Here is a 72,089-nt window from a genome sequence, read left to right on the forward strand (position 1 = left end):
CTCTGGAGTAAATCCTACCGGCATGCGCCACCACAACGCCGGCTTTTCTATTTATTTACCACTTTGCCGTTTCATTTTCTCTCTCAATCTCACGTATATTTTTAAACACACTGTAAACCTTTAGAGGTTTTGTTCATCCAAGTCTGACTTTACTGTAAATCTTTATGTTTTTATGGCCACGTGTCTTATCTGTAAAACTGCGGCTGTTTTAAACTGCCGGGTTTTTTTTTCAAGATGGTGGGCGTAAGCGTGACTCCAGTTTACCGCCTCAGTCCATGCTGACCTCCAGCAAAAGCTGCCACTTCCAGCTGTACGTACAACTTTTCATTTGTTAGCAGAGTCTCTTAAAACAACCTTGCTGGTTTTTTTGTTTTTTTTTTTTTGTTTTTTTTTATGCCGAGTCAGGAAGACTCCAATAAGCGAGCCACGTGAATCTCAGCTTGTCGCTAGCAAAACAGAGCACACCTGAGAAAAATGCTGCTACCAAAAATCTGTGCTTTTCTCTGTTCTTCTGTTTCTAAAATTCCATTAAAGCTTTTGTTGTTTTGCGTGGAAATTCATGATCCCACTCCTGATCACCATTTTGTTATTTTGCGTGGAAATTCAATCCCGCTCCTGACAACCATTCTGTTAAGAGAAGTCTTTTCCTTGAGAGAAGCCTTCCCGCCAGCCTGGTTCCAGAGCCGCATGAGTCCCAAATAAAAACACAGGAGGCTATATTAATTATGAAGCTGTTGGCCTTCCTTGTTTCTTACTGGCTACCTCTGACTTAAGTAATTACCTCATAATTGTTAATCTAAGTATTTCTCTTACCGGAGAATAGTTCCAGGCTCCTACCCCCATGGCGTTACATCTTGAACTCTCTTGTGTTTCTCCTTCCCAGAATCCTCCTGGACTCCTAGCCCCACCTATCTAGATTCCTATTGGCCAGCAGTAATTTATTGACATATACACAGGACTTCCCCAACAAGTTTTGCTTCCTTTGTTTCTAAAAATGATTATAATAATTACCAGTTTGTTCCTTTGCCTCTTTCACCTTCTGTCCCCCAACTTTCCCACAGGTAGCCATTACCTTTTTGATCCATATCCTTACTGTTAGAAGCATAAGCAGTTTTTCAAGCCACAAAGGAAGTTTTCCAACTAGGCATACCTACAGGTAGAACAGTGTGCCTGATTGGCAGCATATGTGGTTATAGCGTCATGTCGCGTGAAAGACAGTTTTGTCTCTAGTGGTTAATATTTACATCTGATAGGGTCTAGGTTCTCACAATCAACTCACCAACCAAGCTGGATTGATTCATTCTACATTCTGTACTATTCTGTCTCCTCTGAGGATATACTAGGTTTTTCCATTTATCCCTTAAGGCAACATAACTTGGAAGCTTACTCTTAATAGTCAGCACTGTTTATACCTTGTCCTTGTTTCCATCTCTTTTAACTTCTTGGGGTATTTGCAGTTATTAGAAATGAGGGAACTATGGATTTCTATGATTCTGCTTCATTCCCTATCTCTAACCTGTTTCCATTAACTCCTGATATCATCTATTTATTAACATTTTTCCAAGATTTTAGTGGCTAAAATCATTCTTTCCAAAACAGTTATGCAAATATGTAATGTTAAACTTCATGAGCTACTGTGACTCATTCAAGGCAGCAGTATGGCTGCCATGGTGAAAGCAAGGAGAGCAGGTAGCACGTATGCTCCCATAATCATGCCCAGAATTATACAGTGAACTGTCCAGAGGTCTTTGCCAAGTGGGTCAGGATCTCCAGGGTCTTGCCATAAGGAGAACCATTCATGCTATTCTTGGGCCCTGTTCCCCAAAGAAATCACATGGCTCCTGCCAGATAATGGTTTTAATAGAGTAGTTAACTTTCACTGAGCATGTGTTGTTTCAAACTGCAGGCTAAGGACCATGTGTTCATGTCTCAGGTTTACACATACTTGTTGGACTGGAGTAGTGTGGAGTGCTTCTTGCTGCTTACACTTGCACCAAAGGTAAGGCCAGAGAAAGAAACATAGATCTCACACACACACACACACACACACACACACACACACACAGAGAGAGAGAGAGAGAGAGAGAGAGAGAGAGAGAGAGAGAGAGAGAGAGAGAGAGAGAGAATCTATTCCTGACAATATTACAGACTGGGAAATCTAAGATCAAGGTGTTGGCAAACAGAATTTTCAGATCCAAGTCCTCTTGTCTTTCTCAATTGCATCTTGTTTTTTTATTTTTTTATTCATTTTACATATCAACCATAGTTCCCCCTCCCTCCCTTCCTTCTGCTCCCTACCTCTGCCCCAACCCACCCATATCCACTCCTTAGAAAGGGCAAGGCCTCCTATGGGGAATCAACAAAGCCTGGTACATTAAGTTGAGGCAGGACCAAGCCCCCACCCCACTGCATCAAGACTAAACAAGGAATCACACCATAGAGACTTGGTTCCAAAAAACCAGCTCATGCACTAGGGATAGATCCTGGTCCCACTGCCAGAAGCCCCTAAACAGACCAAGCTATAAAACTGTCACCCAGATGTAGAGGGCCTAGTTCGGTCCCAAGCTGGCTCCCTAGCTGTCTGTTCAGAGTCCATGAGCCTCCACTAGCTCAGGTAGGCTGTCTCTGTGGTTTTCCCCATCATGATGTTGACTTCTTTGCTCATATAATCCCTCCTCCCTCGTTGATTGGACTCCAGAAGCTCAGCCCAGTGCTTAGTTGTGGATCTCTGCATCTGCTTCCATCAGTTACTGCATGAAGGTTGCATGATGACATCTGGTGTAGTCACCAATCTGATTATAAGAGAAGGCCAGTTCAGGCACCCTCTTCACTATTGCTAGGAGCCATAGCTGGGGTCGTCCTTGTGGATTCCTGGTTATTTCCCTAGCACCAGGTTTCTCCCTGACCCTGGCAAGACTCCTGCGGCAGGCTGCCCAGCTTGCATCATCTTTCTCATCTGGCATCACCAAAACTTGGTTTCGTTCCATTGCATTCCTCATTTGCTTCCTAATTCATTCACTCAGAAAGCACATGCACAAGTTCTGGGTTCCCTTCATAGAAACTCAAAGAACACTTCTCCAACTGTAACTGATTTTTCTTCTTGGAAACTGAAAGTCAGTCATCAACACCCCTGCCGGCTCTCCATTCTGACAAGAGGAAATAGGAAAACCTCAACTGAACACTCAATGATGGTTCTGCTTGAGTTTGACTCTCTGGGATCTTCCCTTCAGATCTGGTAATTTTATCTCCCACCAAGTTGTCTCTATGGTTGGTATTACTGTCAAACAGAGAGTAAGATTCTCCCCTTAAAAAACAACCCATGGCCCTCTGAGCTGAGTTCCTGTTGTGTACATAAAGTGCAGCAAAATGACCAGATTTACTTGTTTTCTTCTCAAACGGGTGTCCTTTCATTTCATTTTCAGAATATTGTTTTCCTTTAGTAAATATCTTTTCTGTCCTCTGAGATTCCAATCTCTGCTTTTGAACAGCTTGCTGGAGGAGCCTGTTTCACAAGCACAATGGCCTTGGCCTTTCTAGGGAAGACAAAGGGCCAAATTAAAGGCACAGCTGGTGACTTGCCACAGGCTGGGCAGGAGAGACCTAGTTAGTATTCACTCATTTACCTCTGCCCAGTTGGCAGGCTTGCATTTCTCTCTTTTCTCTTCCTGTGAAGGCTGGAAGTAAAGAATCACTAGTTTTTTCATTGTACTTTGAGCAGCTGGGGCTATCAGCAAGGACCTGCCTGAATTTGCCTTCTTTTGGAGCAAAGATGACTAAGCCCAGAAACAGAATCTCAAAAACAGAGGAAATGCAGCTGATAAACACTCACTTTCAATTCCTTGTGCACAGATATTTCTCCCTTACAAATAGCATGCCTTTTGCTCTATTTCTGGGAATGTGTGATTTTGTTGAGTGATAATTCTTGCTTTGAAGGCATAATAAATGGAATCAGTATCAGTTATAGCCTCCAAAGGTACATGTTCTGTGACTTACTTCTTCAAGTAGCTTATTCAGCTACGAATTCACCAAAGGATAAGTCCATTGATAAGATTAGAACCATCAAGGTCCAATGATCTTTCAGTAGCACAACTAGCTGGAGACGAGTCTTCAGCACATGAGTATTTGAGGGCCATTGTGTATCTGAAATGTAAGAGCCACTGAGGCCAAGACTGTCTGTATATTCACCAAGTCCCTTTCCTTTTCTTAGACAGTCACAAAGATTGTGGTTTCCAGGCTCCCTTGCAGGAAAGTTGGGGCTATGAGGCTGAGTTCTAGTTTGCTACCTTTTGGTTTGACTTAAAAAATCTATTTTGAGTTCCTTTGTTCACCCTCCCTTCCTTTATTACCAGCCAGTAGCATCTTATCCAGTAGGATTTTACAGCTCTCAAGGAGAAGAAAACCAGTAGATATGAGGAAGCTGAATCCCCAAGTCCCATTTGCAGGAAAGATGCTTAGGAGAGCTACCAGGAACATCTGAGTTGGGCTTGGCTCAAGGGAACTCCAAACTTTGTCTAAAGTCACTGAGAGTTGAGGATTATTCTTTGTAACCATAGCAATCGGCTTACCCTGATTAATGTAGCAAGTTATGAGAACTTGAATACTTCACACAATGACTTGGCAAATGAATCTTGAATACATTCATTTTTGTTCCTGCTTCTTTATTTTGTCTTTATTCACAATGAACTCTTAAGAATATTGTTAGGGCGACTTCCGGAGGCATCACCATCCCTGACTTCAAGCTCTATTATAGAGCTGTAGTCCTGAAAACAGCTTGGTATTGGCACAAAAATAGACAGGTAGACCAATGGAATCGAATTGAACACCCTGATATTAACCCACACACGTATGAACATCTGATCTTTGATAAAGAAGCTAAAAATATACAATGGAATAAAGAAAGCATCTTCAACAAATGGTGCTGACATAACTGGAGGCTGGCATGTAGAAGAATGCAGATATATCCATGTTTATCGCCATACACAAAACTTAAGTCCAAATGGATCAAAGACCTCAACATAAATCCAGCCATACTGAATCTCTTAGAAGAGAAAGTGGGTGGTACCCTTGAACTAATTGGTACAGGAGACAGCTTCCTGAACATAACACCAGTAGCACAGACACTGAGATCAACAATTAATAAATGGGACCTCCTGAAACTGAGAAGCTTCTGTAAGGCAAAGGACACAGTCAGCAAGACAAAAAGGCAGCCCACAGAATGGGAAAAAAATATTCAGTAACCCCACATCTGACAGAGGGCTGATCTCCAAAATTTACAAAGAACTCAAGAAGCAAGTGTCCAAAACACCAAAGGATCCAATTAAAAAGTGGGCTGCAGAACTAAATAGAGAATTTTCAATAGAGGAGTATAAAATGGCTGAGAGGCACTTGAGAAAGTGCTCAACATCCTTAGTCATCTGGGAAATGCAAATCAAAACAACTCTGAGATACCATCTCACTCCTGTCAGAATGGCTAAAATCAAAAACACCAATGACAATTTATGCTGGAGAGGATGTGGTGAAAGGGGAACACTCCTCCATTGCTGGTGGGAGTGCCAACTGGTTCAGCCACTTTGGAAATCAGTATGGAGATTCCTCAGAAAAATGGGAATAAACCTACCACAAGACCCAGCAACTCCACTCTTAGGCATATATCCAAAAGATGCCCATTCATACAACAAGGATGTCTGTTCCACTATGTTCATAGCAGCATTATTTTTAATAGCCAGAACTTGGAAGCAACCTAGATGTCCCTCAACCGAAGAGTGGATAGAGAAAATGTGGTACATTTACACAATGGAGTACTATTCAGCAGAAAAAAAAACAATGGAATCCTGAGATTCGCAGGCAAATGGATGACACTAGAAGAAACCATCCTGAGTGATGTAACAGCAGTCACAAAAAGAGAAACATGGCATGTACTCTGTCATATATGGATTTTAGACATAGATCTGGGGAGTGCCAGTCTACAATCCCATGGCCAGAGAATCTGGGAAACAGAACCTTCATTCAGTGGCTGATGGAAGAAGAGGCAGACTCCCACTCAGAGGCTAAGCACTGAGCTGAACTCAAGAAAGCCCGTAACAGAGAGGGAGGACTGATGACCAAAGGGATTAAGACTGTGCTGGTTTAATCACCAGAAACAGCTGACCTGACAAGGGTTAACTCTTGAATCTCAGGCTGATGCCTGGGAATCCAGCATGGGACTGATCAAGACCCCCTGAATGGGGGTGTCAGTGAGGAGGCCTAGGTAATCTATTGAGCCTTGGGCAGTAGATCAGTATTCATCCCGAGTATACACATGGACTTTGGACTCCCATCCAACAATGTGAGATGCACTCTCACCCTGAACTCTTGGGGGAGGGTCTGGGCCCTGCCCTGGATGAAATGACAGACTGTGGACACCCTCATGGAGGGCCTCACCCTCCCTGGGAAAATGAGGAGATATTGGGGTGGGGGTGGGGCACGGGAGGAGGGGAGGGAAAGGGAGAGGGACCTGGAACTGACTTGTGAAGCAACCTTGTTTCTAATCTAAATTTAAACTTAAAAATAAATAATAAAAAAAAAGAAAAAAAAAGAATATTGTTAGATACAAGACTGAGATTTCAGTATGAGTACTATTATATGACATATTGACAGCTCTGATAATTGGCTGTGACCTTAACATTTTCAAAACATTTTAAATGAACTGTTTTTTTTAAATATAGCCTACCATGCGAGTGGACTTTGGGTGTCCATCCCATAATGAGGGATGCTCTCTCAGCCTGGACTCTTGGGGGAGGGCCTAGACCCTGCCCTGGATGAAATGACAGACTCAGGAGATCCCTCCATGGAGGGCCTCACCCTCCCTGGGGAAAGGAGTGGGGATTGGGGAGGGAGGTGGGGGGTTGGTGGGAGGAGGGGAGGGAGAGGGACCCGGGTTTGGCATGTGAAGCAACCTTGTTTCTAATTTAAACCTTTAGGACTAAGGGTGGTGGGGGTAAAAAGGGGAGGGCCCAGTTGCTGAAAACTTTATGAATCCATGACTCAGAACAGGGCCATACATTTAACATTCTCACAAGATTTCAAAGACATCAAATAACTTATCCTAGACCAGACCACCATCTACCCCCAGAGGGAAGTGGTTTTTATCCTCTTAGACATGATAGCCCTTTGAACTTTATATGAAATAACAACAACAGCGTGCCTCTGAGGTGGGGTTTCCCTAAGGTATTGTGTTAAGGGGTCTTAGAACTTTCATTTTCAGGAAACTCTTCTTTGGGAAGGATCAAATAAAATATGCTGAGGCACTTTGTGAAACATGAAAGTACCATATGACTAAAACATTGTTAACTATTGTTCTACCAGCAAAACCCATTTCCTCCTTTTCTACTCTTCTAATCAGGTAACACATTTTTTTACTGATCAGCTACTTAAAAGAACAATGCTTGAAAGGCAAGTTAGAAGTTTGCAGATGTAAATATCCAAATACTTGAATTAGAGGAGCGTGGTATTCCTGCAACTTGTGCTATACATTGAAATGGGAGAGTCATATTTTCCTCTAGAAAACATGTTCATTTGAGATACTATAGCAGAATAATTTCCTAATGTTGGGCTTTATCTTTCTTATTTGTAAATAGATGGACTAGTAGTGTCCTGTACTATTGCCATGGTTGAATGAGATAGATGATGTATATGACACACATGGTACAATATCTGATATATAGACAGTCCCCTATGAAGTATAGCTCCCATATTGTTTTGTTGATTGTCAGTACAGGGTATGCAGCCAGAGAGTGTGAGTTCAAGTACTAGTTTTGCCAGCTATAGGTTGGACAGTCTTAGAAAAACTATTTATCCTCACCGGTTCTAGTTTCTCTCATCTAAAAGAACAAATGACGTAATTCAGATGTTCCTTTTCATCCACAAGGATCACAGTCTAAGACTGGCAGTGAATGCTGGAAGCTGCTACTAGTATCAAACCCCCATGGTTTTCTGGAACATACAACCTTATAATAAAGTTTAATTTGCACACTAAGTATAGTGAGATAAGACTACCAATGACTAATATCCAAATGGAACACATCATAATTAGTGTTACGTGAATATGGTCTTTCCCTCTATTATAATATAGTCTCCCTTTTCCTTGGTGATATGACATGACACCTGAAGTGATGATCTGGTATGAGTATCATGGAGTCAGGCTACTGTTATCTTTCTAATGATAAAGGAGGTTTGTTGAGCTGAAACAATGCCCGCTGACTGCAAATAACAGTGGAAGCATAGATGGAGAGTGTGAAATACATGAAGTATTTATAAAAAAAGCGTTAGACACATAGTGAGAACTCAGTTAACTCTAAACTTTGTGTTAAGTCACTGAGATTTGAGAATTACTTGTTGTAACTATAACAGTTACAGTGATATGTATATGTACATATAGTTTATATATATATATAGTTTTCTATATAGTGATATATAGTTTTCTTAGCTATATTAAATCCATTCTGGAAAAAAGATGAGAAAGAAAGATGCCCCTTCACTCTGTGGGCTGATGCTCCCAGATTTTCATTCCTTTCATTCATCTGGAGCCACATTTTCCCATGCTCGTACCACTGATCTTACTACTCAGAACTGCCCAATTTAAGTAGTAAGATCAAATTGCTTATTTGTCCAGATTTCCTACTACACATGGTCTTCTTTCTCTCCAGTGTTTGGATTTCTTGTCCCTTCCTCAGTCTCTGATGTAAACTTTTTCCTTCATCTTCCAACTCATTCCCATGGTTGATCACCTCAGCAATTTCCTTGACTGTATCTCTTCAACTCCTTAGGCAGTTGGTGCCTATATTCTAGCAACCAGGAGGAGTTGAAGCTCTAGAACAACTTCTCAAGTCTGATTTTTTTGTGAGCTGGATTGTGTGAGCTGGTAGAGAAAAATCACAGAAGTCCAAAACAGGCACACCAGTGTAAAGTTTCCAAACAGTCTTAAACCCTAGATATTGGCTCATATTCTTTAATCTTGTGTCTGTTTGTTTGTATGTTTAAAACAGGGTCTCGCTATTTAGCGCTGACTGTCCTGGCACTCTCTCTGTAGACCAGGTTGACCTCGAACTCACAGAGATCCGTCTGCCTCTGCCTCCAAAATTCTGGGATTAAAGGCATGGGACATTATACTCAGCTTAGTTTTCTTTCATTTATTACATTTTCCACAGATTCTGTTTCAAATGCTTTTCATTCTTCTTAAACCTTCTACCAATACTCCTGCCATCTTACATCAGGCAGATGACCCTATTTCCTACCTTAAAGAAAATTGATTAGCTTGAGAAATCTGCAAGTTCTTGGCTTCCAAGCCAAAAACAAAACAAAGCAAAAACCTGTTCTTACAGCAACACTTCAGAACACAACAGACATCTCCCAAAGCACTTGCTTGACAAGAGTGCTTCACCAGAAAGAGATACTTGGCCTTTTCTGACTCCTCTTCCCCTAAACAGGTCTCATAACCCAGGGAGGGAATTTTCCAGCCTTTCCCTAAAGCGGTAGATGGTAATTCCTTTGTGTAATCTTTTTAAAATTTAAATTAGAAACAGTTTTGTTTTACATGTTAATCCCAGTTCCCACTCCCTCCCCTCTTCCCCTGCCCCCAGCAACCCCCTATCCCTTCTCCTTTTGGCTCCCCAGGGAGGGTGAGGCCTTCCCTAGGGGATCTTCAAAGTCTCCTCCATGTGTCTAGGCTGAGAGAGTATCCCTCTGTGTGGAATATGCTCCCAAAGTCCATTCGTATACTAGGAATAATACTGATCCACTGCCAGAGGCCCCATAGATTGACCAGGCCTCCTATCTGACACTCATAATCAGGGGGTCTGGGTTGGTCCTATGTTGGTTTGCCAGCTATCAGTCTGGGATCCAAGTCAGCTGTTTCCGTGGGTTTCTCCAACCTGGTGTTGACTACTTTGCTCATCATTCCTTCCTCTCTGCAACTGGATTCGAGGAGTTCAGCTAAGTGTTTAGTTGTGGGAGTCAGCTTTTGCTTCCATCAGCTACTGGATGAAGGCTCTAGGATGACATATAAGGTAATCATCAATCTCATTGTAGGGGAAGGGCATTTAAGGCAGCCTTTCCACTATTGCTTAGATTGTTAGTTGGGTTCAACCTTGTAGATCTCTGAACATTTCCCTAGTGCCAGATCTCTTCTCAAACCTATAGTGGGTCCTTCTATTCTGGTATCTCTTTTCTTGCTCTCCTCTTTTCTTCCCCCGACTCAATCTTCCTGCTTCCTCATGTCCTCCACTCCCCTCCTCTTATCCCCTTCTCTCTCTCCTAACTCCCTCTCCCCTTCCCCATGCTCCTAATTATCTCAGGACATCTTGTCCCTTTCCCTTTCTCCAGGGGAAAATGTATGTCCCTCTTAGGGTCCTCCTTGTTTCCTAGCTTCTCTGGCAGTGTGAACTGTAGGCTTGTAATCCTTTGCTCTATATCTAAAATCCATATATGAGTGAGTGCATACCTGTTATGAGAAGCTATTTCCTTGAGTGAAGCCGTCCCGCCAGCCTGGTTTCAGAGCCGCATTAGTCCCAAATAAACACACAGGAGGCTATATTAATTATGAAGCTGTTGGCCTTGCTTGTCCCTTACTGGCTAGCTCTGCCTTAAGTAATTACCCCATAATTGTTAATCTAAGTATGTTTCTTACCGGAGAATAGTTCCCGGCGTCCTACCCCCATGGCGTCACATGTTGACTCTCTTGTGTTTCCCCTTCCCAGAATCCTCCTCGACTCCTAGTCCCTCCTATCTAGGTTTTCTATTGGCCAGACAGTACTTTATTGACAAATGCACAGGCAAATAACAGGATTTCCCCAACACATACCGTGTTTGTTTCTTTGTGACTGGGTTACCTCACTCAGGATGGTTTCTTCTAGTTCCACCCATTTGCCTGTGAATTTCAAGATTCAATTTTTTTCCACTAAGTAGTACTCCATTGTGTAAATGTACCACATTTTCTTTATTCAGTTGAGGAGCATCTCAGTTGCTTCCAGAATTCTGGCTATTATAAATAATGTTGCTATGAACATAGTTGAATAGATGGTCTTGTTGTATGAATGGGCATCTTTTGGGTATATGCCTAAGATTGAATTGCTGGATCTTGTAGTATACTGATTCCCATTTTCCTGAGGAACCACCATACTGATTTCCAAAGTGGCTGTATGAGTTTGCATTCCCACCAGCAGTGGAGGAGTGTTCCTCTTTCTCTACATCCTCTCGAGCATAAACTGCCCTTGGTATTTTTGATTATAGCCATTCTGACAGGACAAAGAGTTTGCTTCTTTGTGTTCTAGAGCTTTCAACTGTGCTGTTAATTCTCTGGTGTAACTAGTCTCCAGTTTCTTCATGTGCGCACTTAGTGCTATGAACTTCCCTCTTAGCAGTGCTTTCAAAGTGTCCCATAGGTTTGGGTATTTTGTGTCTTCATTTTCATTGAATTCTAGGAAGTGTTTAATTTCTTTTTTATTTATTCCTTGACCCAGGAATGGTACAATTGTGTGTGGTTCAATTTCCATGAGTTTGAAGGGCTTCTGCAATTTTTGTTGTTGTTGAATTCTAACTTTAATGCATGATGGTCTGATAAGATACAGGAGGTTATCCCAATTTTTTTTTGTATCTGTTGAGGTTTGTTATTTTGCTGAGTATGTGGTCAGTTTTAGAGAAGGTACCATGTGGCTCTGAGAAAATTGTTTATTCTTTTGTGTTTGATGGAATGTTCTATACATGTCTGCTAAACCTAGTTGGGTCATAACTTCTGTTAGTTCTTTTGTTTCTTTGTTATGCCTCTGTCTTTGTAAAAGAAACATTACTAAAGCTCAAATCACACATAAAATCTCACACACTTATAGTGGGAGACTTCAACACTCTACTCTCACTACTGGACAGGACTACCAGACAGAAACGTTTCCATGGAGAAGTCAGGTGTAATATTGATAGGTTTGCCTCTATATGATACTTGGCATTTTCCTTTGCTACTCTTAATATTCTTTCTTTATTCTATATGTTTTGATTATTATGTGGTGAGGGGACTTTTGTGATCCACTCTATTTGGTGTTCTGTAAGCTTGTACTTTCATTGGCATGTCTTTCTTTAGGTTGAGAAAGTTTTCTTCTATGATTTTGTTGAATATGCTTTCTGTACCTTTGAAGTAGGTTTTTAATGTACTTATTATTCTTAGATTTGGCCTTTTCACTGTGTCCCATATTTCCTAGATATTTTGTGTTAGGGATTTGTTGAACTTAGGATTTTCTTTGGTCGATGAAGCAATTCCTCCTAGTATATCTTCAATGCCTGAAGTTCTCTCTTCCATCTCTTGTGTTCTGTTGGTTATGCTTGCATCTGTAGTACCTGACCATTTGCCCAGCTTTTCTATTTCCAGCATTCCCTCAGTTTATGTTTTCTTTATTGTCTCTATTTCAGCTTTCAAGACTTGCACTGTTTGAATTGTTTCCTTCACTTGTTTAGTTGTTTTAGTCTTGGCTTTCCTTGTTTTCTTAAAGAGATTTGTTTATTTCTTGCAATTTTTGGTTTGTCTTTTCCTCCCTTTCTTGAATTTTTTTGTTTTTTTCCATTTTAAGAAATTTGAGGGTCTCTATTATCTTCATAAAGTTGTTTTTAGGGCCGTTCTCTTCTGCTTTGTCTGTGTTAGGATGCTCAGGTCTTGCTGGTGTGGAGTCCCTAGATTCTGGTGGTATCATATTGATCTTTCTGTTGTTGACTGTGTTCTTACACTGTCAACTTCCCATTCCTTTTTCCTGTGGGTGCTCGTGAGGTTTCTTCCTCACCTGGTGGGTACAGGTCCAAGGTTCTCTTCTGGTGAGTGCGAGCAAGTCCAATAATCCAATGGTTTTCCTCTCGTGGGTGGAGATGTTGCTGGCAGACTCTGGATGGGCTTGTCCTCTGGGACTGGTTTCTCTCACCCCATGTGTGCAGTCCCCAGGCCTCTAAAGGCTCCAAGCAGGGCACTGGAAGCCCTTTGTCTAAACTTATATCTCTGTGGCTATCTTTATAACCATCTAATCCAGCAAAAAATATATAATTTGAGCCTTCCTTTGGGCCTTCATTTCCATAGGAAATTCCTATGCATCTCATATAGAACTCAATTTTATTTTCTCTTGCTAATTTGAGTTTCATTATAAAAACTGAGCGTAAGTGAGGAAAAAATATTTTGGGGTTTTTGTTGTTTTTTAAAAATATTTTGAGACAGGGTATTTGTGTGTAACCTAGCTGGCCTATAATCACTATCTATCCTCGTGTCTCTACCTCCCAACTCTTGGGATCATTGGATGTGTACCATCATGCCAGTTTTCTGTGCAGTAGACCAACACAGTGAGGAAGAGCTGGTACTTGTTACTAGTTGAGGTACTCAAGTAAATTACTTCATTTCTTTGAGCCTCAGTTTCACCTGCAGTGACCATCTCCTAGCTTTGTTCTGCCAATTGAGATAACCTGAATAAAGTGCTACCACAAAGCATGAAATAACAACATGTTACTATTATCAATTTCATCCTTTAGAGCAATGTTTTTCACCCTTCCTAATGCTGTGACCCTTTAATACAGTTCCTCATGTTGATGGTCTACACAGTGGTTCTCACCCTTCCTAATGCTGTGACCCTTTAATACAGTTCCTCATGTTGATGGTCTAGACAGTGGTCCTCACCTTTCCTAATGCTGTGACCCTTTAATACAGTTCCTCGTGTTGTGGCAACCCCAAACTGTAAAGTTATTTTTGTTACTACTTCATAACTACAATTTTGTGAATCCTAATGTAAATGTCTATGTTTTGAGATGGTCTTAGCCACCCCTGTGAAAGAATTGTTCTGCCTCCTAGGCTCTCAACCCACAGTTTGAGGACCATTGCTTTAGATCTATGATATGGTCTGAATGCCTGGGTCCCCAAGAATTTCTGTGTGAAAACCTTCTTTCCAAGGACGTGTTGATAAGAGTGGTGAGACTTTGAGAGGCAATGAGGTTATGAGGAGAGAGCTGTCACAGAGGCCTTGGAAAGCTGCTATTTCTTTCGACCATGAGGGACATAATGAGAAGATGTCACCTGTACCCAAGGACACAAGTCCCCACAAGTCTCTGAATCTGTTGGCTCATTACTCTTGAACTTTTGAGACTCCATGACTGGAAAAAAGCTTTCTGTTGATTTTGAGCTACTCAGTTTCTGACATTTCGGTCACAGTAGCCTCCATGGAACATGGTAGTCTCTTCAATTGGTACATTTCTCTATATCCTCCACTGTCACTCTTCTAGTTTGGCCTGCCTGCATTTTTCTCTTGAACAACTACACTATCCCACTGGCTGATGGCTCTGTCTCCATACTGTTCTCAATCTGTCTTCTATGTTTCAGCCAGAGGGTATTTCTGAACAGCAAATTAAATGTACCTGTCCCGTGATGAAAGCACCTCAGTACTCACAGATGCCCTCAGGAGAAAAGTTAAAGTCCTTAAGTTCTCCATTTCTCTGTCTAAATACTGCATCCCTCTCCTGTATCAGAGTCTTCCCAGGCTTTAAGTAAACCATCTTCCTCTAAGCATTTCCCATCCTTTTCCTGGTGACTCAATGAATTTTCCAACCTCAGTCCTTATATCTTTCCTTCTTGGCCATTTGAGACTACATTAGGCCCCTTTGTATGATGCCCTAATGCCCTAGAGTCATTCATACCTATGTCTGTCCACCCTTAGCCAAGAGATAGCATGGCTTATTGGGAGTATGCCTTTTTCATAATGTTTAGCACAGCTCTTGATTCATCATGAATGACCAATAAAACATTTCTGGATGAATAAATATATTATCTGAAGGTCAAAATTCCAGTTTTATCTATAAGTATTATCTATGCCATAAGTTCTTGGTCAAATGTAAGTCAAAGAGTTGTTCAACTAGAGCTTTCTGAAATACATACAAAGACAGCATACAAATGATTCTCTGTCTTCCCCTTTAGTTACTATTGATCACCATCTATTGTAATATTTTTTATCTGTGAATAGCAGAAACTTTTTAGCAGTTTATTTATTTTTATTTTATGTGCCTTGGTGTTTTGCCTCCATGTATGTCTGAGTAAGAATGTCTAATCCCCTGGAACTGGAGTTATAGACAGTTGTGAGTTGTCATGTGGGTGCTGTGAATTGAACCCCGATCCTCTGGAAGAGCGGTCAGTGCTCTTAACCACTGAGCCATCTCTCCAGCTCCAATACCAAAAACTCAATGAGAGAAATTTAGGGCCTAGCACAGGCCTTAGGAGTTCTGACTGTGGTCCTAGTGCCAGGGATAATTTGTGCTTTTTCAGAGTGATTTAAAGTAATTTGCTGTGATATTATTTAGGTAGTACTGCTGTTTAAAGACACTTCAAAAAACATGGAGTCTTGCAGGAGAAATCAGAGGGGTTTTTATAATGGTCAGTACTGAAAATGTTGCTTTGTATAAATATGTGTTAGAAAATTTGCAGAAGTATGTTTAGGGCCATTTCAGAAATTGTTGGAAATTTTGTCCTAATCCTAACCAAAAATTTAAGGATTTTTCCCCTTGAAAAAAATCAAGTGATCATCTCAAATAGTAATGTCTAAATTTAAGCATTCTAACACAGTGCAATCTAAAGATAGACTAATTTCATACATGCTGAGGAATGATGGCAGGAAAATGTTAAAGGTTTTTGTTTTCCATAAATAGACCATTATCTTTCTGTCAGAGCAGAAAACTTTATATGTATATTGAGAACCCTGCAACTCACAAGCTATGATCATCTTGAATCTGACTGAGGCATTTCAGACAGTGATCAAGGGCATTGCAGGGTATAAAAGCATGCTCAGTGCAAAGAATGCACATTGCATGTTCCAAACCAAGGTGGCAGTGGAGTCGCACAATGCATATGGGCCAGCACTGCCATTAATGACTGCATTTGATTTTGAATTAGAAACCTTTTATGGCTGCCAACTGTTTCGGGATCCTCCCCTTCAGTTGTGATCTCATGGTTTAAGAAGCTGCACTGTAGAGAGTCAGCTGTTTCCCCTCATATGTGAGGCTGTCTAGCAGGGGCCAGCACCACAAGAGTACAGATTCAAGGGAAGGTTTCTACTAATGTGCATCAATCCTTTGCTATTGTAGAGTTTGAAAAGCAGTCAGTTGTAGGATCAGATGATCTGTATAGTTGATTGACCTTTGTTCTGTTTCTTCAATGTCTTGTAAAAAATGTTTTGTACCACCCTTGATAGCTAAGATTTTACAGACAAAACTGTGAAATTGGACATTCTGGTCATGTTTCAGACAAAACTGTGAAATTGGACATTCTGGTCATGTTTCAGGCCTAGAGTACTTCTGTTCAAGCTTAGTCAATGATTTTGTTTTCTATTGTGAGTTTCTTTTCTATTTTATACTTACAAACAAATATAAGAGACTCAGATTTTAGCCAAGATGTGGAAGAATGTTGACCATCTCAGAAGAAGGGCCGCCTAGTCAGAAATATGCTGGTACTTGGGGCTGAACTGAACAGGGGCATTCTCTGAATCCCCAGGGTAGGGCCTGCTCTCACTTCTGGGCAAGTTGTAACTATGGACAGCTGGGAAGGGTTGCTGTGTGCATGTGTGTTGGCACATATGTAGGGAAAACATTTATTGCTGTAGATAGCTAATCAGTCATTTCCTGAGGAACCATGCCCTCATTTCTTCCAATGCTTTGTGCTTTCTGCAGACTGTGCTAAGCACTGAATTTTGCTCATGAAGGATTTCATATTGTTGACCAAAAATTGATAGTGGTATGAGTTTATGTCCTTACATGTCTAGGTATGTGTGGTACAAAGTAACAAGTTGTGGTCATAGGGAAAACCCCTGGAACAAATGTGTGAATGACTATGAGAGTTCCAGGCTTTCCTCCTAACAACTGGAGGTGATGAAGTCAGGCAGAGAGAACGCTTGTCTCCTTTTCAATTCATATCAAACTTGGACTTCACACCATGAACTACCCTCATTCAATTCTGGAAAGCCGACCACTTGTTTCAAAACTAGTAACTGAGAAAAACAGCAGCTGAGCAGCTATGGCATTTCCCGTCCTCACGTCTCCCCATCCCAGCCTCTCAGACATGCCAAAGCAGTGTAGGGAAGTCACAGGGACGATGCCTCTCCTTGTGAATAGCAATAGTAAGTGCAAAGATGCTTCCCCAGAGTCTGTGAATATTTGGCCATGCAAACATGTCGCAAGTGGCTAGTTTTAAAATTCAGGTATGCTATCCTCTCAGTAAACTGCCTGTTCCTACAAGCCCAAACAATGCTCATGCACTGACAGAGGATGGTGATGGGCGAGTTTAGTGCAGAGTTTCTCAACCTGTGGGTCGCTACCCCTCTGCCAAATTATCTCCAAAAAATTCACAATTCATAACAGTAGCAAAATTACGGTTAAGAAGTAGCACTGAAAATAATTTTATGTTTGGGGGTCACCACAGCATGAGGAACTGCGTTAAAGGGTCTCAGCTTAAAGAAAGTTGAAAATCACTGGTTTAGTGCATTATAAGTGAATCCCAAGTTGTCTGAAGGAACGGTGAAGTGCTAAGTTTTGGAAAATGTTAAAAGGAAATTGGGCTCTGTTCTTGGGCAGTTCTGATTAGTTCTGCTACATGTTTTTGCTTTTCGAAAATGCCTGTCTGTTTTTTACGATGCTTTAGGCGCTGAAGAAAACAGGAATTGCTGAGACAGGCTGTAATGCACACATCTTTTAGTGCTGCTTTTCTAGTGGACTCACTCTTCGTGCGTGTGGATGTTTGAACTTGTACACACAAGTGTGCATGCATACGGAGGCCCGAGGTCAACAGCAAGTGTCTTATTCAGTCATTCTCTATCTTCCATTTTGACATAAGGTCTCTCATTGAACCTTGTGCTTACTGACTTGGTTGGATTGGCTGGCCAACACACTCTGAGGATTCCCCTGTACCTGCTTCCCCAGTCCTGGAGTTACAGGTCTGCGCCATCGTGCTTAGGTTTTACATGAGTCCTGGGGATTGAATGCAGGTCCTCATGCATGCACAGCAAGCACTTCACCAACTGTGGCTCTACTTTTGACTGCTATTTGATGCCTTAAAGAAAAGAAAATAGCTTGGTCCTTGAACCTTGTTACTAATGGCCATTTCTAAAAGGTCAGAGGAGTTAGTGGTGTTATGGATTCATGAAGGCATTTAAATGGTGCCCTTTTAAAGTGTAGACATAACCCAAGAGGTGGCTATACATACTTTTGCAAAGGTCAATATTTCTCAAATCATAACACAGTACCTAATTATTTTAGAAAATGAGGGGAAATTTAAAGTACATTTACTGAATGTGTAATCTGTGCACTGCTGCCATTGCCATTGTCCAAGAACAGGAGTTGTGTTAGGTTATTTAATCACCTAGCTCTAGTAGTCAGGGGCAATCACCAGGGACAATTTCCGTCCTGAAAGGCTTCTAAAATAGATGTGACTGTTTCTTAAAAGAAACCCGCTGCACAAAAACCCAAACTTTACCAAATGGGGAGCTTGGGGTGTGATAAATGTCAAAATAAGTTATTTTCCCTTTAAAAAGACTTATCCTGGGGGACTTTTTACTTTTTGCTTTTTGGTCCTGGGGATCAAACTCAGTGCCAAGCACATTTTGTTATAATGCTAAACTATAAAGCTTCCTCCTTCCCTCCCTCTCTCCTTCCTCTCTTCTTTCCTTCCTTCCTTCCCTCCTTCCTTCCTCTCTTCTTTCCTTCCTTCCCTCCCTCCTTCCTTCCTTCCTTCCTCTCTTCTTTCCTTCCTTCCCTCCTTCCTTCCTCCATTCTTTCCTTCCCTCCTTCCTTCCTCTCTTATCTTTCCTCCTCTCTTCTTTCCTTCCCTTCTCCCTCCCTCCCTTCCTCCTCTCCTCTCCCCTTCACTACTCTTCTTTCTTTTTTAAAATATATTTTTATTTTCTTTTCATGAGCTCATGAGTGTTCACTTGAATTTATTTATGTGAGCCACATGCATGCAGGGCCCCACAGAGAGCAGAAGAGGACACTGAATCCTTGGATCCCAGAAGAGGATCCCCTGAAACTGGAGTTACAGGTGGTTGGGAGATGCCATGTGGGTTCTAGGAAGTGAACCTAGGTCCTCTGGAAGAGCAGTCAGTGTTCTAAACCATAGAACCATCTGTCTAGATCTTTGGTTTTGGCTTTTACTTTTAGAGATATAATCTTCACTCAGTTGTCAAGACAGTCTTTGAACTCATTCTGCTTCAGTTGCCCCAAGAGCTGGGATTACAGGCTTGTACCACCGAGGCTTCTTTAAATAGTAACATTTTTCATTGCAGTTCCAAACGGGAAGGAAGAGGCTTCTTTTAACTGAGTTACTAACTGTGCTCTGGTCAAGTTTCTCCATATATCTTTTAGACATAACTGGAAAAGGTCAGGATTGTAAATATATTGGGTTGTTTTGAGAACTTATGTAACTATGTGTGGTCACATAGCTAGCACAGTGTCATGTGACATTTATTCCATTAGTGCTACTTAGAACTCATTTGGAATGTTTCTTATATGACAATCAAACTTTCCTACTTTGTGTTTTTTACCTATTTTATGAATTGATTTATTTTTATTGTTCTTACAGGTTTTCTAATGACAGTTATAGTAGTAAGAATGAAAACTCCACTTGTGTCTATTTTAGCAAAAGTATTTTAATAGCATGCAATGAGTCCATTTATTAAAAACCACCCCCAAACACAGTGATTTGAAATAAGTAGGCAAAAATATACTTTTGATTGGGACTGTCTAGTTTGTTTGTTATTTTACTTAAATTTTGATTAGCATGAATTAATTGTACATGTTAATGGGGTAAACTGTGACATTTGAACACATGCACACAGCATGCACTGATCAAATCAAGATAATCAGCATTTCCCTTTCATCAGTTCGGAGCTTTCAAATTCCTCTCATCTACAATTTCATAAAGATGTACTATTTAGAAAAATTGCTTTATAGGTATACTTTAAAATTCATATTAACTTCAATACCTTAAAACAAGCCTCTGAAAATTATGTCAACATCTAGTAAATGAATAATTGTTTAATAATATCTAATACTCTGTTCATATTCAAGTTTCTGCAGTTGTCCCAAAAGTACCAGAGAAATGTGATCCAAACAGGACAATCCCATAAAGGACCATCTGCTATGTACTACTGCTTTCTTTAAACTCGAGCATTACCATGTAAGTAGCCCCACAATATTTGGTTTTCTGAGACAAGGTCTCATGTAAGCAGATCAGGGCCCCTACCTCAGTATGTAGCCTTAAACAGCCTTGACTTCCTGATGTTCCTGCCTCCACCTCCCAAAGAAAGGAATTACAGGCCTGAACCACCAGACTCGGTTTACTTGCATTTTTTAAACATTGGATTTTAAGGGAGATATATGTTTTCCTAGAGATTGTTTCCCTCTTTTTATGGTTGCTACACTGTGATATTACTTAACTTGTTCTTCTAAGCTCAGCATCTTTTGAAAACTGGAACTTAAATATAGTGAGCCCTGACCATATTCAGGTCAAATAATTTAGGCAGCAATTCTTATTTTTGGATTGAGTTGTGCTCTCCAAAATATCATATGTTGAAATCTCACACACCCAGTAACTTGAATTTTGACTGTATTTGGAGCTACGGTCTTTAAGAAGGTGGTTAAGTGGGGTTAGGCTACAGAGATGGATCTGTGGTTAAGAGCAATTGCTGCTCTTCCAGATGACCTGGGTTCAGTTCCTAACACCCACAAGGTGCCTCACAACTTTCTCTAGCTCCAGTTTCAGTGGATCTGATGTCTTCTGGTTTCTGCAGGCACCCAAAACGTATATGGTCCACAGGCATATATGCAGGCAAAATACTTGGACACATAAAATAAAATAAAAATAAGTAGATCCAAAAATAATTTTTAAGAAGTAAAATGTGTTCAGTAGGATGAAGTGTAATCCAGGTCAGCTCATGTCAGCTCAGATAACAAGAAACCACCAGAGTTCTAATCACAGAGAAAGGACCATGTGACGACAAAGTAAGAAGGGGACAAAGATGTGGCCTGAGAAGACACCAGCCCAACCAACATCTTGATTGAGAAAATACATTTTGGTTGTTTAAGATATTAAATCCATAGTAATTTGTTACATCAGTGCTAGCAAACATGTATATAGTTCATAGGTAAAGTTTTGTATACACAGGCTGTACCCCATAATGAAGTTTGACAGAGAAACACTGGGGTGGGGTAACATCATAATCTGCCCAGGGATACTTTGTCTTCCAAGAAGGAAACTATCAGGCAGCACGTTGGTGTTTTCCCAATATCTGGATCTCAATCAATATTTCAACCTTTTACATTAGTGTAACTTTCATGGATGATTTGGACAGAATGAAATGTTTGATTAGCAGCTTCCCCACTTCATCAGTATTCTAAGTCATCTTCCTTTGGGTCTTCCTCTTGGAGCCACTACAATCCCTGGATTCATGAGAAGAAAAGAATCCCCCTTCTTAAAGATATATTTATTTTTATTTGTATTATTTATGTGTATGAGTAGCTTGTCTAAAGATATGTCTTGACCTTGAAAGAGCAATAATCAACGTTACATGGAAAAACAAAAGACCGAGGATAGCCAAAACAACTTTATACAATAAAGAAACTTCAGGAGGCATCACCATCCTTGACTTCAAGCTCTACTACAGAGCTATAGTCCTGAAAACAGCTTGGTATTGGCACAAAAATAGAGAGGTAGACCAATGGAATCTAATTGAAAACCATGATTTTAACCCACACACCTATGAACACTTGATTTTTGACAAAGAAGCTAAATTTATATAATGGAAAAAAGAAAGCATCTTCAACAAATGGTGCTGGCATAACTGGATATTGGCATGCAGAAGACTGCAGATAGATCCATGTCTATCACCTTGCACAAAACTTAAGTCCAAATGGATCAAAGACCTCAACATAAATCCAGCTACACTGAACCTCTTAGAAGAGAAAGTGGGAGATACTCTTCAACAAATTGGTACAGGAGACTGCATCCTGAACATAATGCCTGTAGCACAGACACTGAGATTGACAATTAGCAAATGGGACCTCCTACAACTGAGAAGCTTCTGTAAGGCAAAGGACACAGTCAACAAGACAGAAAGGCAGTCCACAGAATGGGAAAAGATATTCACTAACCCCGTATCTGACAGAGGGCTGTCTTCAAAATTTACAAAGAACTCAAGAAGCAAGTCTCTAAAACACCAAAGGATGCAATTAAAAAGTCGGGTACAGAGCTAAATAGAGAATTCTCAATAGTGGAGTCTAAACTGGCTGAGAGACACTTGAGAGAGTGTTCAACATCCTTAGCCATCAGGGAAATGCAAATCAAAACAACTCTGAGATACCATCTTACTCCTGTCAGAATGGCTAAAATCAAAAACATCTAAGACAATTTATGCTGGAGAGGATGCAGAGAGAGGGGAACACTCCTCCACTGCTGGTGGGAGTGCCAACTCATACACCCACTTTGGAAATCAGTATGGAGATTCCTCAGGAAAATGGGAATCAATCTACCACAAGACCTAGCAATTCCAATCTTAGGCATATATCCAAAAGATGCAAATTCATACAACAAGGACATCTGTTCCACTGTGTTTATAGCAGCATTGTTTGTAATAGCCAGAACCTGAAAGCAACCTAGATGCCCCTCAACTGAAGAGTGGATAGAGAAAATGTGGTACATTTACACAATGGAGTACTACTCAGCAGAAAAAAACAATGGAATCTTGAAATTCACAGGCAAATGGATGGCACTAGAAGAAACCATCCTGAGTGAGGTAACCCAGTCACAAAAAGATAAACATGGTATGTACTCACTCGTATAAGGATTTTAGACATGGATCAGGGAAGTGCCAGTCTGCAATTCCACTGACAGAGAGTCTGGGAAACAGGAAAGAACCTAAGAGATATGCATGGTACCCCAGAGAAGAGGAATGAGGCAAGATCTTCTGAACAGATGGGGAACACGGCGAGGGGTGGGGGGAGTGGGAGCTGGGAAGAAGAGAAGGGGAGAAGAGGAGGAGAGAGTAGCTCATGGGGGAACAGGAATGTTGAGTTGGGGGGTAGAATAGGGGGAGAACAGGATGAGAAATACCATAATAGAGGGAGTCATAGGTTTGAAGAGAGATCTGGTACCAATGAGACCTCTAGCGATCTAAAGGGATGACACCAATTGGCAAGTTAAGCAATAGTGGAGAGACCACCTTAAATGCCCATTCCTGATAATGAACTTGACGACTACCTTATATGCCATCCTAGAACCTCCATCCAGTGACTGATGGAAGCAGAGGCAAATGCCCACAGCTAAACACTGAACTGAACCCCTGGAACCCAGTGACAGAGAGAGGAGTAATGAGTAAATCGGCTAAGAATGGCCTGGTGAAACCAGCAGAGACAGCTGATCTGAACAAGGGAGAGTTCTTGAACCCCAGACCGACAGCTGGGAGGCCAGCATGGGACTGATCCAGACCCCCCGAGTGTCAGAGTCAGTGAAGAGGCCTGGGCAACCTATGGGGCCCTGGGCAGTCGATCAGTGTTTATCCCTGGCATACAGACATCATGTGTCCTTAACACAAAAAGGGATGCTCTCTCAGCCTGGACTCTTAGGGGAGTGCCTGGACCCTGCCCTGAGTGAAATGACAGACTCTAGATATCCCCTATGTGGAAGGAAGTGGCGATAGGGTGGGAGGATGGGAGGGATGGTGAGGGGGTGTAGGAGGAGGGGAGGGAGAGGGAACTGGGATTGACATGTGAAGCAAGCTCTTTTCTAAAAAAAATGTAATAAAAAATAATGAAAGAAACAACAAGAACAACAACAAAATGCATTAACCTTCTGAAAAAAAGGAAGGAAGGAATGAAAGAAGAGAGGGAGGGGAAAGCGAGAGAAAAAGAGAGGAGGTAGAGGGAAGGAGAAAATGAGAATAGGAAGACATAATGATTGAAAATTCTTTAAAATATGAATATATCAATATTATTGACTTTATTTTCATCTGACACTTTCAGAATGTATTTTTATATATGTCTCATTATGTACATACTACATGTATAATATACAACATGGTGATAGAATAGCAATGTAATTTAAAACTAAATATATTTGTATTGGTGATTCATGGTAAATATCTTTTAATTTAAATAAATGCTAGATCGCAAAAAAAGATATGTCTGTGTACCACATGTGTATCTGGTAGCCACAAAGACCAGAAGGTGGCATCAGATTCCCTGGAAATGGAGTTACAGATAGTTGCAAGCAAGCCACCATGTGAGTGCTGGGAATCCAACCAGGATCCTCTGGAAGAGCAGCAAGTTGTCTTAACAACAGAGCTATTCCGCTATTCACAAGGACCCACCTTTTAAATAGACATACCCAAGTTCTTGGGCTTATGACGTGACAAGAATTTTGCTCAGTTTGGATTACAGCCTCCATTTGACCACCAGGAAACCCTCCTTGTTCACAAGCAGCCAGTGAAGCTGTCCTTGCAGCCCTGCTCTCTTGACTCCATTCCATTCTCCACATAGCCGTCAGAGTAAATGACAGCAAACTTACCATGTCCCCCATCTGCTTGAAACAAATCTTTGCCTTGAATTCAAGGAGAAAGGTTGAATGGGCACTGCATGGTACATTTTGTCTTCTGGCACTCAAAGCCTCCCTCACTAACCTTCAGCCTCACTGATCTCCTTGTGTCTCCTCAAATGCACCAACCTCCTGTCTGTTTACATTTTCTCTTCTCTCCTCCTAGGCACTTAAGCCACTCATTTCCTCTTGCCTTGCATTCTTCACCCTAGTCCAGCTCTGCTCAGCTCTCAGCAACCCTCATTTTCTTTTGCTAACAAGGTTCCAGCTGTAACTGAACGATTATTTGTGCCACCACGGGTTCAGTCGTACTTTACCTAACAGGACAGTAAGCTCCTAAATGACAGAGATAGTCTTTATATTCTTATCTTCTTTGTGATTTCTGCTACCTAGAATAGGATAGGTAATAACTCATAGTTAAAGTAAAGCAGAATTCAGTGCTATAATTCAGAGTAATAGATGTGGATGTAATTGTGTTCTTGTGAAGTTTTGTACAAGGATGTAAATACATGCCTGCCATATAGTTCGTGCTAGATAGATATTGAATAATGTATCTAAACTATTCATTGATGTGGAGAGATAGTTTTGTGGGTACATCAGACAATAAACATGCATGAAAATATCATAATAGGCATCTAAAAGTAATTTCATGTTATCACAATATTTGTTCCACAGTACTGTCATGTACATAAAAGCCATTTTTCTCCAGGCAATAGAAGATTCTGATTAAATATCAACTCTTCTATGCAATTTTCAGGTTGTATGAAAGTAGTTCATTGAAGGCAGGATTAAATTAAAGAGCAGGTGTTATGTTTGTTGGTTCTTTCATGGTTGAAATGTATTTTGAGAGATCAAGATTTTATTCCTTAAATAGACATACCCATGGGGATGAATATATATATATATATATATATATGTATATATATATAAAATCGCAAGTTACCTAACAGTGGTAGAATATGAATCAAATTCCTATTTTAAGGTATGGTAAAGATCTTTGAGCTGTAGGTTGAAAACTTGTGAACACTGGTGCTCTCCTTAGCCCTCTAATCATTAGTGTCTAACGGGATCTGTAAAAAACGCAAGCAGAGCAGGCTTGGGGGCTTGGGGGAGTCACCGCAGAGTATGACTGATCTGAAAGCCTTTGTGAGGAGCCCTGAATCAAAGTTTGCAGTTGCCTGTGCTTTCAATCCCTCCCTCCAGCCGTCCAGTGATGCCACGCTGGTGGCGTTGACCTCGGGGTCATTCTTTTTTAAACAATTAAGTTTAATTTGTGAATGTGATTTCCAAATGCAAAAGCTCCCCTGCCTTCCCTGGGTTTCCCTCTGGGAAAAAATGTCTGAATTCACATGCATCCTGTACTAACTGTGCAGGGGAAAATTCCAGTTAGAAGACATTGTCCCGCATCCTGGATATCTATGCAAGTAATGAACTGATAATATAAAACTGGGGCTCATAGCCATCAGCTTCCTTTCCTGAGTGTGAAAATTGCCAGAGTGTCTTAGGTTATCATCTACTTTACTTCTAGGGTTTGTTTCTCTGACCAGATTGGGCTAAAAGTAAAAAAGGAGGTGAAAGCCCTTGCTTCTGTTTGTTAATCTCTCTTCTTCTATCTTCTTTAAAGAAGTCCTCTTTTCTCCCCCTCTCTTTTCCCTCAATAGAAAGAAAAAAAAGTTTTGTCAGCACTCCTGTTTCCTTTGTTGCTTGCTTTTTCTCAGAAGTCTTTCTCTGCTTTATCCTCATTGCAGTCATGCATGAGAGAACAGTGTGCTCTGTTGTCTGGCTGTTCTGCTAGTTTGGAATCAGTGGGACTCCCTCTTTGTTCTCTTTATTTTCCGAACACCGAAAGGTAAAAGAGAAGAAATAGGGATTGGGACTCTTAAGGAGAGAAACCTATATTTATTTAGATTTAATTCATTTTTGGGTCATGGTAGTAAGAGTTGGGGAGTTGCAGGGAACAGAGCTCCGCGAGCTCAGTTTCCTTACCTACAACATTTTGCTGACCTGGTGTCTTGGGCAAGAATGCATTTTAGCCATATGCTTCTAATATCCAGGATTCTAGGAATCTGCTTGGCGATTTAATGGAAAGCTGTTTGTTTCCCTCTTGGGTCTGAGCCTTTGTAGCAATGGCTTTAGTATACAAACACTGCCTACCTGAGGTGATGCCCGCATGGGGTTTCGAATGAACTTCATGGTAAGATGATCTTAAAATTCTACAAAAAAATTTGCCTGCATCTGCACCAAAAGAAAGCTTTTGTCTACATTGTTACTTTTGCAAAAGGAAAAAAAATTTAGGCATTCAGAAGTGAAACTTGAACTTCGGATGAATATGTGAGGGCTTCATCCTTACAAAACAGCCCTTTCTGATCTGGTTATCCGACATGGGCTTGCTACGGGTTGTCATGGTGATAGTGTAGGCCTGAACATTTTCACAGGCTCAAACGATGAAGTTTTTGAAAACTGTTTTGATTAATTTTTCCTTCACTCCCAACTTCTCTCTCACTTCAGCTGTTTCCTCTTTTGTTTCACACTTGATTTATGGCAGGTTGCTGTCATTTAAATAGATGTGCATTTTGAAATTCCTTCTTTCTTTGCTAATGCAAAGAAAAAAATAACCCATGCAAGTCATGCTCAAAGAGTTGGTTATTGTTGCTTGCTGGATTTCGACTCTCTGTGGTTGTCGGGCCTAATTCAAAGTAATTCAGGCTCCGCAGTGGGGGCAGTGCATAGCTCCACAGGAAATTATGATAGCAAAAGTCTTCCTGTCGAGCTCTGCACTTGGCACTACAAAGTGCCTTGGGCTGCAGCTACCTGAATAGGGTTGAATTAGACCAGACAACCGCATCATCCCACTTCTTAATCTATTAGAGCTATATACAAGTGGCAATTGTTGATTGCAAAAATGGGATTAAGAGGCTCTTCAAGTGAATTGATTTTCTTGTGAGAACAAAAAGAGGAAAGAGAAGCCTTCGTTTGAGTCACACAGCCAGAAAGTTTCATGAATGGGTTCCACTCCAAATGTTAGAATTCAGGCAATCAGTGAGTCCCCATGGGGTGTGCAGGTGAGAAAAAGAAATTGCTCAAAAATAGCAAATTATGTGCAAAACTCGAGTTTAAGGCATCTGTTTCACAAGACTCCCCAGAATAAAATAGCCCCTGGAAAGATATCTGATAACATGACACAGACAAATGGCTCAGTGTTTTCTCTTTGGCCTTGCACACTATAGTGAGCCTCTGTCATGTTTGCTGGAGGCAGGTGAGTTGCACACACTTCTTTTATGATCCAGTCTCTGATCTCGTCCAGTCTCATGACGATGTTTCTCTCTGTCCCAAATCAGCAGATCCATGTTGTCCATTGGAAAGCATCCCCATGGACCAGGGGTCTTTTGAAAGAGAGACCATCATTTGGTACATAGGCTTTCTCCTTTGAAGTGTCCTTAGACTTTTTGGCCTTGATTACTTTGGAAATGTAAGTCAATTCACTGCCAGTTGCAGTCAAATTCTGTTTTTTACTTTGGCTTCAGATGGTCAAATGACACAGTCAAGTCTCCTCCACGAGGCAATTCCTCAGACTTTTAAAATGTCAACTTTGTTTATCTAGAGTCTCTGGCTGCACCAAGCTGTAGTAAATAGTAAATATCAAATTGACAGCACACCCAACAGGACCTGAAAATAAACATATAGAAGATGCACACGCATGAACTCCTGTATCCAAATTTCTAAGATGCTTCTTAAGCTCACTGTGATGTTGGTTGCTTTCTACGGTACCCTGTACCTCTCAGATGTATGAAAGATGATCATTTATCTGGCAGTTTTTACTGTCAAGAGACATCAGGAATGCAGAAAATGGCAATGGCACTCTTGCCAGCTGGGGGAATGAGTGAAACTCACCAGAGCAGATAAGGTAAGCCTCCCGTTTCCTCTGCCTCCCATGTGTGTTTCAGACTAAGTAGTAAGGAATCTGGAATGTCCTGGTGCTTTAAGGGTGAAAGTGGTTAAGATATGCTAAAAGTGGCCCCTGTTTGGAAAGATAAACATAACCACATAGCCATGACAAGGGACAAAGAATCAGAAACCCTCCACAAACCAGACTACTTGAAAGAATCTTTGCTGATTTCTTTCAGGGGATAGCAGATGATGCTGTGATGGGAAAACCATCTTTGTTTACCAGCCCAAAGAGAATCATTTCTCCCACCTTTAAACATCACTTCGTAGACCTTTTGGAGAAAAATGGCAGTTTGGACATTTGTCGTTCCCCATGCATACTGATGCTGCAACTTTGAAAGCTCCATTTCTTAAGCAGACTGGGGAAGCCATAATTTTTTAACCAGGAATGTCATTCCCTTTTTCTTTTTGTTTTGTTTCTCTTACTTGTAGACAGAGTAGGACAAAACAATATCAGCTGTTTCAGTGTTGTGAGCCTAGAAAGAGTGCTGAATCTTAGATTCTGGGCTGTACTTTTGGGGGCTAGGAATCTCTGAGGCAATGTGGAGGAAAACAATGGTTCCCACCCATCCATGGGCAAGCACATTAGCAGGTGACTTAGGTTTGTCCTATCATATCCCAGCAGACTGAAGCAGCCAGCACCATCTTCTTCCCTTGGCAGGTGGAGTTTTCCTTGAAGGAAAGTCCCTGTGCAGACAACATTTTACATGGATACTTTTAATAGACTCATAAGCTATGAGACTCCAAAGAAGAGTGAACATGCATATTTACACAGAAATACAATCTATACATTTTTCTGTCTTTTCTTCCCTGCATATGCCAATAAGTCTCTATCTGTGATTCCCTTGCAACTGTCTTTATTTAATACAGAATTCAGAAGAATCACAGTCAGCTTTGTTTCTTCCCTCTGGACTTTCTCCGAAGTCCAAAAGTAGACTCATTGGCTTGCATCTAACATACCAAGTATGGAATACAGTAAGTAATAATTGGATATTCATCATAATGTTGCTTTCCCGGTACACCAATCATTAGCTGCCCCATATTTAATTATGCCAAAATTAGCACAGGGGAGTCTTTGGCTAGTGTATTTGCGCATGCCATCAATTACATCCTAATAAATTAATTTGCTTTTCAGGATTCACCAGAGGCACCAGTTGGGCCTCTGCGTTCCTGCTTGACTGTTCTGACTTTGAACAGGTTTATTCAGCTGCTGTCTGCTAAGCCCTACAGAAAAGCACAATGGCTGCTGATCGGCCTTTTATGGTTTATTGGAAACTGGTGGTCCGCACTGTGGCTCCGGTCAGTGATTAACCCGCGAGAAAACAAACTACACAAGACTAAGTTGATGTTGGAGGAGGAATGAGCTCATTTCATTAAGGCTTGAAGAGGAAACCTTTTCTCCTTCAGTGCTTGTTCAAAACTTTTCAGGTCTCTATTTAATCACGTAATTCTCTCTAAGTAGCAAGAGAAGCCCGCTGCACAGCGAGCGGCCTTTTGCCACATGACAACTTAGAAAGATAAATTATATATAAACATCTTCATGGTTTTGTGCAGGGAGGAAACCAATTTCAGTATTCCTCTGTGAAACTAATTTACTTGTTTCTTTATTAAAAGAAATAGGTGGGTACACTCCATGGTATTTCATGCACACAAATGGTAGCCTTCATATTTCTTCTGGGCTTCTCATTCCTTGGTTGAGTTATTGAAAATTCAGGTGAAAGGTGCTTTCCTCTCTTCTTATGATTCTAAACAAATATTGAAAGGGGGCAAAGAGGAGAAGAATGAGGACAAAGACAGATAATGCAGATTTGTGCAAACTTGGAACAATAAATCTATTCTCAGTTAGACTAGAAGGGAGAATAGAACCTACATGGGTCAGTTTCAGTGCTATATTCCCTAGTGTCATCTAATCTTGCATCTATACCCAACTTTCTCCTCCTCCCTCCCTCCCTCTAGGTAACTTCAGCCTTGTAGATCATGAATACAACTTAGAGAATTTAGATTCATCAACTCTGGTCTGGGTGTCTTCATTTGCTTTAATGAAAAGTCAATAAAGACATGTAACATGGGTGTCAGGGGTTTCCAATGGTGCCTTCTCCTTTGATACTTGAGGTTAGAATTATCCCTGTTGTAATTCAGGGATTATCTTACCCTCTTCACTGGTACATTTTCCATATCAGATCTGCAAGGATAGGTATTCAATTGCCTGCCCCCTACTTGGCCCACCTCACACACTCATGAACCCACAAACAACTGGAATTGTTGCTTAAGAAACTCCACCGTGAATTGGTAGAAGGCATTTCAGTGAGAAAAGTTCCACATATCATTGGCAGCAAGGATGTGCAGGGTTTCAGAAAGTGGTGAGCTCAGGAAGGACTCAGCTCTGGGAAAATGCAGAACATAAGAGCTGTGTGCTGACCCCTGCTCTGCTAACTGCTCTTAAGGGGACCTCAGCATAGCCTTCTCTGAACACGGATGTATCTCGACTGTACTGCCAAAAGGAACAAGTCTGAGATTTTCTGACTGACTCTCTAAACCCTCTGCCATATATATCATCTGTATCTCCTCTTCTCTCTCCGTGCTTCCCTTCCCTTGTGCGGCAGTGAGGATTTACAGCTCTCTGGCTTGGGGTGCCATCCAAACCATCTTTCTTCATCTCTTCTCACCTTCGCTTCTTCAGTGTGCCTCTTCTACCATCTTTCCTATACCCCTTCTGCACCAAACAACAGGATTAGCAAAGTCCATCTGATGGTTTGTTGAGACATTCCTGTTTGCCTGCTTGGTTCTCCCTTACACAAATGTTTTATGATGCGTATCAAACTCGAATGTGCCCATGTTAAACCACAGATTTGGATTCTACAGGGGGTGAGTTAGTGCTTGAGATTCTGCATTGCTAATGAATTCCCAAAGGGTGTCAATGCCACTGGAGTCCCAGTTATAGACCAGACTTTTTCATGCCTTCTATGACAAGCAAGTTGCCATACGCCAATACTGTTTTGTTAGAGTCAAATACTCTGATCCAAGGTGTAGAAAATTGAACAAGGTTCTTGAGGGCAGTTAAAGGGCATCATAACATGAAGGTATTTATTAAGGTCTCCATGTTAACTAGCCTTTTTAAATATTCAGCAGAAGTACCTGCCAGTCCTCACATAAGATTTTCTACATTAAAAAATAATTTCATTGATAACTACAGGCAATTTGAGCTGATGTTCATAATTGGGGATGGGGGAGATTGGAGCTAAATAAATGACCTCTTATTACAGTATTTTGAAGCGTTAAGGAAACTTACTATTAAGTTTAATCTTGGGAGTTTTACTGTGGAGAAAGGGTTCTCAGCTGGGTGAATATTTTAGCTCTGTAATGACATTTCAACAAATGGCTTTTTAATATCAGCATAGCAGTTATTTTAATTCTTTTCAGCTCCTAAAACTTCCTTAGTGCTGAAGTTAAGTAGATACTGGACCAGCAATAAACCTTACTCTAGACTTCTGTTTTCTCCTTTAATTCCTAAAACTAGATTGTCTACTATCACTATAAAGGATCGTGAAAACATGGGGCAGGAGCTGTTCCTCAGTTCTATCTGACAATTTCATATGTAAATACAATGCATTGTGGTTCAATCCCCACTTACCCTCTCTTATCTTTTCCCTCTTCCTCTGAACCATTCCTTCCTCCCAGCTAGTCCTTCTCTTCATTTCATGACTGATTTTTGGTTCACTGAGTTTGGTTAGGCTTGTTTCCATAAGCATGGGTAAGAGGCTGTTTGATGGAGCAGAGGTAAACTCTCTTGTAGTTGTTCTATTAAAGAAATTGTTCACTGGGTGTTGGTGGCACACACTTTTAATCCCAGCACTCGGAAAGCAGAGGCAGACAGATCTCTGAGAGTTTGAAGCCATCCTGGTCTACAGGGTGAGTTCCAGGACAGGCTTCAAGCAATACAGCGAAACCCTGTTTTGAAAAATTAATAAATGGGACCTACTGAAACTGAGAAGCTTCTGTAAGGCAAAGGACACAGTCAGCAAGACAAAAAGGCAGCCCACAGAATGGGAAAAAATATTCACTAATCCCACATCTGACAGAGGGTTGATCTCCAAAATTTACAAAGAACTCAAGAAGCAAGTCTCCAAAACAGCAAAGGACCCAATTAAGAAGTGGGCTGCAGAACTAAATAGAGAGTTTTCAATAGAGGAGTCTAAAATGGCTGAGAGGCACTTGAGAAAGTGCTCAACATCCTTAGCCATCCGGGAAATGCAAATCAAAGCAACTCTGAGATACCATCTCACTCCTGTCAGAATGGCTAAAATCAAAAACACCAATGACAATTTATGCTGGAGAGGATGTGGTGAAAGGGGGACACTCCTCCATTGCTGGTGGGAGTGCCAACTGGTTCAGCCACTTTGGAAAGCAGTATGGAGATTCCTCAGAAAAATGGGAATAAACCTACCACAAGACCCAGCAACTGCACTCTTAGGCATATATCCAAAAGATGCCCATTCATATAACAAAGATGTCTGTTCCACTATGTTCATAGCAGCTTTATTTGTAATAGCCAGAACTTGGAAGCAACCTAGATGTCCCTCACCCGAAGAATGGATAGAGAAAATGTGGTACATCTACACAATGGAGTACTATTCAGCAGAAAAAAATAATGGAATCATGAGATTCGCAGGCAAATGGATGACACTAGAAGAAACCATCCTGAGTGAGGTAACCCAGTCACAAAAAGAGAAACATGGCATGTACTCTCTCATATATGGATTTTAGACATAGATCTGGGGAGTGCCAGCCTACAATCCTATGGCCAGAGAGTCTGGGAAACAGAAACTTCATTTACTGGCTGGTTAAGTACTGAGCTGAACTCAAGAAAGCCAGTATCAGAGAGGGAGGACTGATGATCAAAGGGATTAAGACTGGGCTGGTTGAACCCCCAGAAACAGCTGACCAGACAAAGGTTAACTCTTGAATCCCAGGCATCAGCCTGGGAATCCAGCATGGGACTGATCAAGACCCCCTGAATCTGGGTGTCAGTGAGGAGGCCTAGGTAATCTATTGAGCCTTGGACAGCAGATCAGTACCCATCCCAAGTATACACACGGTCTCTGGACTCCCATAGAACAATGTGAGGTGCACTCTCACCCTGAACTCTTGGGGAAGGGTCTAGGCCCTGCCCTATATGAAATGACAGACTATGGACACCCCCATGGAGGGCCTCACCCTCCCTGGGGGAATGAGGGGATAACGGGGGGGGGGATGGGGGGTGGGCACAGGAGGAGGGGAGGGAAAGGGAGAGGGACCTCGTACTGACTTGTGAAGCAACCTTGTTTCTTATCTAAATTTAAAATGGAAAATAAAAAAAATATTAATATAAAAAAAAAAAATGGAAAACACAGAAAAAAAAAAAAAAAAAAAAAGAAAAACCAAAAAGAAAGAAAGAAATTGTTCTTCCTTCCTACAGCAGCCATTGCCTGCCAATAGTTCCTCAAGAAAGGGTATGGCTTCAGGGGTTACCTTCCCCCTTGAGGACATATGGAAGGACCCAGGCTTCTGCTAACATAAGTGTATGCATAGATGCTGTGCTCATTGCAATGACCATGACAGACTCTAAGTGAGTTTTTCTTGTTTATGTCTAGCCATACTGGCAGATTATATTGTAATTTCTATTATTATTCCTATGGGGGATTATGTAGAACAAGCTGACCTAGAACTCTATATTGCCAAGAATGACCTTGATCTCCCTGAATTCACCCCCAAGTGCAGCATTACTATTTCAAAATTGTATTTTTATGTTTAGTTGGTACATGGTAATTATATGTATTAATGGGATCAATATAACATTCCAGTGTGTTTGCACATTGTATAATGATCAGGCTGTAGTTATTGGCATATGACTCAGAGATACATCATGTCTTTGTGTTGGGAACAATATAAATCCTCTGTACTATAGAATTTGAAACATAAAAGTATATCAAACATAGCTACTGTGCTGTAGAATCTTAAAAGACATTCCTGTCACTTTTCTGCTCCCCTATATGTGTTAACCATTTTCTCTCCATCAACCTTCTCTCATACCCTTTCTATGCTATGCTAGTTACTATTCTCCTCACCACTTCCAGGAAATCAAACTTTTAGCTTCAACTTTTGGGTTAAAATATGCAGGGACTTGTATCATTTAATGTAATGTTTTTCAGTTACATTCATGTTGATGTAAATGAAAGAAGTTCCTTTAATGCTATATACAGTTTCTCTGTGTGTTCCATATGTTCTCCATCCATTAAAAATACATGGTCAGTTTTTGTCTGAGGTGCTGGGTTAGAACCCAAGGACTTGTGAGCGGTAGGTACTGGTCTACCATTAAACTATATCCCAGGACCCTTGGCAGCTGTTAATACTGGTATAATTAGACATGTGAGTACAAATGTTTCTTTGCTGTACTGATTTTGTTTCCTTTTTGGTAGCTCAGGCTGGTCTAGAACTCATTACCCTCCTGCCACTGCCACTTTAGCATATCCTACTAGTGTGTACCACCAATATTGACACCTTTGGGTAATATACTGAGCTTCCTTGTTGGTTCAATAATGATCATACTGACTTATGCTCTCACCAACAGCATGTAAGAGATCCCCCTTCTCTGAGTGCCAGCCTACAATCCCACTGCTAGAGAGTCTGGGAAACAGGGAGGACCCTAAGAAAGATATGCATGGTACCCCAGAGAAGGGGAATGGGACAAGATCTCCTGAGTGGATTGGGAGCATGGGAGGAGGGAAGAGGGATCTGGGAAAAAGAGATGGGGAGAAGAGGAGGGGAGAGGAGGACATGGGGGAGCAGGAAGGTTGAGTCAGGAAAAGAATAGAGGAGAGCAGGATGAGACATAGCATAATAGAGGGAGTCATCGTAGTTTTGAGAAGAGATCTGGCACTAGTGAGATTACCAGAGATCTACAAGGATAACACCAACTGACAATCTAAGCAATAGTGGAGAGGCTACCTTAAATGCCCTTCCCTGATAATGAGCTTGACCTCATATGCCATCCTAGAACTTCCATCCAGTGACTGATGGAAGCAGAGGCAGACACCCACAGATAAAAACTGAACTGAACTCCTGAAACCCAGTGGCAGAGAGGGAGGAGTGATGAGCAAATGGGTCAAGACCAGGCTGGTGAAACCCACAGAGATGTCTACGGCCATACCACCCTGAACGCGCCTGATCTCGTCTGATCTCGGAAACCCACAGAGACAGCTGACCTGAACAAGGAGGAGCTCTTGGACCCCAGACTGATGGCTGAGAGACCAGCATGGGACTGACCCAGTCCCCTGAATGTGGGTGTCAGTGAGGAGGCCTAGGCAGTCTATGGGACCTTGGGTAGTGGATCAGTATTTATTCCTGCCATACAAATGGACTTTGGGTGCCCATCCCACAATGAGGGATGCCCTCTCAGCCTGGACACATGGGGGAGGGCCTAGGCCCTGCCCTGGATGAAATGACGGACTCTGGAGATCCTCCATGGAGGGCCTCACCTTCCCTGGGGAGCAGAGTGGGGATAGGAGGGCATGGGGAAATTGGTGGGGATGTGGGGGAGGAGGGGATGGAGAGGGAATTGGGATTGACATGTGAAGCAAGCTTGTTTCTAATTTTAAAAAATTAAAAAGAATTCCCCCTTCTCTGCATCCTTTATAGCATTTGTTATATTTGTCTTTCAGTAACAGCCATTGTTGTGGAATACTATTTTACCTAGGCAAAGCTGTGTTACATTTGTTTGTGTTGTAGAATATTATTTTAACTGTGTAAAGGTGTGTTATATTTGTTTATTCTGTATTTGTTTAACAATATAAGGATGTGTGCTTGATTATTTAAAGATGTGTTACATTTGTTTATGCTGCAGAATATTACTTTAACTGTGTAAAGATGGGTTACTTTTGTCTATGCCTCATTTTAACATGTAAGGGTGTGTGTACTTAATTATGTAATGATGTGTTGCATCTGTTTCACCTCTCCTAACTATGCACTTGATTGGTCTAATAAAGAGCCGAACGGTCAGTAGCTAGGTAAAGAAAAGGTAGGCAGGAGAATAAATAGGAGGATTTTTCTAGACTCAAGAGAGAAGGGAAGAATGAGAGAATAAGGGACACACCTGGGGCAAGAAGCCAGGCAGACACCAGACGGACAGACACAGAGAAGCAGTGACAGTGAGATATAGAGGTAAGAAAGGTAATAAGCCCTGAGGAAAAACATAGGTTAAGTTAAAAGAGATAGCAAGATGAGCTAAACTAAGGTAGAGCATTCAAAACTAGTAAGAAAACTCCGAGTCATGATTTGGGAGCTGGTTGGTGGCCTAAAAGGAAAAAAGCCTGGTACGAGGCATCACAACTGGAATGAGATAGCATTTCAGTGTGGATTTGATTAGAAAGTACCATGGCTAGTAGTGTTATATCCCATTTTAATGTTTTCACTTGTGTTGCCTGTATTTTTCTGGTCACAGCCTAACAAAAATCTCATCACAGATCAATGCTCTAAACATTTCTTTTAAGTTTTATTCTTAGTTGGTTCAGGAGTTATGGTCTTGCCTTTTATGTCTGATATATTTTGCAGATTTTTCTTATATGGTGAAAGATCCAGGTCTTATGTTAATATGATATTCATTTTTCTTCATTCTCCAAGGTAATTCTGTTGTTGTTTTGGTAGATTTATTTCTTGGTTCTCTATTCTATTCCATTAATCTATGCATTTGTTATCACATCAATAAAACACTCATTTGGTTGTTACAGTTTGTTGTTTGTTTTGAAACCAGGCATTATGATTAACCTACCTTTTCTTTTTTTATGAAATCACTTTGAATACTCAAGGTCATTTTAGTTTTTTTGTATTTATTGATATTATTCTTTTATTTTTGATATTATAATGTATTTATATATAGTTTCCCCCTTCCCTTTCTCCCATATACCTCTCCTTGCTCTCTTCCAAATTTGTGACCTCTGTTTTTCATTAATTGTTGCATGCACAAATGTCTGTATATATACGCACACATACATAACAACCTTCTTAGTCTGTATAATGTTACTTGTATATATGTTTTCCGGGCTGATCATTTGATATTATATAACTAATTGTGGAGCTCTTCCCTGGGGAAGACTATATCTCCTGATCTTACATTCCATAGTGGCCTATAGTTCTTTGTGTAAGGTTGAGGCCCATGGTCTTTTTCCCTATCCACTTTGACATATCTATTGCTTTTGTCCTTGTTCATCTTGTGTTTAGTCAGTCATGTTGATGAGCCTTTATAGTGTGGCTTCTGACATTACTAGGAGACAGATTCATACAGTAAACTCTGTGTTCCTTTGACTGTTACAATCTTTCTATTTCCTTTTCTGCAATGTTCCTTGAACTTAGCTGTGGGGTTGTATTATAGATATTAGTTGGGACTGGGCTTCACAACTCTGCATTTTGATTGGTTGTGGTTGTCTGTAATGGTCTCTGTCAATTACAAAGCAAAGTTTCCTTGATGAGCAGTGAGGACCACACTTACATATGGTTATCAGGACAAATATTTAGAGTATATTAGAGATTATGTTGGTTTAATAAAGTAGTGTTTATGTGTGTCTCCAAGATCCATGATCAAGGTTTTTTTGGTTCCATTGCCATCTACAAGTCTACAATTTTTTGTAATTCTATGAAGAATGTTATTTCAGAATTGCACTGAATTTGTATGTTGCTATTTTAGCAATATTAATTCTTCCAACACAGGAACATGAGCTGTATTTCCATTAGTTTGTGTATCATATTGAATTTCTTTCCTTAATGTTTTATAACCTTCATCGCAAGAAATCATTGACTTCTTTAGTCAAATTTGTTCCCAGGCATTTACAAGCTATTATGAATGAAATTGCTTTTTTAATTTCTTCATTATTGATACATGAAATGGTATTGATTTTTGTATGTTGATTTTTATCATGCAGAATTAATATTTTGACACACCATTAATATTTTGTTTTACTAATTATAAACTATTTGCAATTTGTCATATTATCTAAGTACTGTGAAATAGATAAAGATTTTTAAAGCATGTAGTACAAAAACTTGTGTAAAAGAATGAGGCGTATATTATAACCTGATATAGTGTATTCATGAAAACAGTTCGAACATAGCATGCTGCTTTGTGTATACGAGATAAGAAAAAGGAAGTGTTGTGTGCATGAACATGTGTGCATGAACCTGTGTGCACGAACCTGTGTGCACAAGTTTTATGTGCATATGTGTATGTATGAGTGTGAATATGCATGTGTGTGCACAGGAGTGCGTGTATATGTATATGTGGTGTGATCATGAGTGTGCATGTAGAAGTGTGGTTTTACAAAAACTAATGCAGAAAGGAAAAGAGAGGACAGGGATAGAAGAATGAATTATCTCATATTCTTTTGAAAATATCAACTTTTAAACATGTAAATCTTTTTAAATATTAACACAATCATTAAAAGACATGAAAAATCAATATAATCATAAGTATTTAAAGACAGAACTTAGAACATTCTATAAGTCTGAACTCCTGAATGCAAAAGCTAGGCATGGTGGCTCATTCTTGTAATCTTGGTGCTAGAGAGGGTGAAGCAGGATCATTGCAATGAATATAAGTCTACTATGGGCTACATGATAAGTTTCAAGCCAGCCTGAACTATGGAGTAGGATCCTTTCTCAAAACAACAAAAAGTCAAAGTGGTGATAGCACTGGCACAGAGGTGAAGACACTAAAGAGATGTGTCATTAAGTTCATAGTGTAAAACCTGATTATAGCTGGAGTGTGTCAAATAAAACATAAAAGGCATTTGGTGGAAACCTGTGATTTGATGGATGTAAAAGGAGTCCTTAATTAGTCTAGATAATAAAAGGTCAGTATCAGATACAGAGGAAAATGCTGAGAGATCAGAGAAAAGGAGCAAGCCACAGCACACCTTACCCCTAAGCATCTCCACCGAGAAGACAAGAGAGCCATTTCCTGTTTGTCCCTGATTATATTCTGATCAGTTGTGTCACTTTCTGCCTGTCTGTACAGACCTCCAGCTAGTGACCATTTCTGCCCAGCTATGTTACTTCCTGGGATTACATGACAACTCCTCTCTGCCTATACTTCCCAGAATTCTTCTTGTGTCCTAGTCCTACCTATCATCCTGCCTGGCCAATCAGTGTTTTATTCATCAACCAATAAGACAAACATATAGAAAGAAGAACATTCCCCATCAGATGGATTTATAGTATAATGATTATATTGCTCAGGTTTGATAATAATGTTCTTACGTAAGAGGTTGCCTGTGTGCAGAAATATTCAAGAAAAATATCTCGTGATCTCTACAAGTTGCTTTCAAATAATTAACAAATAATATATGTAATGTAGACATTCATAAATCTATATGTATATATGAACATACGAGAGAGAGAAAGCAAATGCAGTAAGATGTCAACAAATGAAAGGGTAGCAGGAATTGAATCCTTGATTTTCCTGAACATTTAAAATTTTTTAAATCGAAATATATGGATGGGGGAGTATACTATATTACCTACAGAATTTCTGGAGAAGCTAAAGAAAGAAAACCAGAAAGTGAACTTCCAGAGCCACAGGCATAGTTTAACAACAAAATATACAAAGTTCTGATACTGCCCTAAATGACTTAAACCTTTAGAAGTCTGTGGGACCTTGGAGAGTGTATCAGTGTTTATTCCTGGCATACAAATGGACTCTGGGAATCCATTCCATGTGGAGAGATGCTCTCTCAGCCTGGACACATGGGGGAGGACCTCGGCCCTGCCCTGGATGAAATGACAGACTCTGGAGATCCCTCATGGAAGCCCTTGCCCTCCCTGGGGGAGCCGAGGGGGCATGGAGTAGAGGTGGGGGCTGGGAAGATTGGGGGTGGGGAAGGAGGGGAGGGAGAGGGAACTGAGAGTGACATGTGTAAAACGTTAAATAAAAAATATGAATCAAAAAAAGAAGTCAGAGCATATTACAAAAGTTGGATGCCATTCATTCAGATAGCTAAATAGGATCACCAACATGAAGAGAGAAAGTACTATGACTCCTATGTCACCCTGGGAAGAATGCCCTGTCAGACTAATATGAGTGCTTCTATTTCCTTGGTAAGTCTGCCTCTACAGTAATACGGATGAGTCACCAGACTGCCATAGGCTGATGATATTATCTCTCAATTCAATTTGATATCATCATCATCAACAATAGCCAGGTATTGAACGACTCTGTGTGCTCATTATGGCAAATACAAAGACGAATAAGACCCTCAAGGTGCTTATAATCCACTTGGAAAAAAGGAAGATTACACTGAAAGATAAATAACAATAAAAGGTAGCACATAAAAACCAAAGAGGAGTTTGGACAAGTACTGAAGTAGGTCAAAAGAGGCACAGAATATAATGAGATAGTCATGGCAGGCTTGCTTCAGGAAATGAAAAAGAGAGAAGAATTAGATTGACATAAAAGCAAGGAAGTGGTTTGGGGCTACTGTGCCGAGGAAGTGTAAGACTATGAGCCAAGATGCTATGGGGCTCTGTAGGTGGAGGGTGGGAAGAAACATAGTCTTTTCTGAGTGGGGAGATCATGTAGAGGTTGTAGACTGTGTGATGAGGTAACTAGGTGGCCTTGAAAAGCCCTGACATCAGAGCCAAATCTAAGGAAGTTAGCCATTAGGTTAACTGAGCTTGTCAGAGCTCTCCTCTCTCTCTTTGCTCTCTAGTTCCTTGTCAAATGTCTGATCTTTACTGGCTTCTTCCCATGTCTTCAGGGTACACAGGTAATTCTTTACCTTCCTCTGCTTTCATTGTTTTTTCTCTCTGATATTTTTATGTTGTTTTTATATTCATGTTTCCAAACACATTTTCTTAGCATGCAGATATATTTATTTGACTCGGGTGCTTTTTTTACTTGCTTATTTCTCATTCTTTGTTATTGTGTGTCAAATCCTTTTGCAGCATAAGCAGTGTTATTTCCAAGGTTTCTAGAGGCTTTTTGCCATTGAATCAATGAGCTTGTTCTCAATATTCACTTACATTGATCCTTCTGTTTTTAAAAGCATAAAGGAGTAAAACCAAAGACAAGAAAGGTCCTTGAAACCAGGCATGGTGTGATATGTGCCTAGTCTCAGCTATTCAAGAGACTAAGGTAGGAGGATCATTGGAGCCCACTTGAGTTCAAGGTCAGCCTGGGTATCATAGCAACCATGTCAAGAGATTGGAGGGGTATTTAGGAAACTAAGAATAGAGAGCAGCTTCCTCCAGCTGATAACAGGTATCTATTATAAACCTATGAATAACTAGATGCTTTCTTCCAGACAGCAAGAATGAGGCCAAATTTGTCTGCTTTCCTGACTTTTATTCACCATTATATTGGAACAGCTTGTCAGTGAAACCAGGCAAGGGGGAGGGAGATGGAATATAGACTGAAAGAAACAAAAACCATTCTACTGTTGATGATATGGTTGTACACATGTAAAAATTAGAAAAATGTGAAAAACATAGATTTGATTGGTGAGATAGCACTTTCAGATGTTACAGTATCAGTGTATAGATTTTGATGGTCTAGTAATGAATCATTGAAAAATAAAATTTAAAGAAGACATTTTCATTAGCATACAAAACCTTGAAATAATTAAGAATAATTTTAGCAAGTGTGTAAAAGACTTTTATACTAGATATTGCAAAATTCTGCCAAGGGGAATTCAAGATATGGATAAATGGACTGGAAGATTCAATGGTATTGTTGTTGGGACATGAGTTCTTTGCAAGTTTGATCTGTATTCAACACATTCCAATTAGACTCTCAGCATAGCATTTTGAAGAATTGGTGGTCCAATTCTAAAAGGTGTGTGACAAGGCACAGATACTAGAATAGTTGGAATAATTTTTGAGGAGTGGATGGGGTGGGTTGGGGGGAAGGTCGGGAGAGCAAAAGGAGGAGAGGGAGTGGGAACTGAGGTTGATACATAAAATGAGAAAAGATTGTTTTAAAATTTAAAAAATAAATAATAATTTAAAAAGCAGGAGAACTTTTTCTTGTTTTGTTTTTCGAGACAGGGTTTCTCTGTATTGTTTTGGAGGCTGTCCTGGAACTCACTCGGTAGATCAGCTGATCTCGAACTCACAGAGATCCACCTGCCTCTTCCTCCTGGGATTAAAGGCGTGAGCCAACAACGCCTGGTTAAGGCAGGAGAACTTTAACTGCCTGAATTCAGAGAACTCTGTACAGTTCTTATCTTCAAATGAGCGTGAGAGTGAAATAAAGTCAGCTGACTTAGGTGGGGAAAGCCCAGCTGAGATATGCTTGCTGTGTAAGCTTGATCCCTGGAACCCAGGAAAAGGCAGGAGAGAACAGCTCTACAAAGTTGCCTTCTGACTTCCATTGTAAAAACATGGAAAACTGGAGAGGGTGGAGTTAACTCCATCCTCAGAAAAAGCCATCCTGAGGAATTCCCTGCATGGCACAAGGCTGATGGAGTTTCAGGCAAGGAACCATGAATAGTTCCAAGGAGCACCCAAACTGTGCCTACCCCGGACTAAGTGACCCCATCCGGGTGGTCAGACAATGACTAATTTTGGTAAATAACATCCTCTTGTCACAACTATCCTTGTGGGCAACTGTTAGTAATGATTTTTAAATTCCCCTAGCCCCCACATCAGTGAATCCAAAGGTCACCTACTCTTACCCAATCCTGAACAGTCAAGGCACATATCACCCTGCTTGCCATTTTTTCCTTTATAAACCCATTACAATTGAGGCCAGGTGCCCTTTTCCTGCAGCTGCTGTGCCAATTTGCTGGACAGGGTCCCTGCTGAGGTTTGTGACTTAACATTAAAAAACAAAACAAATAAAACCAGGAACTCCTTTACCTGATGCTATACAGAAAATGTCATCTCAAATTTTACTTGATGCTATATGGAAAATATCAGCTCAAATGGTTATAGACTCAAAGGTAAGAGTTGGTACTCTGAACCCTAAAAGAAAGCATAGGCTAAAACCTTTACTCCCATAATACTCAACAAATGTTTCTTGGGACACAGAAAGCATAAAGTATAAAGGAAAAGTTAGTAAACTTGACTTCATCTAAATGTAAGCACATTTTACAACCCACAATTAGAAAGTGAAATGACAAGTCACTAAATGAGAAAAAAATGTTTCAATATCTATATGTGGTTATGGACTCATAAAAAGCTTATGCCATATTGACAAAATAGCCAACCCAACTGAAAAAGTAAGCAAAAGATTTAAATACACAGTTGATAATAGAGGCATAAAATAGACTTTAGAGATTTTCTCACCATCAGTTATCTGGGAACTAGAAATTAAAGTGGCAATTATATACCAATAAGCTTCTAGTGAGATGACTAAAATAAAAAGACTGATAATGGCTACTGTTGGTAGGGCTGTGGAGCAATCACAACATTCAAGCACTGGCCAAGGTCAGAATCTAAAACTGTACACCAGCTTGAGAAAACAGTTTGATGGGTCCCTATAAAGCATATTGTCACATATCCTAGCTACTCAACTCTTAGGTATTTACCTCACAGAAATAAAAAAATTATGAGTAGACATATATATTCACAGATTCTTTAGTCACAGCAGCTTAAAATTAAAAGCAAACATTGATTAGCTATATGAATCTTCTTTACATAGTAGCTTAGAGTTGGAAATAACCTAAATACATCAGCAATGAAAGGAAATAACCAATTGATATTTCTTCAATCATGAGTAAATCTCAAAACATTATGTGTTGATTGAAAGAAGTGACATAAAGAATTTAAGCCCTGTGATTCCATGTCTATGAAATTCTAGACTAGTTAAAATAAACAATAATATTGAACATATTAGTGATCACTTAGGGCTAAGTGCTTTATCCACAAAGGCACAAGGGAAGTACTGAAGGTGCTAGAAACTATCTGATGAGTATCCTAGTATACAAATGAGGTATAACTCATGAAATGGTACACTTTGAATGCCTTACTTTAACAATGCTAATTACATAATAATAAGTGGATTCCTGGAAAAAACATGGGAGACAGAGTAAGAAAGTCCAGAATTTAATCCAATGAGAAATTCAAAGGTAGAGGAATATAAATAATTAAAGAAAATTTAGAAAATTAAGGAGATTGTGGTTGATTGTGTTACAAATGAGATGTAGGATATTAATATTCAAATTCAGGAATAGCAGGATATCTTCAGAGTAAGTTTGTAAAATCCAGAATACCAGAGACAAAAATAATATTTTAAAAAAGAAGAAAGGCAAATTACCTTCCAGGAAATAGAAATAATGCAGTGAGTAGACTTGCCAACAACTGAAAGCCTGTGATGGTGGGAAAACATCATCACATCCAGAGGGGAGAACAGCTTCAAACAAATATTTAATGCCATTTACAAACATTTTCAGACACCATATGACAGCTATAATAGCTTATCCATGCTTAAAACCTCATCAGCATATGCACGTAATGCTCATATAGTTTTACTGTGTGAAGCATACCTTACTTTAATGATTTAAAAAGTTCTACATTCTAGTATGTTGGATTGCTTTTGTTTTTTTAACTGAAAATACATTTTAACCAATGTTTATTTTATATACTGCATTTAAGTTCACCGCTTTGTCTCCTCTCTCTGTGCACATGTTCCATGTTCAGGTATTGTAGAGTACCCTGTAATTTATTGTAGCAGCTTAACCTTAAAGCTGCCACAGAACTTGGTAGATTTGGGTCCTTCACATGTCTACTTTGGGCCTGCATGCATCATTTACCACCATGAAGGACCAATGCTTCATATCACAGTGAAGAACAGCATGGTCATACCTGTGCCTGACCAGATGTTTGGCATCAAAAATCGTCTTGGTGGGGTTCACTGCAACCTCAGTCTTCACAGCATCTCCAATTAATTATTCTGAGTCAGTAAAAGCAACATAGCTTGGTGTGGTTCAGTTTCCCTGGCCATTGGCAATAATTTACATCTTACAATGCTCCCACACAGTCGTAAGTGACACCCAAATCAGTGTCAGCTGCCAGTCTCTTATATATGACTGCTTACATGTAGGCCCAGCTGTGCTGGCAACAAGGCCACCTGAATCCCTGAAAGCTTCCACCACATTCAATAAGCTAAAATTAGATTATTTTTTCATATAATACATTCTGATTATAGTTTTCCTCACCCCAGTTCTTCCCATATCCTTCCCATTTCCCCACCCACCCAAATCCCCCTCTCCTCTGTCTGTCTGTCTGTCTGTCTCTCTCTCTACCTATCTTGTGTGCACCCACACACACACATTAGAATACAAACATGCATGTAAATAACAATATTAAATAAGACAAAATTAAACAAACAAATCAGAATAGGACAAAACAAGCAAACAGAAAAAAGATCCAAAGAAAAAGCACAAAAACCATGCAGATGCTGCTACAAACAATATACTGGCTGGCAAGCAATCCCAAGTTATACTCCTGTCTCCACCTCCCCAGTTCTGGAATTATAGGTGTGTTGCTACATCCGACACTTTCCCACCAAGCCCTCCCCCCAGCCCCCATGTTTCCCAATATTTTAGTGTGTAAAAGTTTTAATTATTTCCAATAAACTCACCAATCTTTAGGTTTTTCTCATTTACCTGTTTTTCTTTGTTTATGAATACATTTGATATTGGAGAGTATCCATTATGACATCTAGCTTTGGTTACAAGCAGTAACTAGTTTTGCCTACTATGAAAAAGAATTCACAGCAAGACTGCTAAGTGGCTCACATAATTAGAAAAACTAGAAAGGAGACTTTGAAAAAGACTACAGTGCTAGCAGCTTTACTACAGTATATTATTATCATTGTTCTGATATATTATTAGTTATTGTTATTAATGTTTACCATGCTAGATTAAGGCAGTAAACTTTTTCATATGGCTGCATATAGGAAAAAATGGGGCAGGAAAAATGCCATGAATTCAGGGCCAGCCTTGGCTCCCTGGTGAGGTTCAAAGCAGCTGGGCTACAGAGTACTTGTCTCAAAAAATGGGGGGAGGTGGAGGGAAGAGAAGGGGAAGGAAGGGGTCAGCAATAACAGCAGCAGCAACAGTAACATCTGGTTAAAGGACACAGATGCACACTCTAGCGCACTAGCTGCTAGAGAATGGCCTATATCAAATTACACTTTTGTCACAGTCACTTGCATTTAATTTGTATTCTTTTTATTAATTATACCCCCTAGAGACTGCAATCACTTGTCATGTTATTTTCTGGGTGTTGTCTTTGTCCTTGTGCCAAGACTCTCTAGACAGAAATAAAAATCTTTTCTTTTTGCTGGATTCTGTCAAGACCCCACACCATTCTCACTGTATACCTGAATTTTTATAAGACTTACACCTCAGATCATAAAAGTTGTACATTTATTGGATAGAATGTAATAATTTTATGGCTGTATGCATTTTATAATGCTTCAGTAAAGGTAAACATGTGTGAGATGCCCTCAAAGAAATGGGAAATAGTTGGCACATATGTGTGAACTCCTTTTCCCTAATTTTTCTCATATATATATAATGCTTTTATGAATTAACATCTCTTTTTTCACATGTATAATTAATCCTCAGAATACCCCTGTGAAACGTGTGGCTTGTTTGTTTGAGACAGTATCATGTGTATCTCGCTATGTAGCTGAAAATGGCCTTGAACACCTACTCCCCCTGCCTCTACCAAGTGCTGAGATTACTGGTGTGCTCTGACACAATTGGTTTCTGAAGCTCTAGACATCAATCCCAGTGCTTCTGTAAACCATGTAATTTTAGAAGATGAACACTGGAGAGGGTTAGGCACATTTGTTGATCACAAAAGTAGAACAATCAGTAAAAGTGCTAAGATGCAAATCTAGTACTAACAGTAACAGTACGCATGAATTTGCTTATGTGCATACTATAAAGAGTGGTGCATGGAAGTTTGATGTGTTATATGTGGCAAGGGTCAATAGTGTGTCTTCTTGAAGGGCCAGCACTCTATGCTTACAGTTTTTCCATGAATGAAAAGACTAGCTCAGGAAGCAAAAATCTTTGGTTCAGGAAGGAGGGAGAAATCATCAGATAAAATACAGAGGGACAGTCTAGGGATATAGATTAGTGATAGAACATTTGTATAGTTTATCTAAGAATCAATGTTCAATTACAAACCCTTCAAACTACAAGAGAGCTCCCAAAACAAATGAAAACTACACAGAGAGAGAAGCACTCTAAGCCAACATATTACAGAAATGCTTGCATGTCGATGTTTATGGCAGCACCATTGTGGCCAAGGTATGGAACCACCCTTTAACTACTGTATTGATGTAGTAACAGATAAGGAAAATGTGGTATGTATACACAATGGAGTTCTATTCAGTCATAAAGTAGAATGAGGTCATATCTTTGAGAGAAACAGGCTACAATTGCAAGTAATCAACTTTAACAAATTAAGTAAAGTTTAGAAAGGCAAATATTGCATGTTTCCCTTATACGTAGATTCTGGATTTTATCTAAATATACAAAGTCGTGCGTGCATGCGCAACATGAAAATAGAAGGGAAATATCCATAAGGACTAATAGGAGGAGGGAGAAAAGACAAAGCAGGCGGTAAAGGAGCATTAGAGGACTATGTTCAGTTTACATTACTGTAAAAATCTATTGGTTATTTGTATGTGTGTATGGTGTGTGCTCATATGTACACACATGCATGTGTTATAACATGGGTGTAGAAGTTAGAAGACAATTTTGTAGACTTCTTGCCTCTACCATCACATGGGTTCTGCGGCTGAACTGTTGTGTGGCAAGTCCCTGTTCCTGCCACATAATCTTGCCTGCCCTCAACATACATTATGTACTCTAGTATGAAAATGTTTCTATGAAACCCAAAACTATATCCAATGGATATAGTCTCATAAAATGGGGAAAGCCTTTATGGAGGGATATCTGGGACACCTGCACAGAGTAGGTGACCTGAGCTTATTTGTTTTGTCTGTCAAACAGCAAGGCAAGTGTAAGCAAACAAAGACCTGAGCCCATTCAGAATTGCTTGTGAATGTAGCTTGTCTCCTAAGAATAAAAATTAATATGCTTTAACATGCTTTTTCCAAATTCTTTTTCAGAAAGGTAGCATTGGGGAAACTAACTTTAACTATACCTTTAAAAGAAAAATCCCATTTCTCCTTGTTAATATGTTTAATTAATGGACATGTAATTTAAGGACCATGCACGAACTTTCTCTGGGTGTACAAATTTCTGATTGATCTCTCTATAGATTCTTGGTGAAGCCTGGAGTATAAAGCATAATGATAAGGGGACCTGCAGCAGAACCTTAAACTATGCAGTAGTAAAACAGCAGCCAATGAAGGAGGTTCGGCAGATTCCTAAACTGGTACAGCATAAAATCAAACATAAATAAAATACTTCAAGGAAAAAGGTGTGACCCAAAGTCTATAATGGCTTTCTTTGATCAATAAATATAGTAGTCATGAGCCATATGTGACTATTTCAAACTAAATTCAATCAAATCGGAAATTCATTATTCCATCACACTAGCTACATTTAATTATCAATAACCACATATGCTGTGTGGCTGTCATATTGGATAGCAAAACTACAAACTAGTTTCCTCATTGAAGAGAATTCTGTTAGACATTAGCCTAAACACACAGTAAGCTAAGAACTGTAAAGTGTTCAGTGGCACTTAGTGATGTGGAGATCATGGGTAGTCTTCCTAATATTTTCAGGAGGAGAAAACTCAGAGTGAGACATTAACAGAGATAAAGAAATTGAAGTAATAAGTTTCAAGGCTTCTTTGAGAACTTAGATGGTGAACTGGAAACCAGTTAAAGCATGACTCCTGAAAAAGGAAGCTATAACATATTTACATATGTTATATTTATAGCTACATAGTACTATTGGTAGATGGACCCATTTGTTTAAACTCTATGTGGGAATGTAATTGTTTGCAAGATTTTTTTCAATTACGAGTACTATTGCAATAAACTATGTTGTGCATAAAATAAGAAAAAGGAAGCTATGTGGGCATATTTTAGGAAGAGAGTCTTGAAACCCTATGGAGATCATGCATTTTACTGAGAAAAGTATACAACCACATTCCTAATCAGGTGGAGAGGCTGACCCAGAGCTTGGACGTCAAGGCTCTGTGTAGGAAGATGTATCTTCTCTAGTTTGTAGAAAAGACTTGAGCAGAACTACAGGGATATCTCTAGACTTGGTTGCAAGAAGGCTAAAGGATTTCAATCTGAAACTTGTCATTTTATGTAAACTTGGGAGTGAGTTCATTTTCTGACTGGAGATCAGGTTATGAACAGAATGATACAACTCTTCAAAGAAAGAAGATAGAACATTCCTAGAGTTGTGGCTCTCAAGCCTCAACATCCATTGTAAGCCTCTGTGTTGTGGAATTTTACTTTAACTATATGTTACATTCCTTTATGTTGCAGAACAGTACTTTAACTGGGCAAAGGTGTGTTACATTTGTTTATGCTATATTTGTTTAATTATGTAAAGATGCGTTGCATTTGTTTTACCTTGCCTGCCTAAGGTTCCTGATTGGTCCAATAAAAAGCTAAATGGCCAATAGCTAGGCAGAGGCAGGATAGGTGGGACTGGAGGGCAGAGAGAATAAGTTGAGAGAGAAATCTAGGCTCAACAGAGGGAGAGAATGAGGGAAAAAAAGAGGGAGGTGCCCAGGACCAGCCAGGCAGTCCCCAGCCACTTAGATATGGAATCAGACTTACAGAATGAAATGTAAAGGAAGAGAAACAGGTTAATTTAAGTTATAAGATCAAGTGGGACAAGCATAAGGTAAGGCTGGGTATTTATAACATAATAGTAAGTCTCCATGTCATGATTTGGGAGCCGGCTGGTAGCCCAAAAGAAAGCCTGTTACAACCCTGGTAGGCCTGCTGAGGCACAGAGTGGTTGCTCCTGGCTCATGGACTCAAACTCAGTGCAGAGGAAGATGTGCCGGGAAGGTGTATTTCCAACAAGCTCCCAGATGATGATAATGCCAAACTGACCCAAGAATTCCACTGGATTTTCTAAGTATAATTGATTGTGAGAACCACAAATATTGATGGTGAGGGCAAAGTATGAGGATAGGTTTGCAACTGAACGTGTGCAAGAGCTGATTGGAGGAAGCGCAGCAAGTGTGAGAGTAACAAGACTTCTATTCAAACGCTGGCTGAGCCATCAAGATAGACTAGCATCTAAGATAATGAAGTGATTAGTAAGAGATGCTACCTGAGTGTTAGAGAACAAAAAGAATTCCGAACCCTTAAATTCTTTACCTAAAATGAGGGCTAAAACAGGTCTGGATCTTGGACATGAGAAGAAAAAACAAATAAGGAAGATCCTTTTCAAGATGGCTGTACTGTTTGGCGGTATGAGTGGGGAAGGCTTCTTCTACATCAAGGTGGGAAAGAGGAATTTCAAGGGGCACTTAAGAAACCTTGATGTCTGTTTCCTGGGGCTAGGCAGACATTGTGAGACAGTGTGTGACTCTCACCTGGTAAGTAAATGTAAAAGGCTTCCCAGTGCTCCAGAAGCAGGCAGAGTGAGGGGTGTGCTGTGTACCCTAAGGATCAGACAAGAGCTGCACATGCAGGAGGGGTCTGCAGGTTAGGGGTCTTCTGTAATGTGGGGGTTTCAGAAGAAATCACAAAAGCATCTCTGAAAGAGACATCTTTGAACATCTGCTTGTCCCGGATTGTGAAAAGCCAATTTACAGCAGGATCAGTCCAGAAAGAACTCTGTGGTCTCCCTCACATCTTTCTCTTCTCCTTCTGTATTTCTGAACTAGGGCTTCCCCACACAGCAAATCAACATGCAGGAGGTTAGTTAAATCAGAAAGGAAAATTTCTGACTACTTCTCACAGCATTTTATGTTTAGCATGATGTTGCATGCAATGTGTGTTTTATACTAAAAGGTAAAAGGATTAATTGCTTATCTCAGATTTCAGTTTAACTGGGCATCCTCTATTGTTACTACAGCTGGACATAGGTTAACAAACTATATTTGGCGATAGATGAAAGGAACTGAACGTCGCAAGGAGGAAAAGAAAGACAAACCATGGCTTCTTTGCCAGCTGGAGGTCCTTCACCTGTAGCAGATGTCACCTTGAACTTCATTTCAAAGCCTTGCTTATTGTGAGGGAAGAGAATTCTAAATAACTACTTAAATCTATTTTGTGTCTTATCTACAGGAATGATGGGAGACAATATGGAAGGTGGTTAGGGTTTTATTTTGTGACTTGTGTTAAACTTACTGTTATTTATATATGCAAAACAAATAAGCCTGGGAGTATGTGTGCAAACATTACAGTTGATTATTTCTTGTATTGCAGTGGATTTCTGCTTTATATTCTCTTTGATTTTGTTTAGTTTGAATGACTATAAATACAGATTACTTTGTCCCTAGATATTATAGACTTGTAATCTTTCAACTCAGTATTTTCTTGGTATGTTTTTATGTTAATATTCTTCTCAAAAGTGATGTGTATAGCTACTTCATAGTCCATTAAATGAATAGCCCAATTCATTCAAAATCCTTATCTTCTTTATTAATACATATAATAATGAAAGCTTTGTGGTTTGTGTTATGCACATCTTTACCTGCTGCCTTAGGATACATCCCTAGAAGTTGAATGGTAAGCCAAAGAACTAAATACATGTCTGTATGATTGATGAAAAGTTCCTATTAAAATCTGCCTGCCACAAAATATATAAAGAACTCAAAAAACTAGACATCAAAAAACTAAATCCAATTGAAAATGGGGTGCAGATCTAAAGAGAATTCTCAGCAGAGGAATCTCAAATGTCTGGGAAACACTTAAAGAAATGTTCAACATCCTTAGTCATGAGGGAAATACAAATCAAAACGTCTCTGAGATTCCATCTTACTCCTGTCAGAATGGCTAAAATCAAAAACACAAGTGACAGCTTATGCTGGAGAGGGTGTGGAGCAAGGAGAACACTCCCGCATTGCTGGTGGGAGTACAAATTTATACAGCCACTTTGGAAATCAGTATGGCATTTTCTCAGCTATACCACTCTTGGGCATATACCCAAAGGATAAATACACACTCATACCACAAGGACACTTAATCAACTGTGTTCATAGCAGCATTATTTGTAATAGCCAGAACCTGATGCCCCTCAACCAAAGAATGGATATAGAAAATATGGTAAATTTACACAATGGAGTATTACTCAGCTGTTAAGAACAATGGCATCAGGAAATTTGCAGGCAAATAAATGGAACTAGAAAAAAAAATCATCCTGAGTGAGGTAACCCAGACCCAGAAACACAGACATGGTATGTATTCATTTATAAGTGGATATTAGCTGTAAAGTAAAGGATAACAATGCTATAACCCATAGACCCAGAGAGGCTAGGTAACAAGGAGAACTCAAGGGTGAATGCATGCTTCTCCCTGGGATGGGGAAATAGGAGAGATCTCCTGGGTGGACTGGGGGAGGGTGGGGATGGGAACTTAAGGGATGGGCTTTGGGGGATGGGTAGAGGAGGAGAGTACTGAAAAAGATGTCTTGATATGGAGGGCATGTAGAAACCTGACGCAAAGGAAACTCCCACAAATCTACAAGTATAACTCAAGCTAAGACCCCTAGCAGTAATGGATACATAGCCTGAACTGGCTCTCTCCTGTGATCAGATCAGTGACTACCCCAATTGTCATCAGAGAGTCTTCATCCAGTAACTGATGGAAACAGATGCAGAGACCCACAGCAAAGATTTAGGCCAAGCTTGGGAAATCCTGCTGAAGAAAGGGAGGAAAGATTGTAGGAGCCAAGGGGCTCAAGGACCCCACAAGAAAACCAAAGAAATGTCTAGTCTGGCTCATAGGAACTCACAGAGTCTGAACCAACACCCAGGGACTCTATATAGTACCAACCTAGGCCCTCTACAAATATGTGACAGTTGTGTAGTTTTGTCTATTTTGGGACTCTTAACAATGGAAGCAGGGGCTGCCCATAATGCTTTGGCTGGCTCTTGGGATACTATTCCTCATGCTGGATTGCCTTGCCCAGCCTTAATACAAGGGGAGGAGTTTAGTCTTACTGCAACTTGATCTGCCATGCTTTGTTGATACCCATGGGAGGCCTGCCCCTTTCTGAACAGAAACAGAGGAGGAATGGATTGAGTGGGGGGGCAGAGGGGAAGTGGGGGGAGGGAATGGGAGGAGAGGAGACAAGGGAAAATGCAGTCAGGATGTAAAACAAATAAATCAATAATAAATAAATATGTGTGAAAAGTTTGTCTTCTACCACCTTAAATAGCCCCCCCCACCCCCAGTTATTGAAACAGCTCTTTCTTTTAGCAATGTACTCAGTTTGGATACAGAGGTGAGGGTCAGGAAACTAGTCAGGGAATGATGTGGTGGCCTCTGTGGGAAAATCTCCAAGGCCCAGCTAACAGTGGAAGGCAGAGGGGAAAGAAGGAAGGGGAGGGGGTACCCAGGCATGAGTGCTGCTGCAAGCACAGTGCAGTGGTCACTGCAGTTAAGCAGCTTCTGTTTTCCGTGGACGCCTGCAACCATCACACTATCACAATGATGAGAAGAAACGTCTTTCCTCCGAGGCTCATTCCACCTGCCTGTGACACCAGCTGCCACACATCTGGCTTGCTGCTATTTCATTGAAATGGCTGCCTGTGTGGAGTTCAGAGGCGAAAATAATGAAGTAGGTTTTGCCTCTTCTCTTTTACAGTAGCTGCCCAAAAGAGTGTACATTTGATGAGGGCCAAAGTCTGTTTGTAAAAAGAAACCTCTAAGGGGAGATACAGCACCTAATACCAAAAACCTTAATTTTGCCTCAAATTTTGGCTATACTGTTTCTATAGAGACCAAAGGCAAGCTTTAGCTCCCCCACTCAGCTATTAAAGTTTAGTGCATTGAAAACTGTCTTCATGCTGTGATACCCTTTCAGGGAGGAGAATAGGGTCTGAACTAATCCATGAAAGTTGTCATGCTATGAACTAGTAGTCAAGCTTTTTCCTTTCAATTGAATCTAAAACTATACTGTACTTCACACTTGATTGGTCCTTCAGATGGAAGGATTCAATATCCCTGCTGGAAATCAGCTCGTCTTCTTCATACAGTGCCGTTGAACGTGGAGAGAACTTATTTCTGGAGCATAATTACCGGCTCTAACATATGAGAAGTCGTAAGGATATTTCAATTTCTTTTCCTTTTCTTAAATGTTGGTCAACTCTTTAAACTGCTAAGTTTTTCCTTTCCCTGTTGACAAAGCTTGTTTACTAGGCTTGAGCTTGCTGTTTGTCAATAAATGTTGGGATCTATACATGTTCACTGGCCTTTCTTTCCTCAGGATGGTAGACAGACATACAGCATAAATCTATCGAGGACAAAAAACAAAATATCTTCTGAATGCTGCCGGCAGCAAGCCATTGAATGTCCTGTAGCAAAGGTAACGGGTCACTTATTTACCATGAAGACTGGGACAAGAACTCAAGGAATCTGAGTGGTGCTATGCCAATTGTCTAAGGGAAAGGACGCTTTTCCTTTTCCACTCAAAAGAGTTAGCTTTGTTTGTTTGCACATGTTTTAGATCAATAACTGGTAATGGTAAAAGCAGAACAAAAGCTCTAATAACCATGAGCCATCTGCAATGTGGATAGACATTTCCCAAGTTAAACACTGTGTGTTGTGAGTGAATATGTACAGTGTATATGTTTTTTTTTTTAGCTGAAAGCCTTGATCTAGCTACACCAAAAGGGGGCACCAGGGTATTAAAGAAGTTGTGATATTTTCGGAGTCTATAAATGAAATTAAGTGAAGTTCGAAGAGGTTTTGAGGATAATTGTTACATACATGGTTCTTAGAGTTGCTGTTTGAAAAGTTGATTGAGTGATTCCAAGTCTTTTGATAAGACCAAATTTTGATAACTGAATGGAATTTGCTGTTGATGTGGGGTCTTATATCTTTAGAATCTGATATCTAGAAAAATGATATAAAGAAAAATACTTTCTTCTGAATACTTAGAATTTGGTATTAATATTCATGATATTTTATGAGTGTGCTTTTTGACTATTCTGTATTAAAATAGAATTTTTTCTTGTTGTGTAAGGTTTAGCAAGTATGAGGATATTTTGTCTGTATGTGTGTGTCTGCTTCTAGATGGAAAAAATAGGCCTTCAGTATTGTCTATTGTGAGAGAATGTGCTGGATGTAAGAATCAGTGAGTTATGGCAAATAGTAGCTAATTTAGAAGTTGTGTACCATAGCATACAGAATTTAGGCTTAATAGAGAGAACAGAATTCATTTTCTGGGTAAGATTTTCAAATTGTACATCTTTGATTAATGCTATCTAATTTCTGTGACTTTGATAAAGGCAATTTGGTGGAAGAAAACAGAAGCAATGTCGTCTATAATAGAGTTGTAAATATATGCAATGCAAGTGAATGCCTCTTTTACGTTAATGTCACCTAAGGAGAGTAAAAAGCAGTTTAATGTCTAATTTTGTTAGTGGTTGAATAGTGCTATTTATGTGGTTTTTCTCATCACCCTGATCCTACGCCCTTTCCCTCCTCCACATGAAATAGAGACCTTTGATATGTAATCAAATCTCAACTGGTTGGTTAGCTAATAATTCCTCTTAAAAATGGAAATCACTGGCTGTGTGATCCTGTCTTCTCTGTATATCAGTAACATTTTCAAAGATGGCTGCAATCTAAACAAAATGGCCTGTTTCTTCATGGAAAGCTTTTTCTCTTTTTTATTTTTATATGTCTGGCTGTCACTGCTTCTTTAAAAAAACAAAATGATACATTTAGTTCAGGATGTGTTTTATAGTTTAATTTTTACCCATTGTTTTGTGCTTTGTGAAGATTGATGAAATCATATATTATGTAATGCGAGGCAATTTACAAGCTGCTATTACATCCCTGTAACTTTTATGAAATATGTGACTAATTAGTATATTGTTTAACTGGGAGAATAGATGAGAAAAACAAGCATCTTTCAGGGTTATTTGAAACATATGGGCTTTATTCAGCTGGAGTAATTATTCAAGTACAATAAATTGTTCTGTGTAGTGCTAGAAGAGAGCTGTCATTTTATTTCAAAATATGGCAATATCTAGAAGGTTTTATGGCTCTGTTGTTTATTTGAAATAAAAATAGAATGGGATTATTGAATTTCGCATCTTCCCTGCTATTATCACCACTGTAGTAATGAGCATGTGCCGAAATGCCCACATAAAGGCAGAGCATGCAAGCTACAGTTGCTTTTTGTTTGTTGGGATTCTCCCCTCACGTGCATCATAAAGGATGCTAGGATGTTTGCCTTGGTTGTGGGATATTTAAAATATGACCAAGAAACATTGTTGCAGCTAGCCAGACACTTTCAACTTTTAAAGAAAGTGGAATATTTTAATTAATTTCATTACATTTCTTCTTCTTTGAAGCATTACAGCTCCTCAGTATCCCTGAAAAGGAACAACACACTCTTTCAGAGTGGTGCTTTGTAAACTATGGGTATGGAAAATATTCCACAGATATGGATATTTATGTGGAACTTATATTTCTCTGTGTTCTTTTCATGTCCTGCCATTTGACGAAAGGTCAATGTGGCTGATTCATTCAGGTGTTGTATATTTTTGGACTAACAGTAAGCCCGAACGTCCATGATCTGAAAATGCAATTATCATGGCATTGATGACCAAGGTTTTGCTGTGATCTCCAGACTGCGCTTTTGGAGACTTTGCTTTGGGTTTCAAATATTGTCCCAGTTTGAGGGAATGTTCACACAGCAGTATTTGAGAACAAGCAACAAAGTAAGATGTGGGTCAGGTTCTGGTCTGTGCTTTCTAGCTCCTTTGCCTGCCTGGCCTTTTTTGTGTTAAGACTGCATGTCAGGCAACAAAGACTTTTTCCGCCTTAAGTTTTCCTCCCAATGTCCACATTTGCTAATGCTTAAAAATCTGCCCCAGCCTGATGCTTAATGGCTTATTTTGTGGGGTTTTCAAGTCACTTCTCCATAGAAGAAAATAGGTAGTTAAGGAGAGCTTATGGAATAACCAACCTGAAACACAGAAAGGTCTCCAAATGGGCTTTTCTCCTTCAGGGAAACTAGCTCTGGATTGAAGGATGTCACGGAAATCCCAGCTGCAATGGCCCCTGGTCTGTGTCCTGGCATGATGTGTTCTTTGAAAACTCTACACGGGGGTTTCATATTAGATATGGCATTTAATTTTCACAGGCTGATTTGCCTACATGAGCATGATCTGTAAGAGTTTTCCATCACAAGTTTTACTTTTTACTCCACAATCTAGCTCGATCTCTGCCTAAAGAATCAAAGGGGCAATCTGACCTCTCATTATAAAGACAGGCAAGAAGTACAGAAAACCTGGAGGAATTAAGCAAAACTTTCTTTTCAAAGGAAAGTCCATACAATTCTAACACTCTACATATGCATCTTAACACACACACACACACACACACACACACACACAGAGACAGAGACAGAGACAGAGACAGAGAGACAGAGACAGAGACAGAGATTTCAGGGATTAAAAACAATTACTAATATGCAGAACTTCTTAAAACTTGATTTTTGTATTGGGTACAATTAAACTGAAAAACCAGAGCAGAGCCAGATTCTAGAGAAACCATATAAAACTACATGTTTCTCCCCCACACCAATACAGGCAACAAAATAGTTTATATAAAATTTGATGGCTGGTTTGATTTGTTATTCAGCAGGAATCTCTAAATTCACAATGGACTGTACAGCTTAACTGGCCTTCGTGCAGTTGTTGATTAGAAATCAGTCTTATTCGTCAGTGTTGCTTGGTGATGTGATTAGGAGCAGAGATGACCAGAATTAAATTAAAGAGGTGTTCCAAACTTGACAATTTAAAACATTTCTCTGAACGGATGTGGAGACAATACCAATTTCTCTATTTATGAAATCCAGTTCTCTCAGTTTGAATAGAGAGAACAAAGGTGCTAATCTGCAGTACTGAGAAAGGCCAATTATGTCCTGTGCGTCAGACAAGGCCTAATATGATTCTAAATAATTGCCAAATCAGATGCACATGAATATAGTTTTATTATTTGCCCTAAACCCATTAACACAGTGTTTACACCATGTAGAACTGGGTGCATTTCTAATGAAGTTCACCTATATAGAAATGCTTTGCTTCACCTTACAAAACCATGGAAAGAGGAAATTGGAGTCTTGGTTTGAAAGCATCAGTGCTGTTATTCTGATTTCAAATGGGCTGCTCAGACAAAGCAACTGAAGCTGGTGTTTCAGGATTCCAAGTCTTTGTACTTTAAAAACCAGGCATTTCTTAACCATTCTCCCATGTCTCACCAGATTAGATTCCCTATCATAGTCTGAGAAAGTCGACACATACCCACATTTTCCTGTGGAGGAGACCAAGGCCCAGGAAGTCAAAGGACTTTCACCTAGTCAAATGGTCAGTTTGTTGCAGAAATCCAGTATGCTGCTGGTGGCACTCTGAAGACCTCTACAGTGGACTTAAAGATAATTCTTGTTTATCTTGGCACAGTGATTACATTTTAAAAAATTTTACATTAGCTGATGATATTAACCATTGAGAGAAACTTGTTTGTTTTTTTAACAAGATGATTGAATTTTATGAAAAAAATGAAGACTCTGACTACCCATCTTGGTTTCCAACAGGAGCCCTTACCCATGACTGTAGCTCAGATCTATCTGGTCTGCCTTATTTCTTGTTTTCTCCTCTGGGCATTTTAACTTAAAACCATCTGCATAAAACCAATGATTATGCATTTGTGAATCAGAGGTTTCGTATCAAACTGAAAAACAAAACAAAAATTTGCTGACCACTTGTATATTTCTGTCTTCCCTGCCCAACAACGAAATAACTATCCAAGGGCAAATATGCAGTGCCGTTTGTCTTTGGCACCCCACCAGACCACAGCACAATGACTAGCACACAGTGTGCCATCAGGAAATCTCTAGGGCAGGGAGAGCATGATAGCTGCTTTACCACCAGAGTCATCCAGTAATGATCTGCAGAAATGTTCTGTAAGTGGAGTTGTGAGAAGAGAATCAGAATTGTTAATCCTGTTAACTCCTATTTGAAAGATTTTTTTAATTTGCATTTTTCTCATTTGATGCAGAGGCCATATCTACAGAATTCCAAACAGCTACAGGAAAAAAGTGTCCTTGAATTGATGCTTCAGGTGTGTGTGTGTGTGTGTGTGTGTGTGTGTGTGTGTGTGTGTGCGCGCGCGCGAGCACTTCCAGTTGTGTAAACTCAGCCTCCATGGACTGACTACTGGAGCCTGGGCAGATAGATCACTGAAAACTTGCTAATTGAATGAGGTGTTTGCTGTCTTGTGCTAATGATCGTCAAAGGTGCTGTATTCAATGTTCCATGCCTTTGTTCTGAGAAATGCTCATCAGCACAATGTCACACACCTTTTCTGGAAGTGGCAGTGGTGGGTGCTATAGAATGTTAATCCCCAGTGACCCTCCCTTCTTCTGAACTTTTTCAGCTTTTTTTTTTCAAGACAGGTTTTCTCTGTGTAGCGTTGGCTGTCCTAGAACTTACTATATCAGGCTGGCCTCAAATTCAGAGATCTGCCTGCCTCTGTCTCCCAAGTGCTGGGACTAAAAGTGTGAGCCACCTCCACCCAGCTGCTTTTTCAGTTCTTATGATCCATATTGATAATATTTTCAAGTGCTTTTCATTGGAATTGGAATGTTATTATTGAACTACTGTCTTATGTCACATTATGGATATAAAACAGAAGTTCTGAGAGACTTGTACGTGGCATCTGATCCACTGTTTCTAAGTTCCCTGCATTGTTACTGAATGACAAGGTACTTGGGGGCAAAGACTGGGATTTACTACTTTTTACTTAACCCACCACCTAGTATAGTGAGTTTGCATGTAGCAGGTGCTTAGCCATTTTGAGTACTAGAATCCATGTCACCCCATAGTGACTTGTGATATGCAATACAAAAGCTGTTATGATTACCTTGTTAGTCTATCATTCAAAACAAGCATGGCTGTACCCTAGGCTTTTCAGAGGAATTCAATTCAAATACTTGATGACAAGTAAAATGGCCACCCAAACCATGCTTTGAAAAGGACTTCATTTTATTTTTAGGAGATTTGGTGGGGGATATAGAAAAGATGGAATATTATGGATGTTTTTCCCCTCTTATTAGTTGACCTGATAGGTGTTTTTTAAAAGAAATAAAACAAAACTACCACACACAGATTTTGAAGACTCCAAACTGATCTGACTCATAAGATTTAACAAAATCCAACAGAAAGTACTTGTCAAGTCCCTGGGCCTTTTGTATTATCCTTTACCTAATTCTTCAGTGATTTTTTTCAGCTACTAAGTGCCAGAAATAGGCATATCTCCGGAAAGTGAGCACATTTCCCTCCACAATATGACAATGCTGTCTGACAGCTATTAGAACTTGAGACTCAGGGGCTTGCAAAGTAATTCTTCAAGAGTAGCTCATTTCCAATATAAAGCATTTGGTGTTCTATTTTTTTCTTTCTTTCTCTCCACTGAAATTCATTTACAATTTCTATTCCATAGGAGCACTTTTGTGATACTGTAACCATCAGGTATATACTCTCTGGTCTTGTACTTAAAATAATTTATTACTGTAAGATATTTTTAGAAATTTAGTACTAGGATAACATAAACAAGACATGTATACTTTTTAAAGCAGTATCTCAACACCATTTTGTTTTTATTCTCCATCATATATAGTTTTCCTGTCCAATATGTTTCCAATGGGAGCTGTTGAGGGATGATGAAAATGGCAGTTTGGTGCTGTGGTACATTCACAATTAGCTAACATCTAAAAAGATAGCAATCATCAGAATCCAGAAAATTCTTTTTCCCTTTCTGAAGGAAGCATCATCCTACTTTTAGTCAAAATAAATTGAGTTTTCATCTGTAGCTCTGCACTTTGAGTTAATGAAAATCCCAGAAGTTACTCAATCTCGCAAGGCCTCTGTCCACATCTATTAAATGAGTGTTCAGAATAGGCCCTGAACCGGGAGAGTTGTTGAACATTTAATGAACTAAATGAACTAATGCAGTTGAAGTGCTTCAACCAGAGCACAGCACAAAAAAAGAGCACTTGAAAATATTAGCAATAGTAATATTTGATTCCCAGTTCGGGCCTAAGTGGTATTTGCAGCTCTGACTCAAGAGAGCCAGGAGAGAGAAGGAAGCTGCTCCTCTGGTCGGGGCTATAAAAAGATTCGGGGCTTTTAGAAGTACAGTCAGTCCAAAACTCTGCCTTCTGTCCTCGGGAATGGCAAGAGATGAGCAGACTCTGGACTCAGGTAAAATAATCCTGAATAGCTCTAAGCCACAGCTGGGGAACCAACTGTAGTGGTCGGCTGTACAAACCCCTGACCTACCCAGACCCTCCCCTCTCACTTCAGCTAGCTAACTCTGTGGCAGCAACAGGACATGGTAATCATTCTGTACCATGAAGCCAGCAAGCATTCAACATATTTTTTTTCTGGGAAAGAGATTATCATGCTTGCCTCAAAAACAATTTTTGGGAAAGTTTTATGTATAATCATTTATCATTTTGTTAAGCACTTTTGAAAACCAGAGCAATAGTTCGCTGTTGGGAACAGCAAAACACTTCAGAAGCTTTTCATTTTCAAAAATAAAATTGCTTCTTGAGGGTTTTTTTTTTTTGTAAATCTTTACTTTCTAACCAATCTCTTTGATAGAGATTTTAGACTTGGCCATGAAGTTCATGTTGGCAATTGGAAGTGACTTCTGTGCCTTGGCCTTCCTGTCCTCCCCAGGAGGGGCTCTGAAGCACCAGGTGTACCTCATGCTTAGAGAGGGAATGAGGCAGCTGGCAAGGAGAACTACAACCCCCACCAACATCCCCTGCCTAGGCATTCATCTTCATTCAGGTTTGGAAATAAATGGCTTGCCTTAATTTAGGGATTTTAAAAACTATTTTGGCCAAGTGGTGGTGGCACACGCCTTTAATCCCAGCACTCTGGGAGGCAGAGGCAGGCAGATCTCTGTGAGTTCGAGGCCAGTGTGGTTTACAGAGTGAATGCCAGGACAGTCTCCAAAGCAATACAGAGAAACCCTGTCTCGAAAAACAAATTTAAAATATTTTGCTTTTGTTTTGTTAATATGCAGTCTTACATTTTAACCCAGGCTACCCTGGCAAGCCTCTAGTATCGGGGTGATAAGTACGAGCTCAGATTGTATTCATTCTTCTTGTGATCTTTGTTTCTCTCTGTGTGTCTGTCTCTTTGTGTCTCTCTCTGTCTCTGTGTGTCTGTCTCTTTGTGTCTCTCTCTGTCTCTGTCTCTCTGTCTCTGTCTCTCTCTGTCTCTCTCTGTCTCTCTGTCTCTCTGTCTCTCTGTCTCTGTCTCTGTCTCTGTCTCTGTCTCTGTCTCTCTCTCTCTCTCTCTCTCTCTCTCTCTCTCTCTCTCTCTCTTGTCCTTGCAAGCCTTCTACAGGCCCTGAAAAATAGTCCCTTTCTCTTTAGTCCTTGTTTAGCCACAGGTAAAACAGAATGGTTGAAGGATGGAGAATGTCCATCAAAGGATGAGAATTGATTTCCTGCTTCAGAGTGGGGTACAGGGATGGCAGGGGCAGCTTTTCTTTTCAGAGAAGGAATCTTCCTGAGGGATTCTGGGTGGTTCATAGCTGAACAAGACTGCTGATGCAGTGTTAGGTGTGACTGACCATCTATTTGCACAGAATGCAAGTTCCATGAAGACAGGGATTGAATTTATTCAGAACTATCCACTTAATCCTGTGCTTGGCACAAACACAAGAAATAGGCCATGTATGCATACAGTACTCCTGGCTCAGAAAAGAAAGGGAGACTACTAGGAGGGCATGTATATTTTTCCTTCCCTCAAGGAGTTGCGAGGTGGGGGGGTATTAAGCCTCACCATTCATTATGGACTTCAGTGGAAACTTAGAAAAAACAAAAAACAAGCAACAACAATAATGAAATGGCAATTTTTTCTAGTATCTGTCTTCTGTGCTAGCTTTTTTTGCCAGACAAAGGCAATTTCAGGCCACTGTTGTTTCTGTTCAGTTCAAGTTATGAGGTTTCTTTCGTCAATTTTCTTCTTCCTACAGAAACTTGATTGCGCCTGGGTATAGCATTTATGTAAATTTCAAGTGCCACTCCTATTTGTCTCTGGGCCAACTTAATGGATCATGTTAATCTCAATCAGGTCTGCCACTCAGTGCTCTTATCCCCTTCACCTTTCTCCTAATTGCCAATTTTCCTTGAGGACCCGGCTGTAGATTCCTTCTTGCTCTTCCTTCACCAGTGGACATCTATTTCATTTGATTATTCCTAGAAATAGTTAAGTGGATGATTTCATGTGTTCCTGATGTGCAGTAACTATATGCAGCTACCACGAAACTTCGGCATAACCCCCAAAATGGCCTATCTATACAGCTACACACAATAATGGTGGTAGGATCTCTCAAATATTTTGTTAAAGGGAAGGAGCCTGTTTAAAAGGAGAAAGATGGCATAATAACATACTGCAAATTCATTTATGTGTAGTCCAAAACCAGCTAAAGTTAGTCTTATTAGACTTGGGTTAATTGCTAGGAGGAGACGCTAGACGGATTTTGAGGGTGCTGGAAATATTTTCTTTTTATGGTATATATATAGGTTATAAGAGCACAGCTAAGTTTTGAAATCCCAGAGACATGAACACTTTCCTTTTGTTCATATTTCTGTATACATATTATAGTGAAATACAAATTTTCTCCAAAGGAGTCTGTTAGACCTCACTATGTATAAACCCTATAAAATTATATAATTGTGTGAAATTGGGAACTCTTACTCCTTCCAAAGACATCAAATAACAACACTGAAAACATGCTTGTTTCTCACCTGGATAATTAGAGTGAGTAGAAACTCTAGGTCATCTTTGGGTTCTTCCGTGGACTTTACCAAGTTTACATCTGCCTACTTACCTGCCATAGTACAAGTGCTGTCTTTCCCACTAAATGTTGGCAAATAGTCTCGCTTCCCTCGATTTGATATTTAACCAATTTCAGGTAAAACTTATAGGACTGAAATAGTTCAAGTGCTGTCTTTCCCACTAAATGTTGGCAAATAGTCTCGCTTCCCTCGATTTGATATTTAACCAATTTCAGGTAAAACTTATAGGACTGAAATGCAGAAGCATAGTTTAGATATTTATTTGTTACTCTTCATGGGGTTAGATATAAATATTCAGTTCATACCTTCAAACTAAACAGCATTCAACAATCAAAGAGGATAGAGGGAGAAGGCACTTCCATGATCAGGATGGGTTTGATTGTCCTTACTCTGGTGTATTCTCTATATATTAGATAACACTTGAGCTAGTAGTTTGCAAATTTCACACTGACATAATGTAGTATCTCCTTTGAATGAGAAACAGTGACTCAAATACTTACAGGGTTTGCAAGGTTGTTAAAGAATCAGTAGACCTAGGGCATTTTTGATACAGCATTCATACCTTCAAGTACTTAAGAGCTGGTTTTAAAGGCCCATGATGTGTAGTAATTTGTAACTTCACTGAGGCATAACTTTGAATTGCACACACTTCAGAACTAGTATGATAGAGAGATTGACTTCATAAGAATGTGACGGTTCTTAGGAGAAAAAATAGTTTTATGGAGAAAATTATATATGCCAATTATATAATAGTAGGATTTGTGAATTGGAGAGGGATGGAAATCAAGTGTTCTGGATGTCCTTCTTGAATTTAAAGGGTTCCTTGTACTTCAATTTCCTCATCATAATTGTTATAGATTTAGTCTTCAACTATTTATTTGTCTTTAACTTCATCAAGACTTTTTTAACTGTTGGGGCATGGAAATAGATTAAAATGAAAATGATCAGATTTTTATAACAGGGAAACAAGAGACAACATAAAGTGGAAAAGTTGAAGAGAATCTTGACTCTTAGTCTCAGCTCTTCACTGACTTGTTTATTTATTTTGGCAGAGTGCAGGTAAACTAACCTTCCTTCTTTAGTCCTCAGTTTACCTGTTTGTAATGTGAAGAGGTAGGACTAGGAGGAGGTGGGGATATGGTCTTATGACCTTACAGGAGATGACTACTCAAAGCTATGTACTCCATTCAAGCTATGTTTTTTGGTGTGTGTGACGCCTGCAAAAATGTCATCACTGAGGATTCACTGAGCTGAAACCATCAGAAGCACCTGAAATAGCTTTTTAGCCAGGAAAGATGTAGAGGTGGACTGATCAGAATTAAATAACCAAACACATGACTCATACACTTCGATCATTTTCGGAACTTTTAAGTGCTGAGAATGGAACACAGGCATTGACGTGCTAAAAAATTGCTTTGGCAATGAGCTGTACTCCCAACCCTGGGATAGTTTTTAATTCTTTGGATGTTTTTGACTGTAAAGGAGAAAAAGTTGTTACTCTGATGTTTCTTTTTTCTGAATGCTGATATTTAGTTACTGGAACTAGAGAAGTGGACTGGGGGGTTCTGCCTTTAATTTTAGGACTCTCAGCAAATGGAATGCAGTATCCCAGAAAGGTTGCTGTTTTAGGAGATGTGAAATGGGAATGCAAGGTGGGGAATAATATCCAACCCAGAATCATAAACTACTAAGAACTAAGAGAGAGCACAGCCTCCTCTCACTAGCTAGATGGACACAGCAGAGATTTAAAGAAGAGTGCTTTCAAATACATATTCATACACAGTAGAATGCTATTTAGCTCTGGAGTGGGGGTGAACCTGGAGATATTGTATAAAGAGAAATAACCCATTCACAGTAAGAAAATCACTGTACCATCTTACTCCTGTGTGAAATCTTAACAAGTGGATTCATAGGGCTGGGGAGATGAATCAGCTGTTAAAGGCCTACAAGCAAAAGGAAGAAAAGTGAATTCACAGAAGGAATACAGTAGTGATTATCAGGCATTGGGATGTTTAAGGAGGGATTGGTAAATGTTTTCAAAATTCACAAACTTTCAATTAGAAAAGAGGAGGAAGTTTCAAATTCTATAGTTAGCATTGGAAACAGGAAATACCATATTCCATTTTGACATGTGAAACAAGACTGTTTCTAACCTAAATAAAAAAATACTCTACAAAAATACAAAAAGATGCAGTTTTCTGACATTAAAACTGATAAATGTGTCATCATCTCTATGCTTAATTAGCTAAATTTCATAATGTATATATACATCAAAATGTCATATGAACATGATAAATACATATCATTTCATCTATTAAAATTAGCTTGAAATATATTATTTAAAATACATAAAGTATAAATATTATTGCAACATATTTATATTATTATAAAAATGTATCAATATGCATATTGAATACCTTCTATGTACCAGGTGCTGAGGTTCCAATAGTGAATGAGGCAGGAAAGGCTTAGCTTTGTAGATCTGACTGAGAAAGACTGACAAGAATAAGTCACAGAAACATCTCTAAAACCCACAACAAAGAGGGAATGATGCTAAGTGAGCATGACATGAAATGCAAGGCTTGACCAGGTCAGAAAAGTCAACCAGTTCCTCTCTGAGAGCAGAATGACACACTGGAGCTATTCAGCTTTCAAGATGAGGGCAAGCATCTGTGTGATGACAGAACTTAGTACAAGGAACAGAAAGCAGAAAGCATGTCATTGTGGTTAGAGAAGGGAGCACTGGATAAGGGGAGAGTAAGAGATGGATGCAGGTGTGTGGGGTGTTTGTCCACAGAGCAACAGAAACTTATGGGAGAGCTTTAAGCATGAGAAAGACATATTTACATTTGTGGTTTAAGTCTGGTGGCTGGCGGGTGTGTGGCAGAGATGGAAAATGGAGCGAGCATTTGTGAAGTCTCTGCTAGAAATCTCATAGCTAGACTCATACTACCAGTTACCTCATATTGTATAGCAAATTGTTCAAGAAAAAAACAAAACTTATATAGAAACATATTTACTATGTCACGGGCTCTAGGTCAGAAACTCAGGAATGGCTTACCTGGGTCTTCTGTCATAGGGCCTTTCCCAATCTACTATGAAGGTTAAGGTCATATTTGAAGGTTGAAATGGGAGAGAATCTGCTTCCAAGCTTATGTGATCGTTGTCAGAATTCAGTTTCTGAAGAGTTATTGGACCAATGGTCTCAGTTCCCTGCTGGCCAATGATTAGTGGCTACTATCAATTACTTGTCCATCGTGCCACCTTCTTTATCAATGTATGACAGCCAATGAAGCAATAGGAGACCCTTGATGCTTGTTTTCTGGGACTCTAGTCTTTTTGTCAAAGTTTGATCTGTACATAGGAGGCAATTGTCAAGCAATATGTGTGGCAGAATATAATTTAGAGCCCAACTGTATGATGCATGCTGTGAAGGAGCCATGGAACTTTGACAGGGAGGGTCAGTGAGACAGAGAAGAGAAAGGCAGTCCAGGTGAGGAGTACGGTGCACACCATGCCGTGGAGGTGGAACGACTCTGGTCTACTGGCAAACGCTGTGACCTGCTGCCTGGACAGAGTAGAGCATCAGTGTTGAAGTGGTATGATAGAAAGCGGCAGGACAGGACAGCAGAAGCAAGTCTACCTCAAGGATTTAAGAGGAAGTCAGTTTTGTGAGAAAACAGCCATCATCTCCACAGTGAGTGTTCCTGTCAGCATCCAAGAGGCTGACCGTGCGATTCATTCTCAAAGAGATACGTGTTAATGAATATGTACTTTTTTGACAAGAATTTTGTTTTGTCTCAGTCACAGTATAATTTTATTTAAGTGCTTATTATTAGTTTCAGGTTGTTTGTTTCTGAATTCTCCATCCAGAACAAAATAATTGGGTAGCGACTCTTCTTTTCTTGGTTTACATTTCTTTTGTTCCTAAGTAGAAGCAAGAGAGCTTTTTTTGTTGTTGTTGTGTATGATTTCCTTTTTAGGTTAATATCAGATGTTTTCCTCTCCTGACTGGTCTCTTAACCCTAAGCAGGCTTCCTCTACTTTCAATACACAAAGACTGTAAACTAATAAAATAGTTATCATCACTAAATAGTTCAAAATGACAGAGCTGGTGCATTTTATTTATAGTTCTCTATGGGGATTAAAAGTGGTTCGGTAGAAAATGATTTGCTTTGTTCCAGTCCCTAGCACAGCGACATATAACATCTGATAAATGTGCCCAGCAGATGACTGACTGAGTGCAATGCCAATGAGTTTTAAATGTGACAAGGAATTTCACTTGACCTAGCACAATTTTGCCTAGTTCCTTGTGCAAAATGAGAAATCAATCCTGATACAAATTGCATTTGTATCATTTTAAACTGCTCTGGGGGATCGCCACCTCCCAGGTAGAGGCTCCATATAACAATAGGCCAGTTTATCAAAGATGGGATTTACTGCTCGTTGTTTTTCTATTAGGGAGGAATTACGCTAAGCCCAGCAGCAGACATTTTGTGTTACCATGGCAGCCCATATTTCCTGCAGGGTTGTGACCCCTAATGACTACAGTGGGAAGGCAGGAAAAATAGAGACTCTTTGAAGATTAGTAAATAAATGCATTACTTATGCAAACCGTCTCTGAGATGACCCCACAGTACAGAGGAGAAATGAAGAAGCTCTTCAGACAGAACAAATGGTTATATGTAAATACTTGCATTTGAAAAAAATCACCTTTCATTTGATTATTCTTTTAAAAGTCTGTTTGGCCTGATAGTAAAAGTAGTATAAACTGGACTTCATACTGAGAAAACAGTGTTACTGTTCATGAAAAATACAAACAGACATTGGTGTTTCCCTTTCATCCAGAGCAGCTAATTTTTCCCTATTGGCCATTCAGATGTACTATGGTTCCTGGAATGATTTTCCAGTTTTGCTCGATGAATCACAGATTGATTGGGGGCGGGAATGAGCATATGCAACTTCATGGGAGCATAAAGTGTACATTACACCCTTTTCTTGTTAAAAGCGGGCTGGTATTATTTTTAACCGACTTGCTTTGTCTTAATTAACCTGCTACAATGTGTTGAGTCTATAATTTGTAAGGTATTCATTCTTAGCTTGAATGTCCTTTGAAGCCACATTGTATTTATTCATGCAAGATGTGTTTATATGATGCCTAATATATGACTAACATTCAAGATACTGCATTCTGACGAAATTGGACATAAACTTACATTATTTGGGTATATCAAATATAATAGGATTGCATTTTTGTACCATGCCTTCCATTTTGCTGAGCATAGAAAGAGGGAATGTGGTAGATGAAGAAATTATTAACATAGCTATAATATTTCTTCCCTATTTTGTCACATTTTATATTTGAAGCATTTACTCATGGGGAAGATATTCTGTATCAGGTTACAGATATTCTGTAACTATAAAATTGTGCACAAACCCTGACTTTGTTCTAAAGGACAGTGTGGTCCAGTAATGGTTCCAGAAGCTTCCTGTAACTTGGATATTTGCCTTGCTTGTGGTCTGCAATGAAAAAAAAAAACCATAAGGCTGCATCTGAGAGAGCAACCTTAGTGGAATGAATTGGTTCAGGCTAGAGTGTCAGTATTCATTCTTCAAATTCTTGTGTCCAGGGCATCATTCTGGTCTCAGCTCCCCATCTTTTCTCCCTCAGTCTTCCTATAGATTATGTTCTATTGACCATTCTGTGCTTTCTTCATAGTCAGGAACTGGATAATTTGACAGTTGGCATTTTTAAGTGGTAGAAGTGTTATCTCATTGCACAGATTACCTCTGCTCCCTTTTTCAGGAATTCAGATACCCTCACTGTTCATGCCCCCAGCCCTGGAAGAGGGTTCCAGTCCAAAGGAAACCTAGCCTAATGTTAGGAAACAGTTCCCTTAAACTCTCAACCTTCAATTTGACTTTAATATCTTTTAGTATGTCTATAGTGATCTGCTGGATGACTTGAGTGGTATTTTGAAGCTCTTTCTCCAAAGGTGCTGAAGAATTCCTTTTATTATTATCACTCTAAGAGGTATCACTTAACATTAGGCACATGTTTGAGGCAGATACCTGTTTCATGGAAGAAATCAAAGGTTCACCTCTGAATGTGAACTGACTTTGGTTTGAAGTTATGAAGTTTTAGGGAAGAAAGAGAAGTCTAATGTATGTAGGAAACAATCTTTCCACATCCATTTATTTTCCATGCCACCACTAAGAATTACTGAACAGAAGAGGGGATTTGGGCCATGTAAAACCACAGTGAGAGGGCATGCCTAAGAAAATAAGAGGGGTCAACTAGTTAGAAGGCTACTGATGCTGTGTCTCCAAGCTGAGCTGCTGAAGATAGGTAAGCAATGCCTTGCCTGGTTTACCTGTAGTTGATTATGCTTGTAGGATCACTGTGGGCTATCCATCTTGTGACCTTTGATGCTGCATCCCACTGCCTAGCCAGAAGGCAAGGGAATAAACACCTCTATTCATCAAGTATGGGCCCAATAGACCATATCTCTGTTCCTATCTCTCAGAGACAGTAAATTAGCATCGTAAGTCATGGTAAGAACATTTATAAAAGTCCCTTTCCAACTCAAAACTCTTTGATTCTGTGATAAACTTCCAGAGAGCTGCTTCTAAACCCATTTAATATTCTATCCATTCTTGCCTCTGCTTTTCTGTCAAATTATTCTATCCATTCCTTTAATGGCATGAGTAGGAGGAGAGGGTTATTCTTTGTGTCCCTGTGCAAATTCTCCAATATTATGAATTCTAGTTGCTTAGCAGCTGTGTAGCTGTCAAACATGGGTCTGGGAAAGCACTGGGGATTGGCACCAAAGAATGGGCATATGCAGAGACGTGTGCCAGTGAAAGCAAGGTTGCTGCCTCCACCTATCTGCTACCTGTTCCCTCCAGGTTCCAGGCAACTTTCCCAGACATCCTGATGAACTTGAAACCATAGAAATAGCATGGCTGGATATGGGTTTTCCTGGCCTGCAAAAGGGACAGGAGGAGAGAGAGCCCACCATCTGCTTCTCCTGCGCTATCCCACGGGACTTGGGATTAGTTTTACTATAGCTGGACATCCCACAGACTCAAATAAGCTACTGCCTTGGAAGCGAGCTAGTAGTTTGAGGATGTAACAAGGAGATGGGGAAATATTCTTAGTGTTCATGGACTATAGAGGAAAATTTTCAAAATTATTTATGGATGGACTTGAGAGCAGCGTTCTTCCTCTGGGCTGGAAGTGCTCATGATAGAAAATAGACTTTAATAATGTTTGTGGCATTCAAGAATTACTTTGCAGGCAATCTCCATGACAAGCCCACTGGTGGGATCTGATGGCAATTCTAGAGGGAGGGAAGAAAAATAGGGCTGTTGAAAGAAATTGGGGCTCAGAAAATGGAAGAAGACAGGCAAGATGACAGGATGATTGATACAGCATGTGGAGCTGAAGAGGGACTCCCAGGAGAGGATTCCATTAACCAGCCAGGGTGAGGCAGCCAGCAGCAGCCTGAAATCAAGGAGCAGTCAAGAAGCCATCA

This window comes from Mesocricetus auratus, unplaced genomic scaffold (genome assembly GCF_017639785.1).
Source record: "Mesocricetus auratus isolate SY011 unplaced genomic scaffold, BCM_Maur_2.0 Super-Scaffold_100003, whole genome shotgun sequence".
NCBI classification, from domain to species: Eukaryota; Metazoa; Chordata; class Mammalia; order Rodentia; family Cricetidae; genus Mesocricetus; species Mesocricetus auratus.